Below are 52,806 nucleotides of genomic sequence, written 5' to 3' on the forward strand. Positions count from 1 at the left end.
TGAGCAGTTTTACAGACACAGTATCTTCCTCCTGAGATCTTTTCTTTTACATGATTGTCTTAGCAGACCTAGACCAGCCTCCTCTATGCTTTTATATATGTACTTATATATCAAAGCTCTATAAATTTAGCTAAATCTTTTTCTGAGAAAAATATCTATATGATTGCAGCCTCACATAATTAGGTTGCTCCATAAAAAAGATCAGTTCAATAGCACTCAGAAAAAGTAGAATCAACTGTCACAGATTACTGGGAAAGGAAAATTACAAGTCCTGAGGAACAAAGAGGAGAGGTCTGCAAAAGTCTAGTTGGCACAGAAATACTGGAAAGGGATTAATCTCTCTTGAACAAGAATGAGGGGTGACCAAATCAGCAAAAGACAACTTCAAAAAAGACAGCAGTTCATGGATTCTTTTCCAAACACAACCAAGTTTACATGGATTCCAAAGATGACTGTCAAAGCATGTCAGATAAAAGGAGAACCATTGTGTTTGACTGATTTTCTGAGCAACCCATAGATCTGGCACCTCTGAAAACAGATTTAGCAAGATGAGCTCTTGGTCAAAGTGACAGAACACAAGGGCTCTATTTCACTTCCCTCCTTCAGCGGCAAATCAGGAGCACCTAAAGTACATACAGCTACAGCTCAGGCTGAAGATACAGCAGGTGCTCAGGTGAACGGGCAGTTGTCAGAACTGCGATCTGCAGGCTGAACCGCTGTTAGCAGACACCCATTCTTCATGCATCGCAACCTGGATAAATGCTGTTATCTTAGAAAGTCTTAAAATTGCACTTTACGTTGCTCAGGAACTAAACCAAAAGCACATTGTATGCCCAAATCATCGATCAGCTTCTATGCTGTTTCATTTTAAAGAACAACATGGAATGTAAGTGTGCCCATGCTTCCTCAAGTGTCAGTAGGCTTGAATTAAGGCAATCTCCTCTAGTTCTTGAATTTCCTTCTGCTCCTGGAAAGTATAACTGTCTCTAACCTGACTTCACCTTACTCTAGAATGTGACCACTAAAAAAAACACAACAGCAGAACCAAACCAAACACAAATAAACCCCACCTATCAAAAACCCCTTTGATGAATGGGACATGGCAGTAACCTTACATACGTAACTCCCAATTACAGCTACGAAATAACTACATGTAGACATAGCTGGAGGAGAGGAGGCTTGGGTTTGTTGGTGAGTGGTTGGGGGTCTGTTTTTCAAGTTGTTGTTGTGTTTTGTTTTTGTTGTTCGGTTTTTGTTGTTTTCTGTAAAGCAGCAGAGATCAGTGCTCTGCAAACAAAACAGCTGTTTGGAGCAAAAGAGGCACTCTCTCCTTTGGGAGAAAGAACGCTTGCATCTGCACCCTGTGCCAAGGGAGAATTCTTTCAAGTGTGTCACTTACCGTACCCAAAATAGATAGGGTGGAAGTTGATGTTCAAAAAAACCCAACCAAACAACAATAAAGCGAAACATACACAACCAAGAGAAGCCATTAAAAATGGCGATTAAGTTGGCCTATTTATGAACCATGTAGTATGTGCCTTAGGGAGAAGTCAAAGTAATCCCAGTTTGATTTACCATGACTGTAAGCAATTTCTGAACATTTCCACAGTAATCAACGGTTTGGGGTTTTGTTGTTTTTGTTCTTTGCCTTGCTTTGAGGGTTTTGTGTTTGTGTATGTTTTTCTGCCATCAACAGTCTTTTGAAGACTAAAGACTTAAATAGATATATATTTGTGTGGTAAAGCTTACTTGTATTAACAAACACTGGAACACAAGGCTAAGAGCAAGCGATCCTGATTAACATAGAAATAACTAGTCATGAAACTTATCAAGTGGAAAACATTCTATAGAGACAATTTAACAATCAGGTGTAGACACTGAAGAAATGCACAAAGTTAAAGATTTTTCTTCTTTTTATTTAAACACAAATACATTTACAGCATGCAGGTAAGTTAAAACTATATGGCGTCTTCCCCAAACCAATTGTTTTAATGCATCTTAAGTGTACTGAAGTTAAATCATATTCCACAGGTAGACTTGTCCTCATGTCAAATTTAGAGTTACACACAGTAGTGAGTCAGCATTTAAGTTATGTAAATAATTTAGTTGTTCACCAGAAATAAATATTATTTCACCAAATTCCTATCCTAAACCATCTTTTAAAAAATATGATCTAGAGGAACATAAAAATAAGAACCATTCAAAGACTGCAAGTTGAAAGAGCAGTGTTGAACATTCCTCATATAGACTGAATATTTTCATTTACAAAACCAAGTAATTGTCCTGTCCAGCTGACCTAGGACAGCCAAACCAGAAAAAAAAGTTGTGTTTTTTTCTTTTTTACATTTTGAGAGGCAGTTCTCAATAAACTTCATAAAAGGTTTAAAATAAAAAAGTTTAAATAGAAAAAGGTGATGTACACTGAGCTACAGGCTAGTTATCATTTAATTTATATTTTTAAACAGCAATTTTCAGCACCAAAACCTATTAGAATTACCTACAGGACTGAAAGCCCCATTCACAGGCATGAGGAAAAAAAAATCCTGCTTCATTTAAATGTATTTTGAAGACGGTGGGTTTGTTTGTTTTTATGATTGTGTATTAACAAATTAAGGTCTGAAAATCTGTAGTTAACATCGAGAAAGATAACAGAGTGCTGTTTGCATTACGAGAAATTTCAATATAGTTTGCGGTTCCTTTATTTTTGTCCTCAGTATGCTGCTGTCTTTAATCGTGCTCAAAAACTGCAAGTTTGGAGTGCCCGACAGCCTTAATGAGCAAAACAGTCTTATCAGCTGAAAACTCCAAAATAGTGAAATTTCTGACTGACGCACTCAACCTTTAAAAAACAAACTATTAAAAATCCAGACTACTGTAGATATAGAAAAAGGTGGTTCAAGGTCTAAAATCTGACTACACTCCATCATAATATAAATATTTTGTCTATTTATAAAAGTTGAAAGTGATTTGCTGCCTGAACAGTGACAGAGTCTCTACTGTTTCCACAATAACTGATGAGTACCCAGCAAAAAATTCAGCAAACAAGGTGGCACCACCTGGGTCTGGGAAGCTCATTGAATTCTTTCAGTAATATAAAGTTCCATCTTTCTCAAAGACCTAGGGACTCATTTCTATCCAGAATTCAGCTGTTCTAAAACTTATAGTGGCTAAACCCTATGAATAAGTTAGGTAAATTATACTATAAAATTTTAAAACCCAGATGCAGCTCAGTGGGAGTGCTGGAGCTCAAAACCAAAAAAACTCCATGTTTCATTTTGTTAACCAGTTTATAGGACTTTATTGCAAAGAGAAGAAAAATATTCAACAATGACTACTTTGGACATTTCATATACCTACTTAGAAATGGATTACAAATACAATTCAGGGTAGCACTTTGTTTTTAAACACATCTCTGGGATTTCCAGATACATCAGTTTTAAAAAGCTGTATCCTTTATTAGTGTATCAGAATTCATTGGGCAGTTGCTGAATTTTTTTTAAATTCTAAGTTAAAATTTTAGCCAAAAATTCCAGTATTGTGTATGCAGTGGAATATCAAGTTAAATTTTAGATTGCACTTATTTCACTATTATAAAATAGTGACAGTGAACCACCACAGATACAGACAAATGGACAGACAGGCTCATCAGAATGAAGCAGAATGTTTTCACTCCACCAGACTGTACTGTGTGCAGAATCAGGAACAGGACAGATGGGATCATCCATTGCCAAAGTATTTTTTTTTGTAAACTTATGTTTACTCTTATTACTGTACAATATTTAATTCTAAATTACCCAATAAATGGGCATTTAATCAGATAACAGTTAAACAGCCTTGTTCATATTGAACTCTTCAGCTCTGTGGTATAGCGATCACAGTGCCTTATGACAGTTGTCGTAAGCACACTTCAGTATTCTTACACTGTACAAATAAATTTAGTTCCAATGCTCCATGTAGCATTCCAAAAGAAAACTGCTATGTAGAGTGCCGTTCTAATTCAGTGGGACATGTAGTGTTATATGAAGTGAAAAAAATGAAAGTATACTTAAACACTGTTGCACATTCCCTAAGACGGTAAGATGTACACAAAGTAAGCTAGAAAATTTCAACTAAGATTTTCTCAACGTACATTCAGCTTGGCACAGTGCAGGCTAAATTTAAGACATGAAAGACAAACTGTGTGATGAGCAGAGCTACACTTTAAGTAACATGTCGTTTTCAAGACGCCAAAATTGCACTCTAGGTTTTTTTTTGAGAATCAGTTAGCAGAATTTGTAGAAGGGGGAAGAGCTGTACAGGCCAGGTATAATTTATACATTTTCAAAAAATAATCCTACAGTCCCCAAAGGGAAAGATTATTGTCATGGAATGACTCCCTCTACACGATATCCAAGCCTTCTCACGTTGCATTTACTTTTCAGCAACTGCAAATGAGAAAAATAACAGAGTTAAGTGCTTGTACCTCACAAGCCAAAAGAGCAGAGTTAGTTATATTCACTGTAGACTACACTATTTAAATAGCCTTTAAGAGTCCAATTCCTAGACCACTCAGACAATTGCTAATAAAACACCTACTTTATACTAAGAAATGCCACGATGCAAAGCATTTAAGCAATACTGTCTCTTACCAACAAATTTACAGTATGATAAACTGACTGAGCATCCAATTCTGATTGCTGTAACAGAGTAAACATTACAAACATAGACCAATTATATGTTGCTACTTTTCCAGGCCGGCGAGAACTGTCTGGAAACCTGCTGCAGAGCTTTACTGTTTTGTGAAGATGAAATGGGAATGAAGAGATCATTTGGCATTAATCATCCTAAAAAAGTTGAATTTTCCTAGGCAAATCACAATTTAGCATCTCTGTATTTCTTTATTTCCAGAATAATTTGTTAAATGGTGGTCTCTGAATGTAAAGTGGTACATCATGTTCCTAGTGTACCAAAGTTGCTCTCTAACCAGAAGTTCAGATGTTTAGTATCTCTATTAACCCCCCTCCAGAAGTATATAATGACAATACTACAGAGAAAAATGCTACTGGCTACCTGACTATCCACAAGGTCAGAACAGCTTTCTATTGAATGGTAAAATAAAGTTCAAAAAAGTTCTGTTCCTTTACTTCTATAAGGGACAGGTTCTTCCAAAAATAAGATAGGAAAACTGGAGTAAATTATATCCACTCTCCTGCCTTTAAGTGCTAAACTCTGCATGGTTCTACAGAGAGAGGCAATATGCTGACATTAGAAGAATTATATGACAACTTGACAACTGCTTAAGGGATTCTGTAAGCATATTATACAGGAGTTTTTTTATTTGTTTATTAAAAAGGTGTTCTATAGTCAATACTTAGCAATCTTCAACTCCTTCACGATTTATCTACACATAGTCCAAAAGCCTAAGTGCTAAGTCTCTCAGATAAATTCCCCACGACCAACAGTGAAAGCTCTTCTCCAAAGCAAGAGACAAGCTTTAGTTATTTATTGCTCATTATATCAACTACTCTAAGTACTCTTAAAGAAGTATGAGACTAAACAGGCCCTCTTCAGTTAGAATTCCTGGCAACATCAGAGCATGTGCAAACTCAAGCTAAAGCAGGCATCTAAAAATCAATTGTGCCAATTGTACCATGAAATGTCTCTATATTGGACAGCTGAGCCTGATTGCCTTTATAGTCAGAGCAGCTACCTGAACACGAATTTCACCATACTAACACAATCAAGACTCCACAAATTGCCAGTTCCTTGGTCATTCAAGGTAAATGTTTACTAAAAGACACTACTGAGCAGAACCAGGTATCCTAACTAGTACTACGGCCTGGTTGCCTCTAAATCAGAGAGAAAACTCTGAAAAATCAGTCACCTAATAAAAAGAAACAAATGTAAACAAGATTAACATAAGCCACTCTGGAGCCCTTGAAAAGAAAAGCACCCAGGGTTCAAGCACTGCACATTTTAGGAGTATTTTCAAGCTGAAGACACAGATAACCTCAACTAAGGCAATGCCTTGAAGACATTTATACAAATGTTCCAAAGTGAAGATGACAGAGTACAGCAAAGCATTACGTTAGGTGACCAACAGACCATCTATAATGCAGACATTAAGAGACATGATTCTGTGAGCAACTTAAGCATATTAAGTACCAGACAATTTGTAATTACTTAAGAGATTAGGGATGTTTTCAAATAGGTGCACATATTAATTTCAATTACTGTAACTGTATTTTAGCTAGGGTAACATTTTAATTTTACTGGATTAACACATTAATTTTTCTGTCAAATACTTCCAAATTACTGACACACAAAGTAGCAGAAAACACAGTAAGAACAGCAAGTAAACAACATATAAGAATAGCATCATTTTTTAATTTCATCGCTGAATGTTTTCTGAAGAAAACCATATTTAAAAAGATACTGGCAAGCCAAAATATTTTAAACTGTCCAGTCCTTTCCCAAACAGTAGCCATTGGCTGTGACTGGTAACTGTCTCCAACTGTTCTCACATTTTGTTCTGCTTCAGCAGAACAACTCTAGAACTACTGTTTTACAACAAACACCAGTTTAATAACAAAAGCAGCAGCAGCATTAATCAGATGTACATGTATACTGTTCCTCTAACCATCAAATTCTGTAAAAAAATAAAAAATTAGTCTGATTATTCAAGTGAACTGTAGCAAAAACTAATACAAAACAGCATAATCGCATATTTTTAAAAGATCCTATAAGACAAGCTTACACTTTGTCTTGCCGTCCTCCACCTCCACGCAGTGCAACTGGCTGGCTGTTCTGAGTAAATGCACCTCCACCACGAATTGCACTTGGATGGGTTGGAGAAGCTGCTGGATGCTGGCCAGGACGGATAGGCTTAGCTGCATGAAAAGCAACATGACTTACAAATACGTACATCACGATTTTAATCTTTGATTATTCACAATTACTAATGCTTTCTTTTAGAGCATCTCAAATGTAATGATCAAAATTGAATGCACTCTGAATAAGAAAACAAGTTTAGGAGATGGTTTTCTGAGAACCTAAAAGATTAGTGTCAACTATAAAAAGCCTTGAGAAACAGACAATGTTTTGCTTTTATTGTCCCTATTAGAATTAAAGCTAGCAAAGCTTTTGCTAATGATTCTCTGCCCCATCTAATGCATTTCCCTGTATGGGAGGCATTTCTTGGCAATAAGAATGAAATAAGACACATCACTAGACAAAGTTACATGAGTGTTATGTTCCTGCAAGGAGTCATTATACCCTGCTGTATTTCTCACAACTACTTGATTAATAAGTCACTAGTTCCTCTGCTCTGCAAGTGGTTCAGCATACTGATTGCTCCACAGACAACACAGCTTCATCAACTTCTTACCACCATAAAAAAATACAACTTACTCTACTACTGAATTAAAAAACAGTAGTTTTGACAGGTAACTCACAAGCTGCATACACTTTGAAAAATTATGTTTTCAATCAGTTTTGCACAAGTATGACTTTACAAAATTCTGTAATAGTAAAAAGAAGCATTTAAAGTTTCAGTAGGTAAGAGTGGATATAAAGTACCTACAGGCAGCAACTGTATCAGAGAAACACTTTCCAGTTTCTGCCTTATAGCAACTGATCTCCAGTAAGACATGACTAGTTCATCTAGACATAAAAGTACAAGAGGCTTTATACCTGTGGTAAGCTCACTAGAGAATTCTGATTCCCTTCGTGGAGATCACTTGAGAGAAAGATAAGACAAGAAAGCAACTGCTACCCAGCTAGCACTTGAAGCGCCCAAGAAAAACATTAAGTTTATTCTGCAACAGCTCTTTGCAGACCTACAGAATATGAGCCAAGTTTAATTGCGACACTGATTTCAGCTGCACTGAAAGGAAATGCATTGATTATGGAAGTCCTGACACAGGACAACAAAAAGGCTGGAACACATAGTTACATCTACAACAATAACCTAATAGGCACAGTGGAGTCCTCCACAGATCACACACCCTTTTGGCCCTAATTGCTTGACAGCATAATGGTAGCTGGAAGACCATGGGAATGTGACTCTTTTCCCACCACATGGTAAGAAACATTATTAGCTACTACAGATTTTTTTTTTCCATCCTTTTCCCATAGAGAGCACTACAGAGTACTGCATGTTTTGGAACAAAGAACCAAAAACATAACTAGGGATTTTAGGATGATAGCTTGGGGTAGAGGGACAGACAAACCCACAAGATCAAGAAAAAGCAAGACACTTTTTTGTTATTTAAGGTGATGGCTTGATCTCTCTCCTTGCTTTGGAATATCTACTTAGTCTTAGAAACTGGAAGGGAATTGGCACGATGTTACAGACTTGAGACTCACATTCAGTGTATTGTTTTGTTCTAGGGAAAGGAACACATGTTCAGGCTAGAATTCTAGGTTGATAAGCCTTTCCCAGCATGTACAAAAATCCAGCTACCAGTAAAAGACCAATTTCAAATACGTAAAAACAAACAACCAAGCATACACCACCACCCATACACACAGTCTATTAACCAAAACATAACCCATAGTAGAAAATACATCATGTTCACGCATGCATGCATGCAGCTCCAACTAAGGTTGAAAGGTGCCCACATGCACAAAGATCACAAAAATCAGAAGACAAACGAAGTTTTACAGGGCAAGGGATTCTTAACTAACCAATTTGTGCAGAATGTCCTCTTCTGGCCATATTCTTGGATCTTACAGCTTCCTTTATACGATCTACTTCTTGCTGATACCGTTTGCGATCACGAGAAGCATTCTCTTTGGCTTCCTTCAGTGCGGACTCCAAAGCTTTAACTCTTTCAGCTGTAGCTCTAAGTCGCTTCTCCAGTTTAGGAAGTTCACAGCGAAGATCTGCATTATCACGTACCAGCTACAAAATCAAAATTGATTATTTTCTTGATATCGCTCTTACAAGGAGAGCCAACCAAATGGCCTCTAGCCCCTACAAAGGTGAAGCAGTAGGACTATTATACTGTCTTTGGTTAAGCTTTTAGTAAATCTAATAGCTCATCAGTAAGATTGTCATTTAAAAATCAGTTACTGTGGAAGAATGTGCTACCCAGCATCAGCACTTAAAGCCTACATTCTTCTTCAGAGGCAGCCAAGCATCCCCTAGGCCAACATATTAACTCTAAACACCAACTTGGATCTTCTTCAGTTTAAATGCAGCTATTTTGTTACATACCCAGATGTACTTAAAATAGCTATTAGTGTACTTTACAGGAAAACCTGAGTGTGTTTCTGGATATAAATACTACTAAGTCTTTAGTCTATTTTAATTATAAAACAGTTACTTTATGACCAATATGCATTCAATCATTGCTATAACAATGGATCTACAGTAGTTTGTTTTTAATTAAAACTTGAAGTTAAGCCTCATTGTACCTGCTTGTGAACCTTTGTAAGCTGTTCAAGATTATTCTCGAGGAAGGAAATCTTCTGTTTTTGTGCAGCACTGCCTCCTGTATCATCCGAGTCAATCTCAGCACTCTGCAGTAACAAAGGCATGGGGAGGAAGAGGCTGAGTACAAATCTGAACTTGCATATTAAAATTAAGTAAATAAAACAAATACACTGCATAAAAACCAATTCCAATTCCTAGTTCTAAACTGAAATCTACATAGCATTCTCAGAAACACCATGTTTCACTACAGCATCACGTTACCTTTTTCACTCTAGTAGCCAGATCTTGAACAAACAACTTCCGAAGATTGTGAAGAGTCTGAAGTTCTTTTGCCTACAGTTAAGGACAAGAAACAATTAAAAAAAATTTAAAATAGCTCTGAAGGGGAAAAAAAAGCACAAGTATTGGTATTTGCTTTGGAATATATTCTGACTATCTTACCACAGTCTCTTCCAAACCCTTTAAGTCTTGTCTTGCTTGTTCCCGTCTGTCCTGCATAACCCTAAAAGAGAATAAAATCATCCTGAAACATCTGAGCAAAAATGGAAATTTTAATGTTTTAGGAAACTACAGTGATAAACACTATATGGTACAAATGAAACATGTCTTTCAGTTGAAGACCTCCATTAAGGATGTAACCATATTGAAGGAATACAAACAAGTGTATTGAGATACATAAATTCTAAGTTTCTAGAAAAGGTACAGACAGACCTAAAAGATGATCAAGGGTGAAGACTTGGAGATCTTATCCTACAAATGATCTTTGCTCTGACCTGCTGGGATTGTAAGCATCACGTGAGAGATAAAGGATTTTCCTTTGTTTTGTTCTCCCACCTCATCACCAGTATATTTGTCAAAGCCAGCATCGGAACACAAGAATTAGAAAAAAAAAAGCACAAGGGAACTGTTACAAGCCCGTTCCAGTCTTAAAGCATGCAATACTTACATGCAGACTGAAAAGTTACTTACTCAAACCCACAGCATATTAACAAAGGAAAAGAAGTGACTGACCTTCATATCTTTCTTAACTTTAAAACCTTTGCACTGTCTTAATATTTTAAATCGGAAGTCAAGTTAAGTTCAAGAAGGCTCTGGAGCCTCTCTAGTAAATGCATCATGCACTGAGAGCCACTGCATCATATTAGGTTGCTACAATTTAAAAATCTAAGTGTTCCCACACACATCTGTTTTATGCACCATAATCACTTACGTAAGTTCATGTAGCTTTCTACTTTTTTCCTGATCGGTTGCTTTCAACTTCTCATGCTCAACTCTAAGACGTTCCTGTTCAAGCATCATCTTCTGGTTTTGGCTGAATACAGAAAGTAAATATTATATCCATTATTTAAACTAAATCCTCCAGACATGATATTCAGTAAAGCAACACAAGTTTGGAAGAGACTGCTAAAGGAAATCCTTCCCACATCCTTCCCACTATACTGTGCTGCTGTCTGGAGACATTTGGCACTACTAAAATAACAATTACTTACTCTTGAAGTTCAGTGATAAGTTTCTCCTTTGCATCAACTTCATCTCTTAGACTACTGATTTGTTTCTGATGCGTCTCACGATGGCTCTGAATTTGCTGTTCCACAGCTTGCTGTTAGATAAAACAGTATGTATTATATGATTTTAGAACTTGTCATACTTCACCTTGTAGGTTTATTGTTGGTGGTGGTTTTTTGTTTGGGGGGGGTGGCGGGTGGGGGGTGAGGGAGTGGTGGTGGTGGTGTTTGTTTTTTTGTTTGTGGTGGTTTTGTTTGTTTTGTTTTAAATGATGAAATTACCTTGACTTCATTTGCAGTTTGAACCTTATTTAAGTGTTCTTTCTCCATCTCATGGACTTTTTCTGGTAGAGATAGAGGAGAGAAAACACATTTCAGCCAGGTAACCAGGCCATCACAGGGAAGACACAGTTAATGACCCCTTCCCTTGCCAACACCTTAACATTTGGAAGTAGTCTCACCACAGAGATCCATTAAATCAGTAACATCTCTAATTTAATCCTAACCATAGCAGTTCTTTCAAACAGCAAACATGCTTTCCCATTGATTAATTCTACATATTCAGTAGCAAAAAGCCATTCTACAGCTCTGGCTTTCAATATAAATGGAACAGAACAACTCTCTGTTTATCACTTATATACTTAAAACGGTGGTGCTGCTGCCTGGGGTGTAGGGAGGCAATTCCTACCCTGTGCTCGGAGTTGAACTAATTCTTCATTAAGGGAATCCACAGACTCTTCCAGTTGTCTCTTCTTCTGTTCCACATTCTGAAGATATTCAGTCAATGACTTGATCTTGGCTTCATGCTTGAACGGAAAGATTTGTTTACTTTGGAATTGGGTATCACAGAACTGATTTGCATAAACAGTTCATACTTATTTTTAAACAAGTAATTTGATCTCAAAACAAAAATGATGCCAACTAAACTCTAAGACAAATATGACTATTCAAGTAGATCTGTAGAGTATCCTGTAAGAAAATGTCATTATCCTGGACTGGAATGAAATACATTTTGGCTGGGAGAAGAGACACTTTGAATGTTAAACACTGTCAGAGGCAAGAGAGGCCCACTTTATTTAGAAGACTGCACTGAAATATGCATCTCCTGATTTAAAAAAAGATTATCTGTATGTATATCAAAATATAGAAAAATTATATTGCATGTGTAGATCACAATTTTCAGAAGTCGTAAAAATCACATTACTGATCTTTTCTAATAATCATGTTAAAACGGCCTTTATCACATTAAAAGTAAATTTAATTCCCACATTAGAAGTAAATTTAACCTGCTATGCAAGCCTACTATAATTTTACTGTGCTATCACTACTTCTCCCCACTTCCAACTTGCTGGACTAGTAGGCAGAGTGCTCACGAGCCACTGCTTCTGCAACACTTGTATTTGTCAATGATCCTGTGATGGAGAACGTATGTACCCCAGTATTTAATACAAGTGCTACAAAAATGTTATCAGGCTACAAACATATTGCAGAAACTCTGACATCCTGTCACACAACTATTCAGAAGCATCTAAATCAAATAGAGTATTGAGGATACAGTTGAGCTTTGTGACTGTTTGATCACAACGTACTTTGTTAGGTCACAAAAAGAAATTACAACTTCCCCACCCCCTAGCAGGTTAATAAATTCAAAAGAACATTTAGGAAGTACACGGTAAAGAAACATTCACCTGTGAGATTCGGAGCTGGCAGGCAGCCAACTCCTTTTCATTTTCTTCCATTTTCTTATTGCTTTCAGCTTGCGTGCCTTCTAACTGTTTGCAACGTTTCACCATTGTTTTTACTTCCGATTTCATTTTACTAATGTACAGTCTCGCAACTGTGAATTCTTCATCTATCATGCCAGTTCCCTCAGGCTGCTGAAAAATATGGATTGACAAGTTTAGAAAGCTCAGATAACAAAATAGAATTAAAGACGTGCTGGAGCAACTTAGTGCCCAGTGTATATCCCCTGCCTTGACTAATCATCAGAACATTTAAAGACCAAAATGAAACTTTAAGATTTCTGATTATTTAGAAGTTTGTACAAAGGTAATGAGTCACTTGAAGAGGGAAATAGTTCACTACAGATTTCTAACACTGCCTGCATTCTTGTCCTACATTGATCTTCCAGAGTTACCTTTCATTTCAGTTTGTCATTCAATTTTAAATACAACATAATAACATAATAATGTATCAAAATCCTGATTGCCACTGTAGGTAAGCATTAGATTTCCAAGACAACGCTGTTGATTATGACCATAGAGCAGTTTAACAGTATGAATGAAAACTTCAGAAAAAAAAAATTAGCCATACTTGCTCTTTCTTTTCTTTGCATAATCAAACTTTGTTCAGGACCTGATTAAATCACAGTATAAGCAATGGTTAAGCTTATGCTCAAATTATTAATATATATGAGGCTTCCTATGGTAATTATTTTTATCATACTAAGAAAACTGACCCCATCTGGCCACAATGTATGTGTGTACTACAAGGCATTAAAACTTGCAGTGATTAATTCTTACCTTGACATCATTATTTCCTACTGCAATTCCTATCTCTGCAAGATCTTTTAGTAAGGAGGCCATCATTTCTGTTGCTCGTTTCTTCTGGTGGTTGGTCATTTCTTTAAGTTTTTGAAGCTCGGCATCTATACTGGCTAGAGTGACCTACAGTACAAGAAGTTACACTTTGATAAACAAAACATACTCTCATTTTTAGAACTAGTTTCAAACTATTTAAATACAGTAAAATATGGTTGCCTACTGAAACATCCCATTTTTATGGCTAAAATCAGATTAGTATCAACCTAGGTGAACATACCATACAGTAAAAATTTAGACGTCTTAGAGTGACAGTATTTCTTCTGAAAGAAATGTAAAGTACTGCAGACAGAGACCCTCAGCTTATAAAATATAATCTTACAACTCTGCAACAAAATTCAACATTGTTAAACAGTATTCAGAGTTATATACAGTTAAATATTAGAGAGAATTGCTTTTATAGAAAGAAAGTACATGGACAGCAGGTCTAACACTTTTCACCGTATTTTGGTACAGGAAAATAATTTCAGCTTTGCCTGCAGAGCTCTCAACTCTTTCCTACCTGCAAATCAAAAAACGGCACCCAATTCCGAGAGTTCATAAGCACTACACTTACGCTAGAGCAGTTTTTCAGCGGTTGGAACAGCTGCAGCTCAGCAGCTGGCATCCTCAAAAGTTGTCTGTTCTTTGTTGTCCAGTTAAAAAAAACGACAAGTTTTACAGCAGAAAAGTTTCAGCCAGTGATGCCGAAGGGTGGTTACTGCACAAGCTAGCTGTGACAGCCTAAGAACCTTGAATGTCTTTATTTTACTACATCTCAGAACAGTTGTTGCTTTCTTGTGGATTGAGTTATTCATGATACTCAATGGACATTAGCTATATTATCTAGAATCACTTGACTATCTATAAACTCATCAAAACGAACAATGCAAACAAATAATAATAAAAAAACCCAACACAGAAAACAACAAGCCACACACTTCAGAATCATATACATACACAGCTAGTCTATTCCACCAAATTTTAAATGTTGCTCTTAATAGGAAGACCAGAGCTGATACGACTTTCGGTTGACCTTCAAGTGACGTAAGTTACCAATAAAAATTACTCAAATCAGCATACTTAAAAATTTAAAAAGAAGTTTCATGATCTTATGAACATCAATTTTAATACCAGTGTTCTGTCTAGTCAAATCTTTCTAACTGAAAACTGAAAGCCACATTCAATAGAAGACCCAGACCCACCCAATTTTCACGTTCAAGAATGTGTCCACAATGCCATCGAACACACTGATCCTTTCCAGTACTTAAAAATTTATTATAATAGGTAGAGTATTAACTGTTGAAAACTCACTGAAGTCTGCCAAATGATTGGCTTACAAAACTGTCAGACAATTTCGAAACTATGCAGGTGTGTAATGAGATACATTGTATTCATCCTGGGCCACTGATGCTGCATCTGTACTTTAACCAGGCTGACCTATTCGAATATGTGCTCAGCATTCAGGATTACTCCTTGCAGAAAGTAAAATAAATTGTATATTTTTGAAGGCATCAAGGTAAATTATTTTACATGCCATAAATACAGCATGCAAATAGACATTCCTTTCATGAAAAGCTGTCATGTTCTCACTGCAACTTCAAGATTGGAATGAGCAGATTCTTAAATGAGGATCAACCCAACTGCACCAGAGAGACAAACAAAACTGAATCAGATCATCAGCATGTAATGGAAGTGTTAACTTCTGACATTTTTCTGAATACTCTTCAGGTAGTAAAATGCCATGGGTACTAGAAGGATGAGGGCTATCAAGGTCAGTATCCACTCCTCATTTTTCTGAAGCTTACTGGTTTTAGAAAATCATTCTTTGAAAAAACTAGAGAAGTTTTAGGCTCCCTTTAAATGACTTCAAGCAAGAAATACAGGTAAGGCAAGAAAAGTTACTTTGAAGACTGTCAGTAATTTCTTATCCAAATTTCGTACCGATTTTTGATTGAGTTCATCACTAAGCAGTTCATATTCCTTTGCTTTATCTTCTACTTCCTGAGACTTCTGATCATAATTGACAGCAAGTTCTTCAAGGGCTTGTAACACCTCTTTCACTTCCTCTTTAGAGGCATCATTTTCAGCCTGAAGGCGATTCAGCTCTGCTTGCAGGTTGTCTTGGTCCCGTCTGGTCGATGCTAAGAGCTGCAACATTGACAGAGATTTATTTTAAATTGCAAAAACAAATAATCATCAAGAAAATTTCATGTAAAAGTTGAATCTTATTAGTGCTTTTGGCCACTACAATATCTTATATCTACATTTTTGGTGTCTAGCATCACACAATAGGGATGCCAAGGACAGGTACAGTAAGAGTACAACAAACAATTAAATTTACCTATATTCGTAGTTCTTTAGCTTTTAAAGTATTTTCAAAGTGGAAATGATTATGAATTGAAACACATTAGGACTACAACTGGACACACAAATGGAATATTGCAAGTTGAAAAAAAAGCCACTGGACACTAGTCGCAAGTCTGAAGTTGTCAACAGTCTAGGGACTAAAGTTCCAGCATTTTAACTCTGTTAGTTGCTGAAGAATTACTAGACAATGTGAATAGTTGTTAAAAAGGAAGATCTGTTTAATTAAACAAGATTAAACAGTAGCTCCAGTTTCCTGAGTCCTCAACCCATTTCCTTCTCACTGCATACACAAAGATTTTTTTTTTTTTTTAAATATTTGTCCTATATAGAATTATGTTTTCTAATACCTTGGCTAAATGAAATTAGCAATTACTAATAGGTACTTTCACCATGTAATTAAGTTACATCATTGGTAACACGCATACAAACACTTTGAATATTCTAGCAGGTACGGTCTGAAGTAAGAGATTCCTTTTTCGTTATGAGCCAATACATTTCCCTCCTCCCCCTTCTCTCTCTGCACAGCAACTGACCAAAGTAAACCTTAAAACAGATTTCTTACAGTAAATGGAGGTATCTTCAGCTTTGACAAACTGCTAACTTTGTATCGAGAATGCAACTGCTGATGTCTTGCATAAAATATTTCAATTCCGTTTCTCTTCATGGATATTTAAGGTTCAAGTAAACCGGCTTAAGTGTAACCATTAGCACAGTGTAAGTGGCGAGAATGAATACACACAACATTTAGATAAGGAATAAAACTGAGCTACTGTACAGCAGTAAGTCGTCATTCTACTACTGGGTCATAAACTTGTGATCTATTCAGAACATCTCCAATTTATTTAAAGGAAAGACAAAGAGAATAAAGATGCAAGAGTGAAACTCACCTCTTCCTGATCCAACATCTGTGTTTTCAGTTTTTCTACTAGTTGGCTCTGCTGATTAATTTCTTCATCCTGTAGTTGAAATAAGACTGTGTTAATAAACTGACAAATACTACTCATAAAAGATAAACTAAGAGAGAGCAGATGTTCGACATCTAACTTGTTGACATTCTGAGACAATTACACAACTGAAAGTAATAAAAGTAAAAAAAAAAAATAATGCTTTTGATTTCACTGACTGATCCATTAGCTGCTTAACCTGGCATGTATACATAAAATACCATGCTTCGAAGACAAAACTCTTATACCTGTGCTTTTGGAAGTCTTCTCCTAGTTGTTCTAACTTGTAAGAAACAATTAAGATTGAATTACAAGATTTGTTCCTCTCCAAATTTAGTACTACTGCTTCAATTTAAAATGACATTCAAATAAAATATGCATAACATGGCAGGAAAAAACTGATGCCCTCAAACTACTCATTCTCCTGTTTTCTCATGATTTTCCTTTTTCGGGTGCAGTAATATTCCAAACAACCAGCTGGGAATGTTCTACACCCAGAAAGCAGAAACATCATTCAAGACTCTCATTAATTTTGGCTTCTTAACTTAAATTTTTTATCCCTTTTTTTTCCTATGTACTGATACTTTAGTTTTCAGGACATTTTTAGTAGTTTCAGCAAAAGAAGAAGAGCAATTACAAATATCTCAGCACCAGATATGGCAATTTTGATTTCTCTTAATCACAGCTTCAGAATTAGAGTAGGCACTCCCAGCAAATACTTAACGAAGCTGTACTAACAAATGGAGACTGGCAAATTAAATATTACATAATATAGTTCAAGATATATTTCCTACATAATGTAAGAATGCCACACCTTGTCATCCAGTTGTTTGTACAGTTTGGCAATTTCTTCCTCACATTTTCTTCTCTCAGCATCAGTGAAGTTGCCAGTTACTCCAATTGTGGTAGCTGGTGTATCATTAATAACAGTAATATCCTTGTCTGCCGCAAAAGCTTCTAAGTTGGCCTTCTCCTTATCAAACTGTTCATCAACTGGTACAGTCTCCCCTTAAAGAAAAGAATATACTTTGTTTTAGTACAGTCAGACATTAAGTATCTTCCACAAAGTTAGCCTTGAGAAGTGTTACGTACTCCTTACTAACAGTACTGCTCCACAGTTATAAGCAATTAAGTTCACACAGTTACATGATGAAAAACCATTACCACTAGATCACCCAAACTATTTCCTGCTCACCACAGAACATTATATTTCACTCAGTTACTGCTATAAGCTCCAAAAATCACAAACTGTATCTTCTAGAAAAGCACCAAACTTGTCCTTTCTTCTTCCCTTGGCAGTTTGTTTTCCTAGGTAGCCATATTAATTTTACACTGCTTTGCTTCCAATTTAAAATATTTTTTCAGTTATACTTTTATCCTCTTATGTTCATTAAGCCTTTTCTGATGAGAAGACTTTACTAACTTCACACGGAAAAAATGCCACATGCTAATCAAGACACTTCTCTGGTAAACTAAATTCCTTAGCATCTTACTGTAAAACATCTCATTCAGACCTTTGAAGGTATGGACTCTTTCTACATCCTACTGAGATTATTTAGGTGAACCCATTTTTCTCAGATTTACATCAGGATATGGTGTAGTTGTCTACAAGACTATAAATCATCTTCTATAGCTGCCAAACTCCAGCACAGATCTGTAAGTATGACCTCTGTTCTCCTGAATTTAAGGCTTCATATTTAACTTGTGTTTTGTCAGACACTTCAATCGATAAGAAGTCAATTATGTAGGAAGAAAGAATGTGCACACATTCTGCACTGTCATAGATTTGGCATTTTGGGTGGAGTTTCCGGTCTATTAATTTGTTTGAATTTTAAACAAGGATAAGATCCTGTGATATCAGTTTGAATTAGAAAACTAAACAAAACATTACCCTCAGTTTCCGCATTTACAATATCATTTTTTCTCCCTCAAAATAAAATTTTTAGATGTAACTCTAGCTTTGCTAGTAAAGCAAGTGTTGAAGAACCTAACACCAATATACTTTCAGACGTTTTTGCCATTATGTGATGTAGAAGTTGTTTCAGCTGCAATAAAGTGAAAAGCATGAAGTTCCAACATCAACTTAATCTCTTAGCTTTAATATTGTTATTACTGTCTTGCATAGTGTTCTTTATTTTTTGTATCCTAAAGACCAATGCAGTGCTTATTGTCTCTCCTGAAGTTTGTAGAACAAAAATACAATTGCTTCTCACCGTTCCGCCATCTGTTGAGTTCATTTTCTAGCCACTGTATAGTGTTACGCAGAGTCTTGTTTTTCTCCTTTTCCTTCTCATACTTTTTCTTCCACTGTTCTGCAGTGAGCTCCACGTTGACACAGACCGTGTTCTTAATGGTCTTTGCTCTACAGAGAAAGAGCAAAAAGCTCTGAAACTTCATTTTTAAAGAAAGGAATTAAATAAAATTTCTACATATCACTGGTGAAAGCGTAAACATTCCCATCTCTTCCAAAAGATTATTTCCACTCCCTGACAACTGACTATTCTTTTCATTGCATTGGTACAACTGTGAATGGATGGCGCAATACAATAAACTTTGGGAAGGCTGAATAATCTCAAGCTGGTTGAGTTGGAAAACTCCAATTGCAGACTTTCACCTGAAAGAATTCTAGTCAGGACAGTATTGCACAGCTCTGAACAAAGGACAGCATTCACCACATGTAGCAAACATTTCTCCAGTGGAGAACGTAACACCTTTAAGGTGTAAACGATCTAGCGTATTCAAGAAACAGCTCATTTCAACCTAAAAATCCAGTTACTAGATCTCCATTAACCAACAAGGTGTACAAGCTATAAAATTCAGATGTGGTTACCTACATTCAGTCAAGCAAGTCTCATCCAAAGACTTTGGAGATGAAACTACAGCACTAACAATATATCTTCACGAAGTTAACATACAGTTTTCACTTTAGTGCCATGTCTCACTTCAGTAATTTTTCTGTATAGTCTCCTACTACCAAATACCTGCCTCTGCAAGACCAAAATGGGATAAAAGCCTAATGGTAGTTAGAAATTCCACCTCCCACATTACTACCCCTTTAAGCATCTTTCTGCAAGGATATTCCACCAGATTTTTAAGAGTTTTTGCGGCCATCTAGTCTGCTTTCTATAACTTGTTGAACTAAAGTGAAAGAGGCACCCTAACACAGAAGACTAGATGAACTAACTAAAAAGCTGACAGCTTTTCTCATGTGCTCCAACAAACTAAGTGATTAAATCCAGCAGTCAGGAACCGGAGTATTACGATGAAGCATTAATAACCGTGGTAAAGAACAGATACCTAACAAAATACCAAATTTGAAATGGGTACTTAAAAATACAATTACAAATGACAGAGGAATTTAGAAGTAGTAATTCAAATGTAACTGGAATGCTAGATAAGGAAACGGACCAGAAGACATAATTCAGCACGCTATCAAAGAAAGGGTGGCAGGGGACGGGCTCCCTGGTAAATAAAGGATTCAACTTAATGGGTGAGAACTCCTCCCTCTCTCCTTCCACTTCAGGAAAAAAGAAAAAAAAATAACAATAATTAAAAAGAGTATTAATTCCTGTCCAAGACGACACATTAAACTGCATTTTGAACCAAACTGTACGCTGTCCTCCTGAAAATACAGAGTCTTCAGGATCTGGCCCAGTTTAAAGATTTTTTTATATAAGAAAGATCTCAACGCTTAGCTATGCATGCACTGAAGAATGCCAGAAAGAAAGTAAACATTCTAATTGATTTGGTTCAGGAATGTTCACAGAGTAACTTATTTATCATTCTGGATTTATTTATTAACATAATAAGAACAAAATATCAAGCCATTTGCTTACCTTTGGCCAAACAGAAGAGTAGATTTAGTTTCAGATTCATTGTATGAAGATGGAGAACAGCAAATAACTATAGTGGTTCTGCAATTACCCCCTAGCGAATCTTGAAGGATTCTGGTCATTTTGCTATCACGATATGGAACATAAGTCTAACAAGAAAATGGTTAAAAATCAGTCAGTCATGGTTTTTTCAGACACACTATTTAATTAGTTGAAACAAGAGCTATACTTTTGCTAGCTATAACTTAATTAGAAAGACATTAAATTCTACTTTAATTCATATATCATAAGACTGAATACACAGGGGTTGGCATAAAATTCTCCTTCGATGTTTGGTAACTTTTAGAGTACAAGAAAATTTTTACTATGATGCTTAGGTGCCTCAACATTACATGTAACTTTATTAATCATCAGCATCAACAGAGTACAAGAATAACAGTCATTTGCAAAGTGCAATTGGATTAGTTTAAAAGACTTAATGCATATCCCTGAGATCAGGAAAGAATTTCTGTGTAATATCTTCAGAGACGCAAACCTTTAACCTTGAAGTATAAAAATACAAAAGAGGACACTTACACTGCTTTCAGCCAAAGCTGAGATGACGTTTCCGAGAGCAGACAAAGACTTGTTGATGTTCTTGGCCTCATCCAGCACAGCACCTTCTGCTCCAGTTTTACTAACCTATACAATATTTCGGTAAATTACTAAACATATCTTAAAAAAAACACCTTCTACATTTAATGTAAGACTTGAGTAATTTTTTTGCTTCTAAAGTCAGTCTCCCTGACTTTGTGAACTACTCGTAAGCAAGGTGGATTAGAATAAGCAAACTCCTCCTCCATCTTTCCCTGATTCACCATCAACTTCTCGTTCAGAACTCAGTGTTTGAAGATATTTCTGATTTTTTTTAAACTGAAGTGAACATCTTCCTTGCAAAGTACACGTTTTCATAGAAGACAGAAGTTTTTAACTATACATGTATCAAATAAACAACTTCAAAAGTTGTTTGACGTTTGTCAAAAAGTTTTAATTCCTTAAAGCAGAAGGAAATAAGTGTTACAAATAGTTTGTCCAGAGGTCAAACAAACAGACAAACCAACCACACCAGACACCACCAGCCCCCTGGGAAATATAAAAAGAGTCTATTTTAGCAAAATTTGGGAGAACAAATTTTAGAGGCTGAATCTGACCTATGCGAATGCTCTAGGAACTTAAGTAGATATCAGCAGAAACGTGAAGGAAATCTACCCTGACACCATTCTATTTACATCAGCTCTTCCGCCTCAAGAGCTGAATTTGACTTACAGTTCTGTAACCCTTCCTTTACTGTTCTTTTCACCAACCTGTGATCACGACCATAACTAAGCAATTCTTTTTGTCTGTGTTTAAACCAACCCAAGACAAGGCATCAGAAAACCTCATGTATGTCAAAAAGACTGGGAGAAACACAAAAGCAAAATTTGAAATTAACTGTGACAAGAACAAAGCCACAGAGACCTAAAGTCCAGCCCTTTTAACTTTGTTCTCACTTCAATGAGAATGAAACTGGAAGCATTAAAAAAGAAAAAAAAAAACCATTACTAAGAAACACATTTCAGAATAAACACAATATCATAGACAACAATAAGGCCATAGAACAATGACATGAGGAAAGACAACAGCAAGCAGAAATGACTGAAAAAAGCTGGAGACAAAGACTGGGATAAAACTAGAAGCAAAGATGAAAACAACATCAAAAATTCAGCTCTTAAAAGGCTAATCACAGTCTGTAAGAAGTGATACAGAGTAAGCAAAATGGTAGATATTTCCTTCTCTGCTTTAAGCCACTGACACAGGAAAGCAAGCTGTCATTTTAAATAATGATAATCAGAATTTCAGATACAGAAACTTGGTACCACTGGATAAGAAAATTCAGATATTCCACATCCATAAAACTATTTATTTCAGCACCTGGCTAGCCAACATACCTGTACACTTTTTTTTTTTGCTCTCACAGATACTGAGACTGAACTCCAGCCTATTTCCCCACCCCATTCCATGTTTACAAACCCTCACTGCAGAAATGCAGATCAGCTCAAAGAGGTAGCATCGAATAGCCAACCCAGATTAGGATTCAGAAACCACTTTTCAAAGTCAAAATTAAAACACTTCAAAGATGACAACTGAACAATCAGTATTACATTAACATAAAATATTGTAAAGAATAGCCAGAGATCTTCAGAGCAGAATAATAAATTTAGAATTACCTTTTCACTACCTGCCAAGTCCACAAGGTAAAGTTTTCCACTTAGTTTCTGTTCTGTTTGAGTATTCTCTTGTTTTACATTAATAAGAAAAATACTATGACTTCGGGAGCTGTGTTCATTCATGTCTATAATCCAAAACATATAAATTGTCAAAAATATTTGTACAACCAAAACAGTATCTTCCCACAGTGAAGCAACAAATCTAAAGCTAATGAAACTGTACAGAGTAGTCTCTCAACAACAATAAAACTAATAGTATTGTCTAATTGAGTAACAAAGACACAGTCTCCCTTGGGCTTTTATTAATACCACATAAGCCCACTGATAAGAATTGCTAGCCTGTCAACTAGCTGTCACACATTTAGTTTACTCTGTTAAAATATAAAGCACATTTACAAGCACATTTACATTCTGGTATCAGAACTTTTTTTTTTTTTGTAGATTTACAATGAATCATATTTTATCCTTTTGTGCAAATTCAACCTAGACGGCCATAACCTCTCACACCTTTCTGATCTAAATACCTGCTGCCTCCTCTGCTGCGAAAAATGCAGAGTAAACAAGACTTATTGAATTTAAAGAATTATTTTAATTCCTTAACAAAATTAAAGCTGACTGCAATCTGAACGAGAATGTCTGCCTGCTTCTTCCTTTTAACCATAGATCCCTCACAGGCCTAAAAGGACCACCTTATTGATGCCATAGATCAGCTCAACATAGAATAGTATCCTTCTATCAAATTTCTGTTATTTCTCCACTACTCTGTCTGGACCCCACTTTAGAACCTTATCACCTAGGAGTAACAAAGTGGAAGTGCAGGACTGAGTACTTCCTTAAAAGGGACATCATATTTTCATTTTTGATCCTTAAAGAAAAATAAGAAGAAAAATCTTTTGTTTCCTCAATGATTATATATTCTTCCTTTTTCTGAATAAAGAACTAGACACAGGAAGATTGTGAAACTCACCTTTCAAACGGGCTCTCAAAGATTACAGACAGTCACTTCAGTTGCTAAAAAGCTGAAGTATTATTTTGCATGCACCTCAGCTTTCCTTGACTTTTTATATTTTTTATACCCCTCTGTGACTTCCTAATTCTGCTTCTTGTGGGAATTTGGGAACCTATGCCATGGCTCCTTGCAAACCAGCTGCACGCCACAGGCCAAGAAGCTTGGGACACTGGAATTCTGCTTAAATCTGTAGCATGTCTGAATATATATTCTACCAGCTCTTCTTAGAATATGCAACAGAATGGCCAAACTGGAGACAAGCCACAGTGCCTCACTTACAGATTCACAGGTTAATTGAAACAAATCTCACAAACTGGGATTTTGGACTATTTCTAATGCAGAACTACACCTTTTTCTCCTATGATTCCAAGCTCCTCACTGATCTCTTACTTTCTCCTTTAAATCCAAGTGTAAGTAACAGCATCTAAGAAGAATTAAAATACTTGTTTTTGAAAGACATGCTGAAACTGTTTATGCTAGATCCTTTCAAAAACCTGAATGATTTAGCTCACTACTTTTGTCTTACCTACTTTTTATGGCATACCAGAAACAAACTGATCAAGCACTAGAAGGAAACAAAAATAATAACACTTACTTGTAACTGCTACGTGTCGGTTTGATTTTCCTTCATCTATAGTATCCATAACTTCTTCTGGACTACATACAAAACGTTCTGTGCAACCCTTTAAAAATAAATTTTAAAAGGTAAAAAACCACCGCACCAAAAACCCAGAAGCAGATGATGTACACTAGACATTAAGACAAGAAAACAAATGAGATTGATGCTCACCTTTACATAGGGAACTCTATTTTTGTCCTCATGAACAGAAAGATTGGTCTTTGAAACTGGAAGAGAAAAAGTTCTAAAGCTAAGGTATATATGATTTCTAATGCTAAGGTACATATGATTTCTTTGCAAAATGAATGAGCTTTGTCCAACATACAGAGTCATAGATGTTATTTCTCAGCAACACTTTATAAAAATATACATAAAATAACCACTACTGAAGCTTTAGTTACATAGATTACCTCCATGCTTTCTCATTTTGACGTACCCTTATCACGTATAGGTTATTAGCATACTGCATACCTACACCATAAGCTTTTTCTTAAAATATCTCTGTCTAGAACAATTTATTTTCTATGTTCAATACAAATAAAAGCCTTACCATCCAAAAGGTCCCTTATTTTATCCAAGTATATTTCAAAATATGACACCTAAAAGTGAAAAGGGGAACAAAAAACCAGCATCATAAACCAAAAATACTTTGCCCTTTGATCAGAAAGATCCAGCACGATTATTATGACCTCCCACATAGCACCACACCTAGCTCAAGTCCTTAAGGCTGAACTAAAATACACCTTTAAGAAGAAACTATTCTGATCAAAAGCTTCAAGCACTATCAGTGCTGCCACAGGTTATCAGGATAGCTACCATCAATGTTTAATGGAAACAAGATTAAAGTGTTAACGTAACTCTTCTTTAAGAAGAGTGAGTTACTTCAGAAATAACTCACGTTTCTATTTTCCAAGTTACAGGTATTTGAAACAGATACAGAACATCCATTTAACCACAGACTACTTCCAGTTTTCATATAGATAAAACAAGTAACAATGAAGAAAGGTTTACCTTAATATGAAACTCAAGATTCTCATCCATTGAGTAAATATAATTAAAAATATCTTGCACTATTCTTGGAATAATACCCATTCCATCCGGGTCATGAAGCTTCCCCTTATTAGAAAAAGATATAATAAGTTGAAACATTCGTACTGAATTGAACATCACAAACAGTATCCTGAGGCAAAACAAACAGTTAACAGACAAATTGCTTTTAAAATGCTGACAGGTATGATGTGCTTATTTTATCTATAAAGGAAAATCTTGACCATCTATTTACGTTCATAATTTGCAAGGAGTGAAAAGAACAGCCTCAGAAATCTCTCAAAGTACAAGTAATAATGTACTATTAACATTACTTTTATGTTTCTCATCCTCTTGCTGAGAGCTGAAAAAATACAATTGCCATTCTAAGTTCTAAAAAAACATTTTGGGTATCAAATTGTTGCAACAGAAAGAAAATTAAAATTGCAAGATGAAAACAAGCAGGCATGTTATTTCTAGAAATAAAAGACTACTATAATGAAAAGAGTTAACAGTGACATTAAAAGGAAAATTATTTTAAGATTTCTTACTTCCATAGTGTGTGTCTTTCCGGATGATGTTTGCCCATAAGCAAATATTGTACCATTGTATCCCTCAAGTACATCTAAATGGAAAGAGTATTTTCATTAGGGCTCATTTACTTCTTCTAAAGGAAAGTCAAATGAAACAGAATGCAAGCAGGCAGTTCCTGAAGTGTTCAGCAAGTTAAATCATTCAATGCTTGTGTGTTAGAGCTGTGCTAGAGCTGAGGGGAAGGAAGGTGTTATTCCACGCCCCTTTTATGTGTTACATCATCAACAACTGTGTTTTAGATGTTTACTGTATTAGAAGTATCTGATCTTTCAACCCGAAAAATCAAGACTTCAGAGTCAGGAACAAAAAGGAAACTGATACAACTGCCAGGCTGAACAGACAGTCATCTTATAATTCAGAAGAAGAAACCATACAGAAGAATGCCATAATATAGTCTTCCTTTAGGAAAGTTTAATTGTCCAGTTGTGAAGAGAATGGGCTATGACATTTCAAGCACCTTACTCCTTGGCCATAAGCTTATGTTTAAAATTATGAATGAACCAACCCAAAGTTTTAGATTGAGGGGTAAGGGGACGGTTTGTTCACAAGTCAGTTATTGCACAATCACATCCTGCAAGCAAACTTTTATTTTCAAAAAACAAGCATGAGATACTCCAAATGGCAAAGTCTGTGCCACCTCATCATACCCATAATCCATTTGTACCACCACTAGAGCTCACTTGCCACACAATGTAGCACAGTCTAGAAACACCACACAGAGAAACAGCAATCAGATTTATTGACTGAGGAAGGGCGCACCACTATAATTCTTAGTTAACTCTGGTTTTTAAGGAACAAACTTCTGATCTATCCTGATTACTATTTAATTATTAAAGGGTTAAATACTTAAAGCAGCATGGATTTTTCACAGTAATTCACTTTCCTAATGATCAAAAAAATCCTACATTTACCAAATCTTCTCTTGCCAATAACAGTTGTTACTTCAGGGGTTTCTGACAAGGTTTTTTTAAAGTTGTTTTGAAAGTTGTTTCAATTATCACTGATCTGCTAAAGAAATTAATCCATTTCATTCTCGGGAAACTAACAATGGCTTACTACAACTTACTGTGGTATAGCCTTCCTTGTGATAAAACCTGATTTCCTGAAGTTACTAAGCCAATTCTGACAACTCAAGGTTGGAGAAATTGTACACCCTGATGTGCACAGTGATAAGTCACACTTAAACTTTTAATTACAAAGCTAGAAATGACGTTAAAAAAAAAATCCTCCTTAAATTGTGTATTAAGTAAAGAAGCTTAGAAAAGTTCTATAGCATACACATGATTTCACAAGTTTCCTCCAAAGAAACTCATGAAGAATGTTTTCACCAATAAATTTGAGGAGAAAAACAAAACAAAACAACCCTGAACCTGGCCATAGGAGTTACCTTGATTAAATACTGATAAATTGTTTTAAACAATCTTTTGCAGAGAACTGCAAAAAACCTCAAAACATGACAGGTGTTATCAAATGTTGCAAGTGAGTGAAACAGCAGGTTAAGCATTGACGTTATTCATCAGCTCAACTACAGGATGATTTTATACTGCTACATTTCATGTTGGCTCTTATTAAAGATGCAAAAGGTAAAAGGGAGCAATAGTAGCATCAGTTTTCATCACTGAAATCCACACAAATACGAGACATTTCCTTATGGTCAAAGTTGCCTTACCTTTGACAATCTTTTTAGCACAATCATTGTATACTTGTTCTTGCGATGTGTTTGACTGGAATACACGGTCAAATATATATGGCTTGGACTGGAAAAAAAAAGACATATAAGAGCCATTAAAACAAACAGATAGTGGAAGGTGTTTGGTCATATAGTTTAGAAGTAGCCTATACTGCCTCAGCCCAATCTTCTGGTGGTTTTTTGTTTTTTGTTTTTTTTTTTGTTGTTGTTGTTGTTGTTTTGTTTGTTTTGTTTGTTTTTGTTTTGTTTTGTTGTTGTTGTTTTGTTTTTCGGTTTTTTGGTTTTTTTTAGCACTTGAAGACTGTCGCAAGGAAATTGGTTTATTTAGTGTTGCCTAAATCTTCACTTGCTTGCCTACAAGTAAGGCCTTGAATTACATATTATTTGGTTTTGAAGTGCAATCTAAATAGTTCTCCAAAACTACTCTGCCACATAACATCAATTTACTCAACTTACAAGGTAAACCAATGCCTAGTCTGTACATCTGAAAATCCCTTATTCTCTTGTACTCTGGTAGCAGGTTTGCTTTGGTAAACCCAAATTATTAAAAACAGCTTATACCACATCACACAGAATATACACCTTGGTAATATTTGTTAAAAACCTCAAACCAAAAAGAAACATTCGGATCACCTACAGTCAGCACATGAACTATTTCCCCATACATTATATCCTTATAATTAAAAGCTCCATAAGCAGAAGGAAAAGGCTGCTTGGGAGGACGGGAACTGTTCACTGAAGTCTCATTTTGGAAGACACTACAAGAAGCCGCTCCAATGTATCTTTTTGAAAGGAACGGTGGATTTTGCTTTGTTTTAAAGAGGCTTTCATGACATAGTTCCAAGCAGCTGACAATCCATTAGGCTATGAACTATTATGCTCATCTTACGAAGTTCTAATTTTTTTTTTTTTTCCACTTTCAGAGCTTGATTCGGCAGGTAGCCAAGCAGACAGGCAAGGTTTACAAGGGACCAGGGCCAGTTCCCATTGCTATACTCACTGCCACTGTTAAGTGCTCCTTTTTGCCTACATTTAATTCAGTATCATCCTTCTGGAAGGATGTGTCCCTGGCAAAAAAAAACAAGTGTAGCTTCCACTTTTCACCCACCCACCACATTCCCTCTCCCAGCCTGACCTCCCATCTAGTATGACACCAAACAAAGCTTTTTAGATTCAACACACATCTATCTGCTGAGAGGGCTTATTCGGGTGGATGAGCTCCCTCTCAGAAAAAAAAAATTACAGCATTCACTGTGTAAATACACTGAAGAAACCACAAGACTCAGTAGACAGAAACTATCCCTAAGGTGCCACGGTTTGTCAGAACACTTGTTTCACAGCTGGGAAAACCACACGCTTCCTCAATTAGTCATTTTAGCTTCAAATGCAGCTCAATTTCATATATTCTACAGGTAGAATGGAAGCCATTACATACACTGTAAAATAACTAACAAGTTCAAGTAACCCTGAGGTAAGAAAATGAAGACTGAGAACATGTTATATTAAAAGGTAAGTTGCTGTAGCAAAGATAACACTAGCTATATGTCTTCTTTCCCACTAGCAGTTGTAGTTTCAAAAAGCCTCCAACTTCACAAATATCAATTAGCTACGTTATACACTGCAAGTCATCTACATCACAAAACATTAACCAGATCTGTTTCATGCTCAAGTTCTTCTGCATATGTGCATTCACTGAAATAATATCATTTTGGAGGATCAAATTTACTACTACACATTGGAAAAATACAGCGAGAAAAGCGGCAGTGTCCAACATCACTGCAAACAATCTGTGCTGCATTAGCAATTTGCGTGTTTGTAGCTGTAAGATTTCAACTCTCCTCCAAACTATCGCTCCAGAAAATATATTGATTTTAGATGCATTTGGGGAAGTTCCTAGTTACAGTCTTCTGACAGTCTATGCAGCAACTGGTAATGATATTCACTAGTTCTCACAGATCCCAACATATCTGATCTTTGCTGTTTCAAATAGAGCACGACCAGTGTGAGAAAAGTACCTTAAAATGCAAATGCTATTTTGCATAGTATGTGTGTTTGAATGTATACAAATACATTGTGCAATTCTATATTACTACAGAATATTTTTGATGCCAAATAAAAGATTTATTTACTTCACCAAAATCAAACTTGAACAACTTGCACTAGTCTGCAACCATCCTGCAATTCACAAGTATTTGGATCAGGTTCTGAAAAAGCTTTCCTTTTCTACATTTTTAAAAACCATTTTTAGGGGTTTTTAGTGGTTTTTTGTGTGTGTTTTGTTTGGTTTTGTTTGTTTGTTTTCTATTTGCTGTTATTTTGGTTTGGGTGTAAAAAAAACTTCTGCCAAGCAAAAGTTGACTGAATTGAACTCTTCTTCATTATCTGTGTAAAAGGAAAGTCATGTTTACTAATTTGAGAGTAATCTGTAGACAAAGAATACTTTTAGACTCTACTCTCTAATTGCCATTCAAATGCCTTCATAAAAGAACACAGACAAATTAGTTTCTTTTGTTTTACAAAATGTTAGTCTACAGAATAGCATGTATGATGGATGCCATAGATTAGTAAGAACAGAAAACCAAGTTACAAGGACTTCACTTGGGCAGTAATGCCTTTAATTGATCTTGTTTATTTATACAGTGAAAGCTGCTAGGCACATGACAAATTCCAACTCCCCTCAAGTTAACAACTGCTACCAACATACAAAATTTAATAATTCTGAACAAAAGAATCTTCACAAGGGGTACCCTGTTGACACCATCTGTCATTTTCCCCTCCCCTGCACATGGAAAGCAGAATATTTATTTACATGTCTCCAGTATTAAAATTTCCTAGATGAAACCACAATGCAACTTCAAAGCACTCAAAAATCCAATCACATACTTCACTCCCCTCCCAGGTTGCAATGCATTTATCACACCTATGAAAACCCACTTTAGAGGTACATCCCTGCTCCATCACCACTGAATCAATATCTAACCAAGTAGGTTTAGCCAAGCAGGTTGCATGATAATTATCTTCTGAGGATACAAGTTACTCCCACTCAGTATGGTTTCCCATCTTTGACATCTGCAATGTTACGTCTTATCACTTCTCTTTACAGTCTACTTTCTGCTGTAAACAAAGCTAAAACAGTATTACAGATTACCCTGCCCTAGAAAGCCTCCTCATTACCTTTAAGAGATTAATCAAGAAAGATTAAAGTGTCAGATATTCTTTCTATACCAGATGCCTTTTCTTCCTCAAGTAGTAAACAAGCAGATATTATGATGGAACTGAAAACACAAAAGGTCCAAGCATCATGACCACATGCTGTTTGCACGTGGAAGCAGCAGTATCATGACACGATGCTGCCTTGACATACTGCAGAAAATTTCAGCAAATGCTACTCAAATCCTAAGAAAAAATTGACACATACCACCTATAAGCAACACAAAATATCAAGCAAACAAGCAGAGAACTTCCTCTCTCCAAACAGAGAATTCAACATGTGCATTCGCTCCTCGCCGAGCATTTGTTCCACCAGTGATCAAGTACAGGAAACCTCAGCTCCCATAGGTGTTTGTACTGAAGGGTTGTGGTCCCAGAGCAAAAACGCTGCCAGCGACCTCAGCCCTCAAGAGAGTACATCTGCCAACACAATTTAGTGGTAAACTGAATCACAGTATCACAGAATCACAAAATGTTAGGGATTGGAAGGGACCTCGAAAGCTCATCCAGTCCAATCCCCCTGCTGGAGCAGGAACACCCAGATGAGGTTACACAGGAAGGCATCCAGGCAGGTTTTGAATGTCTCAAGAGTAGGAGACTTCACAACCCCCCTGGGCAGCCTGTTCCAGTGCTCTGTCACCCTCACTGAGAAGTTTCTTCTCAAATTTCAGTGGAATCTCTTGTGTTCCAGTTTGAACCCATTACCCCTTGTCCTATCACTGGTTGTCACCAAGAAGAGCCTGGTTTCATCCTTGTGACACTCACCCTTTACGTATTTGTAAACATTAATGAGGTCACCATTCAGTCTCCTCCAAGCTAAAGAGACCCAGCTCCCCCAGCCTTTCCTCCACTCCCTTAATCATCTTTGTTGCCCTGTGCTGGACTCTCTCCAGCAGTTCCCTGTCCTTCTGGAACTGAGGGGTCCAGAACTGGACACAATATTCCAGGTGTGATCTCAGCAGGATAGAGTAGAGGGGAAGGAGAACCTCCCTCGAACTACTAACCGCCCCCCTTCTAATACACCCCAGGATGCCACTGGCCTTCCTGGCCACAAGGGCACAGTGCTGGCTCATGGTCATCCTGTTGTCCACCAGGACCCCCAGGTCCCTTTCCCCTGCACTGCTCTCTAATAGGTCATTCCCCAACTTATACTGCAACCTGTGGTTGTTCCTACCCAGATGCAATACTCTACACTTTCCCTTGTTATATTTCATTAAATTTTTCCCCGCCCAACTCTCTAGCCTGTGCAGGTCTCTGGATGGCAGCACACTCCTCCCAGCTTGGTGTCATCAGCAAACTTGCTGATAGTACACTCTATTCCCTCATCCAAATCGCTGATGAATACATTGAATAATATTAGCCCCAGTACTGATCCCTGAGGCACTCCACTAGATACAGGCCTCCAACTGGACTCCACACCACCGACCACAATTCTCTGGCTTCTTCCCTTCAGCCAGTTCGCAGTCCACCTCACTACCCGGTCATCCAGACCACACTCCCTCAGTTTAGCTGTAAGGATGCTGTGGGGGACTGTGTCAAATGCCTTACTCAAGTCAAGGTAGACCACATCCACCGCCCTGCCATCATCCATCCATCTTGTTATGTCCTCATAAAAGTCAATGAGCTTGGTCAAGCTCGACTTCCCCTTGGTGAAGCCATACTGACTGCCCCTAATGACCCTCTTATCCCTGATATGCCTTGAGATGGCATCAAGGACAAGTCATTCCATCAGTTTCCCAGGGATGGAGAAACCACCACCAAACATGAGTGAGGTGTTTCTAAGGAAGGGATACAGCAGCCAGGGAGGACAGCTTTCCCTTTACATATTACTATAAGCTAGATATTTGTTTTCTGTTAAATCATCATACCAGCATAATCTGAAAAACTTCTATATTATTCAACATTTAATGGAATCAAATTAAAAAAAAAAAAAAAACTTCAAAGAGTAACACCGAAAGAATACTAGTGTTTCAGCCACAAACTGCAGTTTCTGATTCATGTTTAAGTTGCACTGTAGACATTAAGCATTTTTATTTGTGTGTTTCTAATTAAATGGTACTTTCCTTCACACTGGCAAAATAATTTTTAAAAAGGTTGTTTTAAGAATGCACCATGTTTCTTGCTTTTATACAGTCTGGCACAGCCTTTCGTTCAGCAGCGCACATGGATAAAGTTTTCCTTTTGAATAACCTGCTGCCAAAAGGTGCAGTAATAGCAAGTGATCTTCATTAATCTGATTCTAACATAACTTACACCCAGCCTTGTTCTCATTTACTATCCAAGATTAGTTTAAAAGATAATGAAAAACTGTCTCAAGCTTTTCTCAGGATCACAGGGGTTACACCTTACACATTAAAAAAAATAGTACTCTAAACCAATAAGAAAATACAGGCAGGTAGCCACATTTGTTTCTTAAAAGTCACAGAAATAAGGAATACAATGCGATCATTACTAGAAACGTTCGGACAACAGAGGCATATTGTCCATTTGTGTGAATGCCCATAACACCTTGCCACTTCAGTCATTTGACAGAACTGTTTTCAGTCTAGGCTTCAGTCTGAAATCACCCAATGTCACTGTATTCAGTAACCTGTCTTATCTTTTGGACAGTTGTGAGACGAGCAGTACTAGGCATAGAAATGTTTTTAACTAAGAAGTATAGATATGTTATGCAGAACTATAAAGCTACTCAGTTGCAAGTAGTTTTGCATTTGAAAACACAAAGGACATAATCATATAAACCTGCTATTCCTCCTGGTTTCATCTTACTCAAAAGTCTGAAATTGATGAGCAAATTGCTACAAATTTTCATGCATAGGTACATTTCTGATATTTAGCGAAGTCATATACTTGTAACGAGTCATCTTATTATCTGTTTTAACAAAACCCTTACATTTAATTAACAGGAAGAGCCATTACAAACAAAATATTTAATATTAAAGAGGAAAGAAGACCCCTTTAATTCATAATTTAAAAGTTCTCTACTAGTCAAAAAAGTTTTGTCCTGCAGAAGGGCAATACTTTTTCCACAGTTTACTCTTCAAAACAGACCAATACCGTACATCTCCTCAAACTGCTGTTACGCATTAGCTACAATTAAAACAAGTATTTTACCTAACACAAATCCAAATGACCGGCTTGTCCAGAAAGACAACCGTGCCAATAATTACACGAGCTAGGAAGAGAAGGGAGGATAGATAGCTCAGAGATGACAGGGGAGTCAGCGAAGGAGGAGGGTTTGGTGATAGTCACCAATTTCCCTCCCCACCCTTCTCCGCAGCAGAGTCAAACCTGCGGTCTGTTATAAGCTCTGCTCCCAGTTTTCACCTCCCATGTCCCAGCACAGGCAACTCCCAGGCATTATTAAAGAAGCTGTTCCAGCACAGACCCAGGTGCACACAGGTTTTTAAGTCCTTCACACAGCTGGGAAAGGAGCTATAAAAAAGTGGCTCCATTATTGTTCAACAGGAAGCCAGTACAACATGTAGCAATAAAGACACATATCAAACTGCTGAAGGTAACCAAACTGCTTACTGGGGAGTGTTTTTAGAAACTGTTTCATGAGAAAGACTGTTGCTGTTCCTGTCCTCCCTTGGGCATTCAGCAACACAAACAAGAGGTGGCTGGTTGCAGCCTCAGCTTGGAAGGTTCATAACTTTGTAAAAACTCAGCTTGTTAAATACGTAAATAAACTGTAAGTTAAAGCAATTGTTTCAAAAGTTGTAGAGAATCAAGTCATAACTTGGAGAATACCAATTTTGTCATACATCCACCATCATAAAAACAAAATCACAAGATTAAGACTTTATGAAACAGAACTCGAATACTGTCACTGTTACTCAGTCTAATAATTTGGGGGGGGGCATTTTTCTCAAAGTCAGGCACAGCACGTCCTAGACCTAGGACCACCAAAGGATTTTTTGTTGTGATTTTTACCAATGCAGAAAACACAAAATTACAGCTGTAACACTGAATACTAACCCCGGGCAGAAAGCTGTACATGCTCCCTCAGGAACATGCCATCAGACTGTTCTACTCAGATACAGCACCATTCCAGACCAATTTACATTTTAGATATTTTTAAAGCATGCTGAAAGAGCATTTAAACAATATAAGTTCTTTTGTTCTCTTTAGACCAGAACTACTGAAAGATCATGTGGAAAAATTATTTTTGAGAAGTCAGAAAACATCACAGTTCCTAAACTTAATTGTGGATTTTAAACAGAATTTATAGTGTCACAATGAATGAGTATTCCTTGATGGAAGTGAGATCATTTGTTCTAGTCAAATTTTCCATTTTCCAGGCTTGGTTCCTTACTCTGAGGAGTTTACCTGCACAACCACAGGAAGAACAGATGTACTCCAAGATACCAACTCAACAGCTGAAATAACCCCAAATTACCTCATTTCACAAGCATGCTATCATTCTTGCAGATCCAGACTAATGAAATTCCATATTTTATTGACAAGTTCAGTTGAATATTAATAGACTAGAGCACTGGTATTTAGTAAATCATACTAAAAAAAAGAAATATTTTATTAACTGGCCTCCTTCACCTTCAGATTCTGTGTGAAAAAGGTATTATTGGTAGCCTGAAGAAACAATATAAAAAACAAAATCTGGCATCCAAAGTGGCATCCAAGTTACTTTCAGCAATGCAGAACAAGCACTGCATGTAGAGAGAAAAGTATTTATATGAAAACACATATTAAAAGTTAGCAAAAAAACCCCCAAACATTGGGAATAAAGTGTGTTTGTACAATATCAACCAGACAATAAACTACTGTACTTTATTATTTTCCCTTATAACATCCAGATTGCTTTATAACATGTCTCATATTTTGCAAGGTGACTTCAGTTAAAATACATTTACAAACATGTAATAAGTCAAATTGAATGTTTATTCTGATTTAAAAAAAAAAAGTTATCGGGCGCAGACTGATTTACAGATCACAACCACCAATGAACCGGAGCCTGTAGTGTTGTTCTGCATTTTCTTCCTCCAAGAAAACTCTCTGCATACAATTACTTCGCAGGTAGCTCCCAAGCACGTATTTAGCGGTCAAACCCATCACGGTGTCCCAGGGCAGGCCCATCCCAGCCGGGACACGCTGCAGGGCTCGCCCGCCGTTCTCCGCTCAGTAACCCGCGCATTTCCCGCGGACACACCGGAGCGCGCCCCGCGGCCCTTTGTCACAGGTTCCCTGAGCTGCCGCCACCGACGTGTCCCGCCAGCCCAGCGCCCACTGCTCGGGGACCTCTGGCCCCACCGGCTCCTGATCTTTGCCCGGCCGTACCCGCACCCGGACCAGCCGGCCCCTCCACAGCCCTGCCTCCCCTCCTCCCCTTCCCCTCCCCGCGCCAAAAAAAGGCCGCCCCCCTTCCCGAGGCGCCCCTGCCCGCCCGGCCCCGCCGTCCCGCTCACACCGCGCCCAGCCCCGCGGTACCTGACCCCGCCGACACCCCCTCCCCCCGGCGCTCCCCTCGCCCTTCCCGTCCGGGGCGGCCCCTCACCGCGATGACGACGGTGTCTTCGCCCTGAAACTTGGCGACGTACTTGTCGCCACGGGCCACTTCGGACTCGTTGAGGGGCCTGAAGCGACACATCACTTTGATGTTACACTCCGCCGGGTCCGCCATCTTAGGCCACCGCCGCCTCCGGGGCGCTCAGTTCCGCCGCCACCCGCTGCTGCCTCGACACCGCCCGCTCCAGCGGTCTCCCAAGCCGCCGTTGCCGCCTCTGCCGAGAAGCCTGCGCCCGCCCGAGCAGAAGGGAACAGGGAAGGGCTCCTTCCTGGCCGCCGCCGCCACCTCCCGCTCTCACTTCCTCCCCAATATGGCAGCCATGGCGGCGCCTGCAGCCGGCAAGTCCTGGCCCCCCCTCGCCGGGCAGAGGCGGTGCCAGCGGCAGCGCAGGGAGGGTGACGTCACCCTCTGCAGCGCCCAGCCCCGCCCCCTCAGCCGGAACCTGCTGCGCAGGCGTGGAGGTGCACGGGCGGCCCGGCCCGGCTCCACCGTCGCTTTACAGCGCAGGCGCGAAGCCGTTGCTGGGCTGGCGGGACGGCTGCCGCCCGCGGCCTGGGCGCCCATAGGGCTGCCGTCGGTTGAGGGGGCGGAGCTGTGGGAGGGGCGGGGCTTGGGGGGGCGGGGCTTCACCTCAGAGGTGGGAGGAAGGTGCGGCGGGGAGGGTGTTGGAGGCGCTCCACCTTCTCAGGGAGCGGGTTTGCTGCAGCACGGCGGGGGTTAACCTCGGGCGAGGTGCTGCGGGAGGGATGGAACCCGTGCTTAGTCGGCTTTGTGGGGAGCGGTCGAGCCCCGCTTTGCGCGGGGCGGGGCGGCAGCGGCATCGTTCTCCTCAGCGGGCTGCGCTGCCGGCCTGGAGCAGATCTGGTTATAACTGAGTTCTGTAAGTGCGCCTGAAGACGGGGTGCGAAGTGAAGGCTTAAAGCAGACGGTTGAATCAGAAATCCCCGATATATATATATATATATATACATATATGTATATTTAGTTTACTTTATTGCAAGTTTATTTATTATGGGTGGCCCTAATTCTAGTCAATCAAAACTTATGAACTGTCTAGACCAGGGGTTTTCAAACTCATTTTCACCGGTGGCCACATCAGCCTCATGGTTGCCTTCAAAGGGCCAAATGTAATTTTAGGATTGTATAAATGTAGGAGTAGTTGCATTTGTACAAAAAACGTCAGGTAAACCGTCCTGATCAGAGATTCTCAAGTGTCTTATGAGTTTACAACTATACCTCTTAACATCCAGATATGAACTTTACAACTGGGACAAGGTACAAACTCACAGCTTGCTAGGTTAAGTCTGCTTCCTGACAGAAATCACGATTTGTACCGGAAATTTTTCAAATATCCTTGAAGTTAATGGAAAAAAAAAAAAGGAGCCTTTCTCTTAAATTGGTAAATTTTAGTAGACCAGAATGACTTAGAACAGCAATATCCTTCTCTTAAAATATTCTCATTTTCATTAAAGAAGAGAAAATACTGTGAATTTTAACAGGGACCATCTGAAATCAGGCATCCTCCATTTTCAAGACCCTTCTTGGTTTAGGGATTACAGTGGTGTATTTTCACTTAGGATAGGTGTGCAAGGTGAATGCTGCTTCAAAACTACATGACAGAAGATTTACCTCATAATCTAGTTTCACCTACAGCTTCTTTTCACACAGTAATACAAGAATATTTTTGTGCCTAGTTTATCTCATGAGGTAAGCTAAGCCTTCTAAATTGAGTTCATGTTGTAACAAGTTTATTTTTCTGCTGTGGTTAAAAATTCTGCAGGACTGTGCTGTTGTAACCAGGACAGAAACAATTACACTTCCTCACCTATCAGTACTTGTGGAAATAGTTGTCTGGGAAAGCCGAGGTATATACTCAGTCTTTTGAAGGTGCAGTGCTGCTCCACAACATCTAGCATATGATATGTATAGACATCTGTCTACAATTCTGTTTTGTTTTCAATAAAATGTTTTAAGCATCATTATTACCCTTGAAGGATCAGAAAACCTATTTTTGTTGTTTGCCATTTCAGAAATTATGAATTTATATTGCAGTCAGCAAGATATTTTAGTGCATCTAACTCAACTATTTCTGGGCTTATTCACATGTGTATGGCAAGGGATGTTCTTATGCAGCTGCTGGATTTGGATTCTCACAGATTTTTAGGTTATCTCTTTCATGAAAGGTGTGCAAATGATTTACTATTTTTTCAGTTAGTTTGCTTTCATATATGAGGAAAAAGAAATGCTAGCTGCAAAATGAACAACTTCATGATTATTACTCCCACAAGTAAATGTTTCAGCTGCTGATATGTGCTTTATCCCATCTATTTAAGAAACTATGAGTTCTCACTGTCCTTAAGCAGCGAAAATGTATCATTAGCTACACTTGCTGACATACAGTACCCCATGAAAGAACATTGCAGTAAAAGAAGAAACCTCGTATTGACGTGGTTCTCGAGAAAATAGATGCTTGGGCTTGCTACCTTTTCAATGACAGCATACAGGCCACAAAGACAACATAGACACATGAATAGGTTATTACTCATTTTACTGATGTTGAAACAAAAAGTGTCAGCATGTGTGAACTATCTAAGCTGATGGTTCTGTGCAAACAGGAGAAGTGACTGATGATGTCTCATACTGGCTGTGGGAGCCCTTGCTAAATGAGCCCTGCTGAACTGAACATGTGTGCTCGCATATCTGTTTCAGGTTTTCTGCCATGAAGTTTCCCTTCTCTGATCTGCTGTTCAGAATACTCAGCAATTGGCCCTTCACATGACCTACTTGAGGTGTGACACAGCAGTACAGTGCTCAGAGGGCAGTGTGTTATCTCCATTGGTGCTGGCATATGCCAAACAGCAGTCTGGAGGACTGGGGTTTAAAGATGCAGTGTCACCTTCTTGAACAACGAAACAGAGACCAAACATTGTGGTGAGTTTCCCTTTTGGTCACAATTACAAAATATTCCTTCTTTGACAACTGGAAGTATTTTACTGTCTTCTGTATTGTTATGGAATGTCTGTAGCATGCTTTTTTGATCAGTTAGAATAAAATACTCTTTTTAAAAGTAATCTGTTGTAATAAGTTGTCATAAAAAGTGAATCTGTTTTTTAAGCCTAGCATGACCACATAAATCAAATTAATTAATACTTTAATTAATTTTTGTCTTTTAGTTCATTAATCTTGTTTCTTTCCATTTCTAATCTGTGCAATAAACATCTAGAAGCTCTTTTATGGTTTACAGCTCCTTTAGTTCTCCAGTCTTTCTTAGCAACAGAAGCATGTTAAGCAAAGGGAATTGGCAAACCTGGGCCTTAGAGTGAAGCTATATCTGGATAATGATGTAATTAACCACCAAAATTGTTCCAGCAGAGTAAAAGTGATCTTGATTTGGTCTTAAAAGCATACTACATATTCAAATAAGTCTTTAAACCAGGTGTTTGTGGAGAAGCAAATTAAAGCTGCTTTCTCCTGCCATTTAAAAATTCTGAGATTCATCAGTGGACAGTACTTGTTGACATTCAGTGTTCCTAATGCAAACACAAGTGCTCTTCTCATTTTAATTTGCAATGTGCTGGGAAAATACAGCACATGACTTCTGAGAATTTAAGGTGCATTCCAGGTCAAATTTATTCCAAATTTGCAAGTCAATTTTTAGGACAAAAGAATTATTAATCTACCAGATATGGTGTACCTCAAACAAAATTATTTATTTCAATAAAAGCTGTTAAGATGATTTATGAAGTCTAACATCATTACCTGACACTGGAAAAGCATAATTAAAAGTAACAAAATTTCGGATAGCTTATTCAAATACATTTTAAAGTATTTGTGTCTGGTCAACTCAGCAGGTTGGCAGATGGAGTTTAGGAGCCTAAGATACTATTGGAGTCCAACTAGATTATCTGCAGCTCTCATTCAGTTACAAAATTATAAAGCTTCTTTTCACTCCAGCAAACAATATGATGTAGACTGTATCCCCTGTTCCAATCAAGTTTAGGCTTTTTTGTGAACTAGGAGGATGAAATATACTTTGGAGATGCATTTGCTGATACACATTAACTTCTTCTTGACAAAAAGATGAATAATTCTAGAAATCAGATTTATTTTTACTTTTTAACTGGAAATGCATAAACCTCTATTTTTTCCCAATCATGAAAATCATATTTAATTATTTCTGATAGTGTTAGACTAATTAAAAGCAAAAGCAAGCTCTGGGAATAGTATCACATCTTAGATGTTTATATTGGCTAATTTGTGCAAATTCATGCAAACATCTTGTCAGCTCGCTACCTAAAGCATTGACTCTGAATTCTCTTTGAAGAAAGAACACACTTTTGAACTTTGTTTGTATTTTTAGCCATTAAAAACATCCGGCATCTGTTGTCTGAAACATCATGTCATAAACCCCTATTCTCAGTTGCTTTTCATTTTTTATAACCCTTACTAAATTCACCATTGGATTTTGTTTTAGCTTGCTGAATGCCTGTCTGAAGCAATTTTTTTACAGTTGTGGCAAAAATGGTTTACATGGTTTACATGTTTCAAAGAGTGAGATCATATATGCATTGTTTGCCATTGTCACTAAAGGAAAACTCTTGTAACCATTTCATGTGGGAGTTATAGCAGAGAACATAAGGGTCAAAATTTGTTAGGGAAACCCACGGCAGGCTCTGCTTTTGATTATCTAAAACTACTCGAGACTGACTTTGGTGGAAAAAACCTCATCTGAACATGTTCTTTGGAATACTCCTGAAGCTTTTACCAGAGATGAGACCTCCGTCCCATCGCAGCTACTGTCTGTGACTAATGTGTATATAGGAATTACTGAACACATGAACTTGCTCCATGTCTAGGCAACAGGGGTTTAGCAGGCTTTCCTTTTGCATTCTTCATATTGGACTTGGGAGCTGGAGCTGAAGGCAAGGAGCATGACTTTCTTGAAGTCAAGAGGAAGGAAGATGTTTTCTTCACAGAAGGAATGGGGCGAAGTAGTTGGGATAGAAAAGGCAAAGTGGAAGAGCCAAGTTTGGGGACATGAGTAACAGGCAGACAAGCCTGTTTGCTGCAGGAGCTCCTTCAGCATCAAGAATAGGATCTAAGATACCCCAGTTTCTCCTGTGTGCAAATGTGGAATGCTTCAGCAAAACAGGTGAAGCTCAGACAGTACCTACACAGAGGGAAACCGCCCTATAGCTACCATGTGCTTTGTGAGTGGAAGGGCCAGGGGCAATGAATGTCAAGTGCAATTGTGGGAGTGTCTGTGTGGTAACTGAGGTACTCCAGGAAAGAGTTGGCTCGGGTGCTGCAGAACAAAATTGATGCAGGTATGGTGTAATATAGAGAAATCTCCAGGCTTTTTAAAAGACAAATTATGCACTGCACAAGCTTTGCAAAAATTGGCATCCAAATGTTTAAAAAGGACACAAAATTGTTCTTGGCTGATCCACCCATAAAGATATGGTATTGACAGGAACGATGGTCCTACAACAGCCTGATTTCAAACCACTGATGGTTCTGAACATTATTGCATCTGAATATTATCGCATCTCAGGTTGCATCCAAAAATAACAAGAAATCCCACTGATTCTGCCACATACTTAGCTGGTGGTGAAACCGGCATTTCGTAGGAAGCAGAGACAAGATTCTTACCTGAGGTGCAAAATGGAAGTCAGCCTTAACTCTGTAACAACAGTGTATTCAGAACACAACATTTTTCTTTGTCCCCATTTTAGAGGTTTTTGTTTTGTTTGGGTTGTTTTCTTCCTGTTTGGCTTCAATTTTGTTTCTCTCTTCACTGCAGGATTGCTCTTCTGAAGGAGCATATCCCAGTAACTTCGCCTGGAAGTAGCAAAAGCGTGGATAAAAGATTTGCATTTGAAAATATAGGCCTGCTTGTTTGTTCACTTCTAAATGCAAAAAATCTAGGGGACACAAGTTACATTATGAATTCTACAAGCAACAATAGATCCAAAGGTCGTGCCTCCTTTGAAGGGTCAGTCACAACTCCATATTGATATGGTGCATAGATTGCCTTGCTTTATTAATCTAAGTGCCTTTATGTGCCAAAGCCCATCAGTCTAATACAATCCAGGTTAGGTCATAGCTAATTTGTCTTCCTTCAGGCCCCAGACTCGGAGAAACGAAGGAATGGAAAGCAGGTTGAATGACAAGGGAATGTCAAGCTACGTATTATGATCATATATCTATATGATATGTTTCATCTATAAAAATACACTAGTGTCATATAGCTTACGTACTTCAAAGTGCATCACAGTGTCTCCAGTGGTCTCATACTGCTGGCTGTAAGGGTGTCAGAAATTGTATGCAATGTCCCATCTTCAGTGTGGAGCAGCAAATCCCTGGGTCTTTTTTTTGGGGGGGGTGAGGGGAGCTTCTGTCTGTCTTGAGATTGTGCAGGTGATTCAGCAAGGTCCTATGTTCAGTGATTCAAAAAAAAAATTTGATGGGGCTTCTAGAGTCTTCCCTGACACTTTTCCCTCCACTGTGATGAGTATTTCATCAGGTACTTGCAAAAAAAAAAAGTCTAAATTCATGTATTTTTCTGAATTTGAACTTACAGGTATCAAAAGAATAAAAAAAACTCCTAAATGTAGCAGTTTGATCCCCATCTTTTCATATGTTTCTTCAAAATCTAAAGCTCAAAAGATTTTAGCACTTGGGAAGGTCTACTTGATTTCTCAGGGAAGGACCTAAAAAGCTTGCTTGAGCAGAGCTAGCATCTTGCCTTCCTTCTTGTTTGTTAATTCTGATGGCCAACGGACCAAGGTTGTGGTGCTTCAATCAGCCAATGAAAATCAAAGATAGAATTAGTTTAAGATGTATGGGGTTGGCCTCCCACTGATATTGTTCCAAAAAATTATACCTGGCTAGATCTTTTTGTTCAGTTCCTGCACCAAAAAACATCAGTGTCTATGACTGTTAAAGGAAACGGTGTTTTTCACAGTCACTACACAGAGACAGAAAGTGATTGTAAAATCCATATTTGCTATTTAAGTGTCATTCTGTTTAAAATATGATTATGCACAGCTTTTACTCAGCAAATTTGAAACATGCTTTTATACTCCAAAATATAATGTCTGAAATCTATTGGCAAAAATATATTTTATGAATCTGTGCTTTATAAGCTCTGCAGAAATAATGTTGGAGGAGAGGAATCCAAACCTTTTCCTAGTTCTTTTAACAACAGAATTATCTCAATTCTGACGTTTATTCTTGGTGACAGCACATGAGATATGCAGAACAGAGCTGACTTTCAGAGTCCAGTTTGAAAATGCTGGACTGAAAGCCTTTTTTCAAGTTGTATGCTGAAGAAATTTCTCTGGCAGTGGTAAACAAACCATTCACAGGGTGAGAGAGTGGGACAACTGTGCTTCAAAATCAACGTTTTGTACTATGTTCCTGCTGATCTCACACAAAGTCACCATCCTGACTTCTAATCTTGCCATAAATGGATGTGTACCTTGCATGCAGAAAATTTAAAGAGTCTTCTCCAGTCTTCTCAGCTGGAGAGCTGCCCTAAGGGAAGGGTGCGGGGTGTGTGTGCATGTGTGCACATGTAGTTGTCACAGTGCAATTCATAGAGTTTTCTGCTTTTCTTTGGAGTCATATTTTCATCAAGCTCATTTACTGTGCTGTCCACAGGATACAGTAGAGAGGTTTCATCAGCTTTTCAAGATGTTAAGTAACAGTCTGTCTTTTTTTTGGTTTTTTTTGGATGCTTGTGAGATCTTACAACATGGAGCTCCTATGTGGGAAAGCAGCAGTTTTTAGTAGTTATTCAGAAGCTTTGGTGCTGAAGTGCTGATCTAGCACACTAAGGAGTGGCTGAGTAAAGGAAAGAAAATCAGGTAAGGGATGAGACAGGTACTAATCACTTTCTGGCAACATCTACAGAGCTTTTGTCATCAGAAGTGAAGTTCCGTCGCATCTGAATTTCATTCATGTAGGCTGTCAGTTTTCAGCTTTTATATAGCCCTACCCTGTCTATTCAGCCCTGTAATGGTTTTCCCTGACTTATTTGTTGCTTTCCTGATGTCCAGCAGTCATCTCAAGCAGTTCAAAAAAGAGTATAGCTAATATAATCTTTCTTGCCCCTTGCTTTAATTATATTTAATTCTCTCTTCCTTAAGTAACTTCACAGCATGAAAGATCATTGGTTTTGTGTTCTGTGATTTATGTGACTTTGCCACTGTTTGTTTATCTGTCCTTGCCTCTCCTCATGGTTTTCCTGTCCTCTTTTCTCTGGTAGTGATGGCAGGATACAGATTTTCTCTCGGAGTTGTCACAGTGCTTTCTACAGCATCACTCCAGATACCAAATCATCTGGAAGAATCACTTCTGTCCTGATGTCTACTAAATTGTTGAATAATATTGGCAAAGACAAAAGAACGGTGAGAATAATTTCTGAAAACCCTCTTATTTCTGATACTGAGAGGTATAGATTCATCCTCAAAGCTATTAATCCTTTCGACTGTCGTACTTCTAAGTTCTTCTTCCCTCAATGACCTTGTTGTTTTCCTAGTTGTTTGGAGAACATTATAGAGCATTGCCAGAAATAAAGAGAAAAAAATGGAATAGTGAAACTGAAATTGCCGTTGTGATTCCCACACCTCGTAAATAATTGTATTCTGATTTGTCCGTATGTACCTCTTTCAGAAACCATAGTAGCATCATTCCTGGCAAAGAATGTTTCCTTCCTTGGTTACAGCTGTGAAGACAAGGTTTGTACTTAAATGGAAAAATAAGGAAATTGATTGCTCAGTTGGTATAGTCTCTGTTGTTTGAATCCCCAAAAGCATTAGACTTGCCACCAACTAAAAGGGAAGAAAACATCATGAAATTTTCTATAAGGTTTATGCCTTTTAAAATGGAGAACAGTGCCCCTTGCAGTAGCTTGAGTTTACATAGCATATTGTGAGCAAATTTAGAATTTTCTATATGCCCTTTGGTCTGGCCAAGCATTGAACAGGGAGCACACATGGGTGATAGATCTCTTCATTCCTCTGAATATGGTTCAATGATGTAGGGTTAAAGATTTGACTCGGAGACTGTGTGAGGGTTAGGAGAGGAGAAAAGGCCTGGGGGCTCGGAGGAAGGAAGCTGAAGCACGTGGTTCACTGGCTGTTGAGACCTGGCAGATCAGCCTGTAGATCAAATCTACGGTCACTGTAGATTTGAAGCCTTGTGTGGCCTTTAGTTCCTCTTATGTTGTCCACCAGACTTCTACTTGGTGGTGGCTCAGCAGGTTCATATGCATGGACCTTGTGTGGCCACACTGAGATCACTAGGACTAGCCATGTCAGCTGTTGTTCACTTGAGATATAGATATATATGCGTACTCAAAATACGGAGCATAGCACAGATAAGTACTGGTTTTGTAGCCTGTTCAGAAATGGAATTCTTACAGTGAGAACTTCATTTGCATGAGGACTATCATGGTTTTTTTTTTCCTTCCAGTGCTGATATCTTGTGTTGATATTAGTTCCCAAAGGGATGGAGGAGTGCCTTGATACAGGCAAATTTAAAACATCTGGAAATAACTTAAATGAAACTTTGACAGGAAATGCTTTCATCATAATCAGTGAAATACTTTTAGATACCTTGTAAAATAGTTTTATAGGTAGACTTTAAAGGTCTTCAGAATATTTTCTAAAGTTAAGATGTATTTGAAATTAGTTGAGCTGATGTCAAACTTCTAGTCTGAGACATCAACAGTCCATGTATGCTGTAGGCCCAGTTTACATTGTTCTTAGCACTGGTCAGAGTTAGCAGCCTTGTAACAGGTATCTGTATGGGTATCAGGGTCCTTTTTCAAGGAACAACAGGCCCTTCTATGTTTCTGTTATAAAATTCCATCTTTGTTTACCTGTTAGTTCTAAGCCTTCTCAGCATAATCTTTCTTTTTACTTCCAAGTCGATAATATTGGTGTTTTCCATTTTCAATAGTTTAATTCCCCTATTTTCAGAGATACCAACATCATTAACAATATGCTGAAGTAATTTTAGTGCAGAAAATTTACACTTCTACTGTTATGCACATTTGTCATTATTGAAAAGTACATAATTTGTATTTGTTTACTTTGCAAATATAAAATCAATATTTTGTATATGATATTAAAATCGTACATATATCTCTCACTACTAATAAAATTAAGTACTGATAATTGAGTATCCAGAACACATATTATTCCCCAAACTCATTTAAAAATGAGAGAAGAAATCACATTTCTTTAATTCAGTTGAAGTTTCTGGAAATCTTCCCTCTCTAACATTATCAGTGTCTTATGGTTCACAGTGGCATAGGTAAGTAGCAGACCTGTATGCTTTGAAAAAAGTCGGGCATATATGTATTTTGCATTTATTCTACAATTTTCTACATTAATTGTATCACTCTTTTATGCACTAATTGACTATCTGGAGAAGCAGTCCTTTTTGTGTAAGGATTACAGATTACCCTTATTACAGACACATCGGTTCTACTTCATTGCTGGAAGGTACAATCTGATCTACACAAAGCAGCACTGGTTGCTGTTATTTTAGACATAACATTTAACAGAATAATGTAAGGGTTAACACACAAGTTCATGTTGTTTTAATAGAAAAAATGCATTAAATTCCTGTTACATTCCCCATGGCTAGATTTCCCTGGGAAAAGATAGACAACAATGGTACATTGTTCTAAAAAACTCAAAGTGTTTTAAGATGAAGGTCGATAAGTTTATGGATGGGGATCACAAAATAAGAACAACTCTGAAGTTAGAATTAAAGGTTGAGATAACAGTTCTTTTGTATCCAATTTGTTATTTGGGCTGGTACCCAAATGCCTGTTTGGGAGGAGATTTTGTGTGTTTGCAATGTTTTAGTCTCCCATTACAGGACTTGGGTAGCTTAGTTGGGAGTTGGGTAGGGGATGGTGGGTTTAATGCTCGGTGAGATGCGCTGCTCTTGCTTCTGGTGTCAGAAGTTCTTGAAACATCTGGGAATCTTTTGGTCAATTTACTTCCAGTTCTTACTACTGTCATGGTGCTGGGACATGATCACTCCTGCTTTCTGCATACAGTACACCAGATTTGTAGCTTTTGTCATTTTTCTCTGTGTCTCGAGTCCACAGGCCGTCAGGAACTGTGTGCACCCTGAGGCGTAGGCTTCTTCATGGAGTAGTTGTGTGGCTCTGTTAAGACTAAATATCTGTTGCAGTGGTTCTTGGATTGCCTGGGGCATCATTCAGTGACCCAAGTAGTCTTTTTTCAGTCCTCTGTTGCTCTGTTCTAGACTGTGCTAAGCTCTGAATCCAGGGAATGAGAAACAGTGCTTGTATGCTTGGAAGTCTGGCCATTTGTACCTCTGAATTGCTTAGGACTCTTGTTTCTTGGCCAAATAAAATAATCCTTTAACGAAATCCCAACTGAGCATCTTCTGGATGTTGAATGTGTAACAAGAGCTTGGTTTTACTCCAAGTCTGAAGTATATTTCTGTTTTCTGTTTGCATGTAGATGTGGGAAGCGGCACAGCTCTTTCCCTGGGAGGCAGGCATTGCCTTTCTTTCCTGTACTGCACAGCTCAACAGCACGACTTGGTCTTTAAATAAGACAAGTACTAGCATGCTGGTTGCATCACTTTAGAATTAACTAAAAAAATCAATGCAGTATAAATGTTTATTGAGATCACTGAAGGCTTTATGAGAGATACAAGACTGTAGAGGAAACCCTTTCAGAAAATCTCGTATGTCTTAATTAAAGTACAGCAGAGTCCTCACACCAGTGTGTTCTAATGTATAAACTGTTTCACTTTAAGTAGCATTTCTCTTCTGAGAAAAAAAATATATGAACATGACAGATTTTTACTTAGCAAACCCATTCTTTGTAAGAACTTTAGCTGCACACACAAGTGACAAAGGTCATTTTGCTTTGTTTTTTTAATTCCTGTTAGACATGGTAATGATGTTTTAGGTAATAAGCTGAATTCTGTTCCTTTCTATACATGGCCAACAGAATTTACTGCATTGCCAGCAAATATATTTATGTAACTTAATGAGAACACTGAAAAAGGGGCAAAGCTTTGGTTTGATTCGGACAGGCTTCCCATGAGATTACTAGTGTTCATGGCTTTGATCTCTCCTCAAGGTTAAACATTAAAATAAACAAAATCATATAAACAAGACTTTAAAGTTGATGTCAACTGGTTAACTGAGTATTGTTTTTCCCAGATAAATACTTTGCTCCCACAAAATAAAACCAGCCAAAATACTAATCTTTTATCTGTGGGAACACTGTTCTACTAACCTGCTAATCAAGAGTAAACAGGTTGTCTAAAGGAACATCATATACCATAGTGTATAGGAACCTTGGTATTTGTGGTCTGTAGTCTGGCTGCTGTCCAGGAGGGTCTCTCCAGGGTTTTGACAGGGGAAAGCTGACTTTGGTCTGACAGAGAGGTGTTGTGTTTTTTTTTTGACCTTGCCTGGGGCAGGAGAGTTCTCAGAATGTTCAAAACCACAACAGTTAAAACCTAGAGCTGATCTCACCTAACCTATCGTAAGCATCTAGAATCTAGTCTAGCATCTAGTCTAGTCTTCCTAGTCTCCTCTTATAGTCCATGGACAAATTTAAATACCCCAAAAAGTGATTCATGTCATTATAAGACAGGTCAGTTAAGTTGTCGTTTGGAGAGGGCTGTGTATCTTCTTTGGATTCTAAAAGAGCCCAAGTAAAGTAACTTTGCTTTGGCCAGCCAGGTCCTAGGTGCCTAAAGCTTAGGTAGGATGGGTATTGAGTTGGACTCCTAAGTAGGGCAATTTTATTCAGATGCTTAAATTTACTCATGGAGCTCTTAAATGCAAATCTGGATCCACCTTAAGGGGATTTCCAGAAGATTGCCTATAGCATCAATGCATCAGTCTCAGAACATCTTTTTTTAATTACATGATAGTCTCAGATGTGCTGCACATACTCAGAATGCTAGTTAGAACAGTTTTTCCAAAGTAGAGGCTGTATTTGGCACTCATTTGAAGGAAAGTGTTCAGATGACGTAGAATCAGATTGTTTCTCTCTGTGTACTTTGCAAAGATCAAATAGAATCCATTAAAATGTTAGTGATTCCAACTTTGTGCTGAAGAACTCTCCTTAAGAGCTGTCATTAACCCTCTGGAAGGGTCGATTAGACTCTGACAGGAGTTATGAATGTATAGAGGGTGCAACTACCAAATCATGTTAGGACACATAGTGCAAGGTTTAGGACACCAGCAGGGGTAGGAGGGGATGATCTCCAGAGCTCGCGTCCAGGCTCAGCTGTTCTGTGATTCTGTGATAGCCACACTTCTGGCATGTACATACATCCCTCCCCACCTCCCCCTGTGCCATGAATTCTCAATTGCTCTGTCTGCCCTGTGATTGCACTTTCTCTGTTAAAAACATCCCAAACTGAAACTGGCTTTTTAAATGTTTTAAGGCAACATTTAACCTTTATGTCAAAAGCACAAATTTCACAAATGCCTGTGGTATGTTTGAAAGAAAAGTAAGGAGCAACCAGGTTGCAAATAGAATCCTTTATAGATTGACCAAAGAGCCTGCTGGTGATGGGCTGCCATGCGCTTCTCCCAGCAGGTGGGAACACAAACATCATTATCGATGGATGCATGCCAGATTGAATGAAAGCAAACCCTAAGTACCGAATTGCGTAGTGAAATTATCTACCCACACAGGGATAAAAAAATTGATCTTCTGATGTAGTACATGCATTTAATTGACACTTTGCAGTGAAGGAAATCAGACATTCCACTGGCAGAGCAAAGCATAGGATTTTTTTTAAAAAAATTATTTTTTATGTGGGTATCAGAGGGATCATTTTTTTCTGGAAGAAGCAATAAAGACAATCACATGAAAAATAAACTGACATATGTTAGGGGATATTTTTGCTGTTTTCTTTTTGTCTCTAAATACGAAGTTCATTTTCATAAGTTCCAGCTTATGAAACCTTATGAAATGGTCCTTGTTATAATTTAATGTATTCCAATAATTTAGAATAGAAACATAAAACTCAGCATATCCAATGATAATTTTATTTAAATAGAAGCACAGTGTCAATGTCTTGAAAATTTCTGCAATCTTTTCAAGTTTAGTTTTCCAAGAAATAGAATGTCTTCACTGACTGAGCTATAAGTGAAAACAATGAATTCCACGTAATTCAAGATGTAGGATTTGAAGACAGGAAACCGTTTGGTATTCTAATACCAGACTCCTGAAGCAAATGCTCACAGATTGATTCATCTATATGCAATAGTCCTCATTCAAACAATCTCTATGAATTTTTTGTCCATTTTTAATGCTACAGCAATGCTAATGATTTCCTAAAGAATTAGAGAAAGTTGATGAATAAGACTATGGAAGTTTTATTTCCTGAAATCAAAATATGAAAGAATTATTTTGATTGAATGATTTTTTTCTTTTTTCTGCTTTGCCATATTGTGCTTTTACATGAGTCAAATTGATGACTGAAAAATATCGTCTCTTAACATTAAATGCATATGATGACACACTACCAAAATTCAAGCTCTCTGACTGTATTACACTTGCTTATATTTTCAAATACTGTTAATAGAGCTTCAGGACTGTCACAGAGATAATCGATCAGATAACAGATGATTTGCCTTTCAACTGTGCAAATGAAAGCAATGAATGTCTGTCATAAATGTTTCGATGTTTCTGAGGTTGCCGCAATAAGATATCATTTTCAACAGAATGCTAATTATTTTGTCAGAGGAAAAAAAAAATCATTGATGAAATTTGAAGCATTTGTCCTAGCAAGCTACATAATTTTAAATCGCAAACATTAGGTCTGTACAACTGACTGTGTTATTTTGTTTTCACAATATGCTGATTGCCTGCTGTCTGACAATCTACCATGAGCAATTCTGCATAAACTACTGCAAGTCTGTGCAGAAAACTTTTTCATTCATTTTGAAAAGTACAAACTGTTTTCTGAGTGTGAAGTTATCATTGTCATCTATCATCTTACAGTTCAGGCTGGGAATGTAACCAGGTAAAATTGTGGAAAGAATATGTAGACTCAGCCAAACTCATAGTCATTCTGTTTGCTCTGCACCCACTGTATTTTGCACCAACAGACACCAAGTGTTGGCTTTTTACAGCTAGCAGTTAGCTTGGGATGCATGTTAGAAAACCCTTTCAATATCAAAATGTTAATTAATAGGGGAATTCTAGCTGCAGATCAGTCTGAGCTATTTGGCAGATGCATTTTAATCTTACCTTGTACGCCTGTATGAAGTTTGCAAAGCAATATGGGTCCTTCAGTGTTGAGGCTACTTGGGTATTCACCGAATCTCCGTGAAAAAAGGCATTCCCAGTGCCCACACAAGGCCAGAACTTCTACTTGCATTGGCATTAATGAGCCTCTCCAGCACTTTTCTCCCTTGCGTGCCATTTCTCTGCCTGGGTTACAAGTGCAAAGACAAAGTCCCAGTGGCGCTGCTGCCAAAAAATCAAACACAGAGCCATATCCCTGATCTCTAGTACAAGACACAGACCATCTTATTTTAATCCATTTATTGAGGCCTTATACTTTTACAAATTGAGTTTTTTCTTTGTTTTTCCATTTCTTGGTGATTTTCTGCTCAGTGAGATAATATCCAGCCCTGTAAGCTTTTCAAAAACAGTTGCAAACAGTTCTGCTTTTATTGATCTGGAAATAAAAGCGATTAGGCATAGAGTTCACTGGCAGTTTTTTCCATTTTGTTTTACTTTGTCTTTTCTGGCTTTTAATTTGGAGAGCAAAACATCTGTATTACCTAAACAAGCAATGAAAAGATCCCACACTGTCTATATGTATTTGGAGGGTATAACAGGTCAACTACACATGAAATATGCATGTGAAGTATTTCAATTTTTTTATCAGAAGAGAGGTGTTGAATAGGAACCAGTCTTTGTTTTTACATCTTAAGGCCAGGATTAGGCTCCTCATTCAGTAATTGGAACAAAAATAGGCAGAGATTTGAGCAGTTTCCTTTCATGCTCAAACAGTACCAAAAAAACCTTCTGAATTTCTGAACTGCCCAGGCGCTTTGCAATGGGAACCGTAACCTTGTGCTTCCAGCAGCTCAGTTCAGCTCTCAGCAGCAGCACATCACTGCCAGGCATCTGCCTGGTGTTCTGCAAAGAGCAATAAGCTGGTTCCCAGCACAGATGTGTCCTTAGTGCC

At 37.8% G+C, this 52,806-nt stretch overlaps 1 protein-coding gene and 1 long non-coding RNA gene across 5 annotated transcripts; one reads left to right on the plus strand and one right to left on the minus strand.

The window, feature by feature from the left end:
- Nucleotides 1–1,895: 1,895 nt before the first annotated feature.
- KIF5B (kinesin family member 5B) lies at nt 1,896–36,941 on the minus strand. Of its 2 annotated transcripts, none has more exons than XM_065830228.2 (26): nt 36,559–36,941; nt 27,813–27,900; nt 26,101–26,174; nt 25,535–25,639; nt 25,074–25,122; nt 24,695–24,750; nt 24,500–24,587; nt 22,896–23,020; nt 21,226–21,330; nt 20,653–20,798; nt 19,030–19,178; nt 17,631–17,824; nt 16,760–16,828; nt 15,447–15,653; nt 13,446–13,589; nt 12,612–12,797; nt 11,612–11,729; nt 11,206–11,267; nt 10,909–11,018; nt 10,629–10,730; nt 9,860–9,920; nt 9,680–9,751; nt 9,400–9,504; nt 8,668–8,884; nt 6,737–6,869; nt 1,896–4,424 (listed from the first exon to the last, which is right to left on the minus strand). In XM_065830228.2, exons 1-26 carry the CDS (start codon nt 36,682–36,684, stop codon nt 4,418–4,420), a joined length of 2,898 nt encoding a protein of 965 aa, XP_065686300.1. In that variant the 5' UTR covers nt 36,685–36,941; the 3' UTR covers nt 1,896–4,417. The 2 variants fall into 2 exon arrangements, with proteins under 2 accessions (XP_065686300.1, XP_065686299.1); XM_065830227.2 differs by having other exon boundaries at nt 12,612–12,800; nt 36,559–36,940.
- A 2,146-nt stretch (nt 36,942–39,087) lies between these two features.
- On the plus strand, nt 39,088–46,319 carry LOC139827451 (uncharacterized). 3 transcript variants are annotated; one of them, XR_011737991.1, is made up of 4 exons: nt 39,088–39,501; nt 42,374–44,441; nt 44,843–44,984; nt 45,250–46,319. It is a non-coding gene; the product is annotated as an uncharacterized lncRNA (long non-coding RNA). The 3 variants fall into 3 exon arrangements; XR_011737992.1 differs by having other exon boundaries at nt 42,374–42,565; nt 44,320–44,441; nt 44,843–46,319; XR_011737990.1 differs by having other exon boundaries at nt 44,843–46,319.
- Nucleotides 46,320–52,806: the final 6,487 nt, after the last annotated feature.

This window comes from Patagioenas fasciata, chromosome 2 (assembly GCF_037038585.1).
Source record: "Patagioenas fasciata isolate bPatFas1 chromosome 2, bPatFas1.hap1, whole genome shotgun sequence".
NCBI classification, from domain to species: Eukaryota; Metazoa; Chordata; class Aves; order Columbiformes; family Columbidae; genus Patagioenas; species Patagioenas fasciata.

Excerpts from the sequence above, each read along its gene's own strand:
- KIF5B (XM_065830227.2), bottom strand. The coding sequence starts at position 36,684 with ATGGCGGACCCGGCGGAGTGTAACATCAAAGTGATGTGTCGCTTCAGG. Across the intron at positions 9,752-9,859 it reads AGGGTTTGGAAGAGACTGTG|GCAAAAGAACTTCAGACTCT; the intron begins GTAAGATAGTCA and ends CCTTAACTGTAG. Across the intron at positions 8,885-9,399 it reads TTACAAAGGTTCACAAGCAG|CTGGTACGTGATAATGCAGA; the intron begins GTACAATGAGGC and ends TTGATTTTGTAG.